The 72,089-nt window shown below is 35.5% G+C and overlaps 2 protein-coding genes and 1 long non-coding RNA gene across 3 annotated transcripts; 2 read left to right on the plus strand and 1 right to left on the minus strand.

Moving 5' to 3' along the window:
• Positions 1–14,694: 14,694 nt before the first annotated feature.
• On the minus strand, positions 14,695–16,033 carry LOC127124389 ((+)-cis,trans-nepetalactol synthase NEPS2). Its single transcript, XM_051054156.1, has 2 exons — positions 15,598–16,033; positions 14,695–15,473 (listed from the first exon to the last, which is right to left on the minus strand). Exons 1-2 carry the CDS (start codon positions 15,868–15,870, stop codon positions 14,940–14,942), a joined length of 807 nt encoding a protein of 268 aa, XP_050910113.1. The 5' UTR covers positions 15,871–16,033; the 3' UTR covers positions 14,695–14,939.
• Positions 16,034–22,586: 6,553 nt separating this feature from the next.
• LOC127115560 (uncharacterized) lies at positions 22,587–25,861 on the plus strand. Its single transcript, XR_007800769.1, has 3 exons — positions 22,587–23,155; positions 25,129–25,286; positions 25,576–25,861. It is a non-coding gene; the product is annotated as an uncharacterized LOC127115560 (long non-coding RNA).
• Positions 25,862–29,141: 3,280 nt separating this feature from the next.
• On the plus strand, positions 29,142–32,327 carry LOC127097130 (triacylglycerol lipase 2). Its single transcript, XM_051035642.1, has 9 exons — positions 29,142–29,366; positions 29,634–29,747; positions 29,859–29,999; positions 30,412–30,525; positions 30,608–30,751; positions 31,195–31,235; positions 31,579–31,658; positions 31,759–31,854; positions 32,002–32,327. Exons 1-9 carry the CDS (start codon positions 29,142–29,144, stop codon positions 32,325–32,327), a joined length of 1,281 nt encoding a protein of 426 aa, XP_050891599.1.
• The last annotated feature ends 39,762 nt before the right edge of the window (positions 32,328–72,089 follow it).

Below are 72,089 nucleotides of genomic sequence, written 5' to 3' on the forward strand. Positions count from 1 at the left end.
AATTGAGTAGAAGAGGACCCTTCCCATAATGGATCAGTTGAAAAGGTCCAAGATGAAATCCATGTAATTCCAAAAACAGCACAAAAACATAATAAAGACTTGTAATCAGGACAGGTAGTTTTTGTTGTAAAATTGTTAAAGGCTTTTGAGGCATAATCGGGAAATATTTCTAAAATTGGCCCAACAATTATGAACCACTGGATAAACCAATTAGGAAAGCTAAGTGAAATATCCTTGTTGAACCATATAAACCAAGTGTGGTTGAAAGGTTCGACCGACAAAAAATTGAACCAAGCATCCATGTAATCAAAGTACGAATAGTATTGTGGAGTAAAGGCTCTGGAAAAAGATTTTAATTCTGATGGAGGTTGATTCCAATCAGAAGGAGATAATACCTTATTCACCTTGAATTTAGAAAACTTTATCTTAGATTTATCACTCGGATCTGTTTGGTGGGTAAGAGTAATAGACTCAGAATCTACCAGGATAAATTCGTAGAATTTTCTGGTCTTGGTTTGGTCTTTAGGAATGAAGTAAAATCATGGGGGGAAAATTCTTGAAATATTTTGTAATAAAGAGGAGTTTGGAGGACAGTAAAGGGTTTCTAAAGGTAATATTGGTATGGACAGATCTTTGGTAATAAAAGTCGATTTTGGTAAAGAAGAAGGAGGTGTATAGTAGGCTAGTTTAGACGGGTGATTTTTCTGGATAGATAATGGACTGGTAATTTGAGATGTAAAAGCTAATGGAGTTAATAATGTAGGCTTAATAGTTGTCAGGGGAGTAGCAGTAATAGGAGAGGTAACTTTAGAAATAAAAGATGGAGAACCTAAAATTATTTCCTTATCTTTTTGATCTTTAATGGGAGGACCATAATCATCTCTGGGGTCAACCGATTTTTTACTCATGTTTTCCCTGTAAAAATTCTCTGGTTAGAAAATCTGGTAACGAATTTTTAATTCCTTGAATATGCTCGATTTCAAAATCAAAACAAGAAAGTAATGCTTGCCACCTAGCAAATATATGTTTTGAAACTAAATTTTTAACATCCTTTTGTAAAACACTTTGTGCAGCTTTGCAATCTGTTTTTAATAAAAATGTTTTTGAAAACAAGTCATCTTGAAATTTTGTAATACACAAAACAATAGATAAAATTTCTTTTTTAATAGTACTATAGTTTAATTGAGCTGGGTTCCAAGTTCCAAAATAATATCTGACCACTTGTTCCTTTTCCATGCCCGGAAGTATTTGTTTTAGAACTCCCCCAAAGCCTATGTCTGAGGCATCGATTTCAACAATAAGGTTGGCACTAGGATCAGGTATCCCTAAACAGGGTAATTTTTTAACTATTTTCTTCAATTGCAAAACACTTTGGGTCATTGAATCATCCCAAGGAGGAGGATTCTTCCTAAGTCTCTTGAATAATGGTATACAAATGGTTCTTAGGTTGGGTATAAAGTCAGCCACATAATTTATACAACCTAAGAATCTTTGCAACTGGGTTTTATCCTTTAGTTCATCTGGAAATTTATTAATAAATTCTAAAGATCTACTAATGGGGGTATACATACCTTGGGAAATATCAAAACCCAAAAATCTTACTTTAGATTGAAATATTTTAAGTTTCTTTTCAGACAAGACTAACCCATTCTCTTTAATTATCTCATAAAATAGGTTCATATGTTGTATATGCTGAGTTATAGAATCTGAAAATACTAATATGTCATCTAAATAGACTATGGTAAAGTGCGAGTAATCATTAAATATAGTATTCATAATATTTTGGAATTCGGAAGGAGCATTTTTTAATCCTAAAGGCATGACATTCCATTCATAGTGAGCAAAGGGCACCACAAAAGCGGTTTTATATTTATCTTCTTCCTTTAATTGTATTTGATAATATCCAGATTTAAGATCAAACTTTGAAAATATACTTTTATTATGTAATCTGTTTATCAAATCCTTTTTATTAGGTATGGGATACCTAATCCATTGTAACGCTTTATTTAAGGGTTTGTAATTTATTACTAACCGAGGACTTCCTCTTTCTAGCTCAGAAGCATTGGTAACATAGAAAGCGGAGCAACTCCAAGGAGACTTACTGGGCCTAATCAATCCTTTGTCTAAGAAATCTTTTATTTCTTTTTTACAATAGTCTAAATTTTGCTTATTCATTTGTATTGGTCTGGCTTTAGTGGGGATATTTGCTTCCTTAAAGTCAGGTTCATAGGGTAATGAAATAGTATGCACTTTTCTTTTCCAGAAAGCATTAGGTTGTTCTGAGCAAAGATCTTTAATGAATTTATTTTGTATACCTTTAATTTTTTCTTGAATATTTGGAGATTGCAGTTGATCTTCTATCTTTTTATAGTGTATTTCTTTATTAATAAAATTAATGTGTTTTCTTTTATTATTAATTTGATTAATAAATGATATAACCTTACTCTGGACAGAGTTAAGATCCCTAATCTTAGGTGGTTCTAAGAATTCAAATTTAATTTCACGCCCTAAAGCATTAGTGGTTATAGCTGCATTATTAACTGTGAAAGGATAGAGTAAAGCTAGAAAAGGGGTTCCTAGAATAATGGACTCATGAATATTTCTTACTAAAAGAAAAGAGGTTTTATAACAAATATGATCTTTACAAATTTTAGCACTTGATAATTTGTAAGAAACTTGTAATCTATTACCATTGGCTCCTCTTAAAGATTCTTTAGTTTTTTCATAATATTGGGTTGGGATCAACCCTTCTTGGATGCAATTTAAATCTGCTCCTGAATCAATCAAAACAATTAATTCATAAGTTTTATCTTTAACAATGAGATTTATTTTACTATACCATTTATGCGATATTAATTTTTCTATTTTGTTAATATACCCATCTTCGTTATTCAGAAAAAAAGTTTCCTCATCATTTTTGGTTAAGCTAGATGAGGCTAAGTTCTTATTGGATTGATTCTGAATAATCATGTTTCCTTGTAACTCTAAAAGTTTAATTTCTATCTCATCATCCCTGGTTTTTAGAATTCTAATTTCATTTTTTAAATTACTAATTTCTTCTTGTAAATCTTTAATAGAAACAGTTCTTTCAACCGGTTTCTTAAATAAATCCATAACATTTTTAAATTCTACTTTGTGAATATTCTTTTTAGAAATATCATTTTCATCTATAATATTTTTAATTTGTCTCATGAAAGCATTCTTACTTTCTGAGTTTTCCATTTTGTCTAATATTCCTATCAAAGTATTAGCTTGATTATTTGTTAAAACATTAATTATTTTATTGCAATTGTCACAATTACAAAAATCTAGGCCTAAACAATCATCAGAATCATCATTCGATTTTTCAGAATTGTTAATTTGATGTATTTCTTCGTAAGAAGATTCTTCAGATGTTGACGACCCTTCTTCCTCCGAGTTTAACAAGATGTTATTTAAAGTAGATATTAAACTTTCTTTTAACTCTTCTGAAATGTCTAAGTTACTCAGTTGATTAATTTTTTCTTGAACCTTACATTTATTAGCATAATGGCCAAGACGACCACACTTATAGCATTTAACATCTTTATCCTTGGGTTTAGATTTATCATTATATTTTCTATAAGGTTTCTTACCATAATTTTTCTTGTAAGGTTTTTTATAAAATTCCGGCTTGTCTTTGTAAAATTGCTTCTTATGATAATGGAAGTTATTTCTTCCTTTTCTAATAGGTTTTTTATTCTTGGGGTTACTCGGAGCTCTCAAAGGAGTAGCTCCATATTGCTCGCAAAATGATCCCATTTCACGCCTATTACTAGCCTTTTCATTCTTGATCTTATTTTGTAATTTATAATCTGTACAAATTTGTATACCAGTTTCAATTACATAATTAGATAATTCTCCAATGGTTAATGACTGATAGGGGATCATTCCATTAAAGTTTTGCTTAATATTAATTTTTACCTTTTCTGCAAATAACCTAGGTAGACCACTAATAAATCTCTCTTTCCAATAATCTTCCGCACCATCCGACCTAAGGCATAGTTTAGATAAGAACATATCTCTATACCACCTATAATCAGACATGGTTGAACAATAAAGGTTTAGCAATTGGTCAGCTGCTCTTTGTTGGAGTTTAAGGGGTTCTCCTACAAAGAACTTAGTAATAGCATATAAGAGGGTTGTAACACAAATCTCTTCGTTAGATTCTGTTTTTACGGCTGCATCTATTTGGTATTTATCTTCTGAACTAAGGAGGTTGTCCCACCATCCTTTTAATTGTCCGGTAAATCCCATAACTAATATCTCTTTAGTATATTTATCCGTATTTCCTTTAAGTTTGAAGGCAGTAGCAGCCATGGTCATGTTTTGTATTGTATCCAAAACTTGTTGTTCAGATGCACCATCGATATTCCATTCGACAATGGATTCTCCTGAATAATTATTTTCTATAAAACTACTTCTTTCTTCAAATTGCACATCAGCAAATGAAGGCCTAGGATAATAATTTCGGGTTTTAGGTCTTGGGGCTCTTCCGCCTAATTTATTCACCATATTGTCGTATTCTTCGTCTCGAGATAAAGTATTTATCTCTCCTGAAGAAGTTTCTATGTTTAAGGATTTTAATTTAGTAACCAGTTCCTCTATTTTATGAGTAGTATCACGACCTAAACTCATTCCTTTCAACTCTTGGTTAGAAGGGGTATGGTATTGATAAATGGGTCGAGTAGGATCCAATTTATAGTCTTTAACATCCTTAGGTTGAGGAATAGAGTTTTCTATCCTGTCTAATTGTTGGGACATAGTGTGAAGTATTTGGTTTGAATAGTTAATCTGACTATGCAGATTATTAATGTCTTTTCTTTGATCTACAGGATTAGCTATCGATTTAAATGGTGAAGCTTCTATTTCTATGTTCTCTTTAGAAGGGGTAATTCTAATAGCTTCCAATGGTGGATGAACCGACTCTATAATTTCTTTCCTAGAAGTTTTCCATTTGGTACTTATCCTAACATTAGCATCTAAATACATCTTAACAGCAAAAGGGTTTTCTATCTCTTCTTCTAGACAGAGTAATTCAAACCATGTAAAGAAATAGATATTAATTTCATGTGTTTCTAGAAACCTATAAAATTTTTGCAAATACATTTGAGTATGATCTTTAGAGAAATTTGAGAAATACCAATTTCTCTTTTCTAAATTATAAATGGCCTCAAAGTCAGCTCTAATCCAAGCTTTGTCTATGACAAAGAGGTCATCATTTGTAATAACACCTAGTATTTGGGATTCAGTTGGAGAGGGTGACCTAGAGGTCCTCTCAGAGTATAGCGGTCGAGGAATTGTAGGAGCAAAGTTTACTCCTGCAAGATTTACCCTAATTGTTGAATCAACTGAATGTCTAGCACTAGATGTTGACCCAATACTACTAGATTGATGATAGCGATAGGATTGGCTTCTATTCATCCTGATCCTGACAGATCCATCAATATCTTGAATAACATCTCTAATAGTTCTGGCCTCAATCTTTTCAGATTTAACCACATCCTGTAATATCCATTCTTGAGGGAATTTTTCTATAATATCTGAAGCAGTCAGTATTTTTGGGGTCATAACATTGGACCTGCTAAGATTTGCTTCAATAATACAAGTTTCATTTCTTGGAGTAGTTTTGAGTGATTTAAAATCATAATTAACATTAGAGACTTTGTAGGTAATTCTACTAATAACGTCAATATTGGCAACTCCAGGATTAAAATTATCGCTTAGACCCTGGACGTATATAACTAATGAATTCTTAGTGAATTCATCAGCCAAGCTCATAGAGTAATTGGGATGGCAGTTAAAGTAGACTGGACCATCGTTAAGATTTGATTCAACTATAGCAATAGTTGAATTATGAAAGTCTTTAATTCTAGTGTCTCGAAGAACTAGCAATATAGGGGTGTTTAACCCTAGTTTATGTAATGGTTTTATAGCTATCTGAATTAACCCTAGATGGATATAGCGATAACCTTCTCTATAATGCGTTTCTAATAATTTTTTATTTAACAAATTAATAGTTTCATGCTTGTTACTAACAGACGTAGCAGATTCAATAGTATGAATAATCTTTTGACTTTTAAAATCAAAAGTACCAATTTTATATATTTCTTTAAATTTAATTTCTGGCATAGACCAGTTAACTAATCTATTTTCCATTTCCTGAATTTCTAATTCTTGGTTTTGGAAGGTATCTTGATCTAATTCAATTTTATCATTATTTAAGGTAGCAGGAACTAAGGTTCGATTATTAATTTTACTTCGTGAACTACATCCTAATTCACTAAAAGCCTTAATGATTTGAGACATGGTTTTAAAAAAAATATTTATACAAATAGCTTTATTTACTCGAACTAGTTATTCTTCAGGTTTCTCACCCACTATCTATCTCTATCCTTCCCCTTATTGTTTGTTTTCTTAACGGCAACTACAGTGTGCTTAACCAACGGTTTTACTGCCTCACCTATCTGGACTTACGACCTGGACCACACACTACCAGCAGGTACCCTTAGAGAAATTCAAAGCTCAGGGTTATGGTTAAAAAGAAACAGTGAAATAAGAAAACTTTTCAAATAACTCTTTTTTTTTTTTTTTTTTAAATAAAACTAGTAGAAATCTAGTAAAAGATAATGCAAGTCAAGTCACTAAAAGCCTTAATGATTTGAGACATGGTTTTAAAAAATATATTTATACAAATAGCTTTATTTACTCGAACTAGTTATTCTTCAGGTTTCTCACCCACTATCTATCTCTATCCTTCCCCTTATTGTTTGTTTTCTTAACGGCAACTACAGTGTGCTTAACCAACGGTTTTACTGCCTCACCTATCTGGACTTACGACCTGGACCACACACTATCAGCAGGTACCCTTAGAGAAATTCAAAGCTCAGGGTTATGGTTAAAAAGAAACAGTGAAATAAGAAAACTTTTCAAATAACTTTTTTTTTTTTTTTTAAATAAAACTAGTAGAAATCTAGTAAAAGATAATGCAAGTCAAGTCCTCCCATTAAAGATCAAAAAGATAAGGAAATAATTTTAGGTTCTCCATCTTTTATTTCTAAAGTTACCTCTCCTATTACTGCTACTCCCCTGACAACTATTAAGCCTACATTATTAACTCCATTAGCTTTTACATCTCAAATTACCAGTCCATTATCTATCCAGAAAAATCACCCGTCTAAACTAGCCTACTATACACCTCCTTCTTCTTTACCAAAATCGACTTTTATTACCAAAGATCTGTCCATACCAATATTACCTTTAGAAACCCTTTACTGTCCTCCAAACTCCTCTTTATTACAAAATATTTCAAGAATTTTCCCCCCATGATTTTACTTCATTCCTAAAGACCAAACCAAGACCAGAAAATTCTACGAATTTATCCTGGTAGATTCTGAGTCTATTACTCTTACCCACCAAACAGATCCGAGTGATAAATCTAAGATAAAGTTTTCTAAATTCAAGGTGAATAAGGTATTATCTCCTTCTGATTGGAATCAACCTCCATCAGAATTAAAATCTTTTTCCAGAGCCTTTACTCCACAATACTATTCGTACTTTGATTACATGGATGCTTGGTTCAATTTTTTGTCGGTCGAACCTTTCAACCACACTTGGTTTATATGGTTCAACAAGGATATTTCACTTAGCTTTCCTAATTGGTTTATCCAGTGGTTCATAATTGTTGGGCCAATTTTAGAAATATTTCCCGATTATGCCTCAAAAGCCTTTAACAATTTTACAACAAAAACTACCTGTCCTGATTACAAGTCTTTATTATGTTTTTGTGTTGTTTTTGGAATTACATGGATTTCATCTTGGACCTTTTCAACTGATCCATTATGGGAAGGGTCCTCTTCTACTCAATTGGTCAAGAAATTTTCTGTTAAATGGTGGTCAAAGTTTAATCCAGATTTGCTTTCTCCATCAAGATTAGATTCTTGGTTCAAGTCTCATCCGGGTCTTTGCAAAGAAAAGGCCATTTCTCTAGAAGATACATCGTTCTTATTAGATAAATCAAAATTACTTGCCTCTTTATCTGCTACTTCCAGCCATAAAGAACTCTTAAACAGAATTAAAGAAGCTATGACTGCTTTATCTGAAAGTGATAGTGCTTCTAGCACTTCTGAAAATAATAATGAAGATGATTGTTATGGAATTATAGATCTCTGAATTATGATGAAGATAAGATCAATTATGAAAAAGATAAGATTTTAAAGATTCCTCTTGTCAGAATTATTTTGAAGAAGATAAGAAGCTACAGACAACAACGACTCCCTTTGTTGGCCTCAATTACCTTCCACTCAGAATTACTTTTGAATTATTGACTCTACTTTATTAAAGTTTTTTGTTTTATTTCAATTATTCAGACCATGTGGGTCATTACTTTATTAAAGTTTTTTGTTTTATTTCAATTATTCAGACCATGTGGGTCATTACTTTGTATATAGTTTATGCTTAGTTTAATTTAGTTTGAAGTCCGTGTGGATCCTTGCCTATAAAAGGATCATTTGTGTGTTGTGAAAGGCATTCGAGTTTTCAGTCTTAAAACTTGGAAATCTTGATTGCCATCCTTTGTAAGTATTTTCATAGATAAAAGCAAGTCTTTTAATATTTTCAACATGTCTTCCATGTCTTCCGCATATTATAATACTCTTACAATTTATTTTATCAATATTATTTTTTTCTTTACTAATATTTCCGCCATTATGATTATCATTATTATTATTATTTTAGAGGCCCCTACCGCTCGAACACGTATTTGGATGTTAGTTACAAATCATTATATCTTTTATAATTAATAGGATTACCTTTTATTTATAGCTTTCGGACATTGCTTGCTCCAGCAAATATTAAGTCTAAATAAAAATTCATGTTGAGGCTAACTCCTCAACACTTCGATAACTAGATGTTTCGACAACAACATGTTTCGTCATCATAAATTACATTTTTAACACACCATCTAATTTATTGGTCTAAGTTATTTATATTCATAGTATATCTTAACTTCTTAAACACTTCAACATGTATTCCTTTCATCATAATATCTGCAATCTGATTCTCAGTTCCGTAATGTTCTAAGTTCAGCTTCACTTCTGTTACTTGCTCTCGAAGATAATGGAACTTCATTTTATTGTATTTGCTTCGTCCATGCGCTATCAAATTCTTTGTCAAATTGATATCAGACATGTTGTCGATCTTCATGGTAATCACTTCGTGATTCTTCCCTGTAGTCTCTTAGACTAAATTTATCATCCAAGTTATTTGACATGCACAAAGAGAAACATCTATGTACTCTGTTTCACATGACGACAATGTTATACTGATTCTTTTCTCGAACTCCAAACAACTGGTACACCACCTAGCATAAACATATAATCAGTTATGGATTTTCTATCTTCAGTATTACTAAACCAACATGAGTCAGTATATCCCACTAGCTTGCATTCCTAATCTTCAGCAACTCTAGGAAACAAAATACCATAGTCGAGAGTTCCTTTCAGATACCTTAGTGTCCTCTTCGACGTTGCTAGGTGTGATACCTTTGACTTCTCTAGGAATCTACTCACCATACCTATATTATATGCTAAATCAGGCCTAGTGTGTCAAAGGTATCGAAGTGATCCAATTAGTCTTTTGTATTACATTGGATCAACATCATCTTTATTTGTGTCTTTCGATAGTTGCCAGCAAGAGTTGAAGTTGGGTTGCAATCTTGCATCTCAAATCTCTTGAGTATTTCACATGCATATCTTTTTTGATGCATCATCAAGCCTCTACTACTCTTGTAGAACTCGATGCCAAGAAATGAGAGATTTTCCAAGTCTGAAATTTCAAACTCCTCACTTAGGTCATGTCTGAAATCTTCGATCTCTTTCTTGCAACTTTCTGTTTCCAACAGGTCATCGACATAGAAATATAGTATAAGTAACTCACTATTTCTTCTTCTCACATATACTCCATGCTCAGTTGTGCACTTCATAAATTAAATCTCCCTTAAGAAACTGTCTATCTTCTTATTCCAAGCTCTTGGAGCTTGCTTAAGTCCATACAGGACTTTGTGCAACCTGTATACGTTGCTTTGTTCGCCATGTTTCACAAATCCAACTGGTTGTGTAACATAAACTTCCCCATCTAAGGGACCATTAAGGAATGCATATTTCACATCCATCTGACATATGTTCCAGTTGTTCATGTTTGCTAGACCAACAACCAATCTGATCGTTTCGATTCTAGCCACATGTGTGAAAACTTCATCAAAGTTGATTCCTTCCTTTTGAAGAAATCCTTTCTCCACAAGTCTTGCCTTATGTCGAGTTACTTCACCTTTGGTATTCAACTTCACCTTGTATAACCACTTCACATTTATTGCCTTCTTACCTTGAGGAAATTCGACAAGTGACCAAGTGTTATTGACTTCGATGGACTCCAGTTCCTCATTCATTGCTTTCACCCACTTCAAATCCTTCAATGCTTCAGCTGTATTGACTGGTTCATCATATGCATAGAAAGCATAGTGTACCAGCTCACCTTCATCATCGACTACATCATCTGGTGTAATCACACAGTCCTATAACCTTGCAGGAATGTGTCTTGTCCTTTGAGGTTTGCTTGTGCTTGCTTGATCTCTGACTTCTTGTCGAACTTATCTTTCGACTTCACTTGTCGGTTCTTCATATAAGATTCATACTGAATCTTTCTTGACATTTTTAGTCCAATCTCATTTCTTAAGCTCATCTATGATCACGTCCATGATGATCACTACTTTCTTGTTCAATAGGTCCAACAACTTGTAATCTCCGATCGAATGATATCCTATTAGGGTCATCTTATTCGACTTGTCATTTAGGTTTCTTCTATACTAAGTAGGCACATGTCTATATGTTATAAATCCAAATACTTTCATATGACTCAAGCTAGGCTTGACACCAGACCAACATTCTTCTGACGTGATTCCATCTAGCTTCTTCGTCTGACATCTGTTCAAAATATATGTTGATGTCAACACAGCTTATCCCCATAATTATTTGGGTAGATGCTTGACTTTCAACATACTTCTCACCATATTTATGATGGTTCAATTCTTCCTTTATGTAGTTTCATTCTGTTGTGGAGTGTAGGGTGACACCACTTCACGCACAATCCATTCTTTCTCACATAACATGTTGAAATCTTTCGACATATATTCTCCACCACTAGCAGCTCTCGGAATCTTGAGCTTTCGACAACTTTGTCTTTCGACCATAGATTTAAAGTTGGAAAATACGTCGATCACTTTAGTATTCTTCTTGATCAAGTAAGTCTACAGTGTTTTACTGAAATCATCTATAAATGTGACAAAGTATCGGTTACCTCCAATCGAATTCACATGGATAAGACCACATGCATCAGAGTATTGACTTCAAGGATTTCCTTTGACTTGCTTCCTGTATCATTGTTGAAGTTGCTCTTGTGTTGCTTCGCCGACACACATTCCTCACATATTTCTTCTCTTCAGATCTCTGATGTCTTTGAAGTTGATATGGTCAAGTCTACATATCCATATCCATTCCTCACATATTTCTTCTCTTCATATCTCAAATATATGGTTCTATCAGAGGATCGTTTCGTACACCTTCATGTACACGACATCGAAATCTCTTTGGGTCCTAATAAAACATAAGTAAGAAATAAATAAGAAGAAGTAATAAACAATAGATACATTTTGTTATGAAATAAGAATACGAATAAGTAATAAACAATATAGATTAAGTAATAACATACAAAATTTGAAGAACATGGTAAAATTTGAGAAAGAATGGATTGTGTATGAAGTGGTACCAGCCTACACTCCACAACATAATGAAACTGCATAAAGGAAGAATAGAACCATCATAAATATGATGAGAAGTATGTTAAAAGTCAAGCATCTACCCAAAGAATTATGGAGATAAGATGTGTCGACAACAACATATATTTTGAACAGATGTCAGACAAAGAAGCTAGATGGAATCACGTTAGAAGAATGTGGATCTGGTGTCAAGCCTAGCATGAGTCATATGAAAGTATTTGGATCTATAACACATAGACATGTGCCTGATCAGTTGAGAAGAAAACTTGATGACAAGTCGAATCAGATGATCCTAATAGGATATCATTTGACTGGAGGTTACAAGTTGTTCGAACTAGTGAGCAAGCAAATGGTGATCATCACGGATGTGATCATAGATGAGCTTAAGGAATAAGATTGGAATAAAAATGTCAAGAAGGATCCATTAATAATCTTATATGAAAAACCAACAAGTGAAGTCGAAAGATAAGCTCGACAAGAAGTCAGAGATCAAGCAAGCACAAGAAAACCTCAAAGGATAAGACACATGCCTGCAAAGTTATAGGACTGTGTGATTACACCAAATGATGTAGTCGATGATGAAGGACAACTGGTACACTATGTTTTCTATGCATATGAAAAACCAGTCAATGCAGCTGAAGCATTGAAGGATTCGAAGTGGGTGAAAGAAATGAATGAGGGGCTGGAGTCCACCGAAGTCAACAACACTTGGTCACTTGTCGAATTGCCTCAAGGAAAGAAGGAAATAAATGTGAAGTGGGTATACAGGGTGAAGTTGAATACCAAAGGTGAAGTAACTCGACACAAGTTAAGATTTATGGCGAAAGGATTTCTTCAAAAGGAAGGAATCAACTTTGATGAAGTTTTCACACCTGTGGCTAGAATTAAAACGATCAGGTTGGTTGTTGATTTAGAAAACATGAACAAATGGCACATATGTCAGATGGATGTGAAATGTGCATTCCTGAATGGCCCCTTAGATGAAGAAGTTTATGTTACACAATCAGCTGAGTTTATGAAACATGATGAAGAAAGCAACGTATACAGGCTACACAAAGCACTGTATGGACTTAAGCAAGCTCCAGGAGCTTGGAATAAGAAGATAAACAGTTTCTTAAGAGAGATTGAATTTATGAAGTACACAATTGAGCATGGAGTATATGTAAGAAGTAGAAATAATGAGTTGCTTATATTATGTCTGTATGTCGATGACCTGCTGGTAACAGAAAGTTGCAAGAAGGAGATCGAAGATTTCAGACGCGACCTAATTAAGGAGTTTGAAATGTCAGACTTGGAAAATCTCTCATATTTCCTTAGCATCGAATTCTACAAGAGTAATAGAGGTTTGATGATGCATCAAAGAAGATATGCAGGCGAAATACTCAAGACATTTGAGATGCAAGATTGAAACCCAACTTCGCCTCCAGCTAAGCTCAAATTGCAACTATCGAAAGACACAGATGAAGATTATGTTGATCCAACACAATATAAAAGATTCATTGGATCACTTCGATACCTTTGACACACTAGGCCTGATCTAGCATATAATGTAGGTATGGTGAGTAGATTCATACAGAATTCAAATGTATTACATCTAGCAGCGACGAAGAGGACACTAAAGTGTCTGAAAGGAACTCTCGATTATGGCATTTTGTTTCCTGCAACTGTTGAAGGAAAAGAATGCAAGCTAGTGGGATATACCGACTCAAGTTGGTGTAGTAATGCTGAGGATAGAAAATCCACAGTTGTTTATATGTTTATGCTAGGTGGTGTACCAGTTGCTTGGAGTTCGAGAAAAGAACTAGTAGTAACATTGTCGTCGTATGAAACAAAGTACATGGATACTTCTCTTTGTGTATGTCAAATAACATGGATGATAAATTTGGTCTAAAAGATTACAGGGAAGAATCATAGAGCGATTACCATGAAGATCGAGAATATGTCTGCTATAAATATGACGAGGAATTTAATGGCGCATGGACGAAGCAAACAGAATAAAATAAGATTCCACTATTTTCGAGAGTAAATAGGAGAATCGAAGTTGAACTTGGAACATTGCAGAACTGAGAATCAGATTGCAGATATTATGACGAAAATAATACATGTTGAAGTGTTTAAGATGTTAAGGTATATGATGAATATAAATAGCTTAGACACAATGATTTAAGTGGTGTGTTAAGAATATAATTCATGATGACGAAGTATGTTGCTATCGAAACACCTAATTATCGAAGTGTTGAGGAGTTAGACAGTGTTAGCATAATTAAGTAATCCTTATTTATTATAAAAGGCAACATAGGTGTACATTTACACAGTCGAATAAAGTTTCAGTTTAAGTTTAAGAGTAGAGAATTACTCTCCAAAAGTTCTTCTTCTTCTTTTACTTAATAAAACTCTAATTCATTTTCTTCTAAATTTTCATCTTTTATTTCTTCTTCCCGATATAATCTTGTTCTTTCATTAATAATTGTGCAATGATATAATCTTGCAACAATCGTTACACTGATTTGTATTCAACATCCGAAAAAGTATCTCTAAGAATTCTATGATTTAAACTCCTACATGTTTAATAATCATTTACACCTTGCGTCTCCGAAAATTTCATCCCTCTATCCTAATAATTTATAACTCGATATATATATATATATATATATATATATATATATATATATATATATATATATATATATATATATATATATATATATATATATATATATATATATATATATTATATATATATATATAATATATATATATATATATATATATATATATATATATATATATATATATATATATACTCTAAAACATCCTTGAATCTTAATAATTTTAAGATTAAAAAATTACATCCAATAATAATATTGTTTCAAATTTAATATATAAGAAAATATTGATACAATTAATCAAGTATGGATCACACATTCCATAAAGAGGAAACAAATTACATAATACATGATATTAAAATATTACAATTATACCACTCTTTTTTGCGTTTATTATATTTCTTTTATTGCATTTATTTCATAATAGGGATGATGTGCAGCATTATGCATGTAATACTGCAACTAGAATTGTGATGGTTTATCCTTCAAATAACATCGGCATTAGTAATATAGTTTCCATCCACACGAAGATCAAGACCAGTCACAAAGTCAGAATCATTAGAGGCCAAAAACAACACAGCATCTGCCACATTATTAGTCCTTAAAACTATTCCTTTCAACATGGAGTATTTTGAAAAAATCTCTTCCACCGTCTTTGCATCCGCATTTAGCAATTTCTCGGTCAAAGGTGTTGCTAATCCATTTGGTGACACAGAGTTCACTCTTATACCATATTTTGCAAGTTGCACACTCGCTGAACGCATTAACCCTATTACCGCATGCTTTGACATCGAGTAATCAGTCCCCGTTGCAACACCATAGCTACCGGCTATGCTAGCCGTGCAGACAATGCTGCCTCTCACCTTACCCGCCACCATCGCTTGGGCAGCATATTTTACACACAATGCAGTTCCTATAGCATTAGTTGCAAACACACCGTAAGCTTGACAAATGTCTAGTTCCAACAAGGTTTGATTACTTGGACTCGCAATCCCAGCATTGCAGTGTATAATATCTATCTGTAGTTAAAAAGAAAAGAATAAAAATTCAACAAATATTTTAGAAGAAATTGTTGATATATAAATATATCAGATTTATATAAAAAGGTTATTGTAAATTTTTTTTATCAAAAATTGTGCTTACTTGTCCATAAGAATCAACAGTTAATTGAACGAGATTTTTAACATCATCTTCAATTCTAATATCACAATGAATAAATATGCACTTATTGGTGCCAATGGATTCAGCCACTTGAATTCCCAACTCGTCTTGAATATCAGCAATCACCACCATACGTGCACCTTGGTTGGCAAAGAGATGCGCCGTCTCTTTGCCGATACCACTGGCACCTCCGGTGACGATGGCTACTTTCCCGGCTAACCTAAGACCGCTTTTGGTTGATGAAGATTCTGCCATTTTTGTATGTATAATGGAAAATGATTTTTTGTATGTATGGAAAATGGATCTTTACAAGCCTTTTATACAAATGTTATGCTTTAGATTTTGTATGAGACATCATGGAATAGAACAAGTCATGTTCAACTTCTTAGATTGCGTTGACGTTAAAGAATCAAATACTCAAGTGTAATTAGATAATAATTATTTTGCTTAAATACTTTTTTATTCCGATAATTTAGTAAATTTTTTATTTTAATCTTATAACTTTTTTTTTACCTAATCCTTATGTCTCATTACTTTTAATTCTTAAAACAAACATCTGCAATAAAATTATGGATTTTCTTACCTATTTTAATTTTATTGATTAAAACTAAAAAAAATATATAGGACTTAGATAAAAAGAAATTACGGGACCAATATTAAAAAACTCTCTAATTTACATAGATCAATCTAATTATTTTAATATAATATAAATATTTTGAAAAAATAATTTTATTTTAATTGAATTTATCCACAATATTTAACCATAAGTTGTAGATTTAGTTTAATATCTCGTTTATTAAAGTTTATTTTTTAAATCAACAAATATATAATGGTGATGTACTGACAATATAAAATAATTTTATATTATCATCTAATATTTTAATAAAAACATATCATTTTATTATATCATATTAATTATTCTAAAAATTTTAATTTCATTTGATAGATTGTATAGTCATTATTAATTGATAATATAATTTATTTTTCCCTGTCAATATATCATCTCTTTTCTTTTGTAATATTATGTTTTTTTTAGTATATATCTTAATTTCTTTAGAAGGAAATATTAATAAAAATAGTTATTGAATAACTGCTTTTTTGAAATATATCGTCAAAAGTAACACGTCAAAGCGGTGCAAATTGTCAAAAAACTGTCCTCAACTACATCCCTACCTACCAAAAGTTATTGAATGATTTAAAAATATTATACTAGTTTCCAGAACCTTTCCACTGTGAAAAACAACAAAAAAGGCTATTATCCCATCATTTTAATGATTTTTAAATTTTATTTGTCTATGCATGACAGCTGTTGTTACTTTCTTGATTGAGAGATGCTCTGTCATATTGGATAGGGATGACAAAAGACATGTAGAGAGCATGACGAAGATACTACACCTACTAAGTTTAAAATGAGGACAGGCAGACTAAGATACTACACACCTACTAAGTTTAAAACGTAAAATATCGTGTTAATATTTGCTTTTGCGTAAAAAAAAATGGACGGAATAAATATATGAGAAAAAAAAATATACACTAATTATTATAATTTAATAATATAAAATATTTTAATTGAATATTAATATACAACAATAGTTTATTATCTTTAATCTTTAAATATATTAAAAAATTAAATATAAAGTTTTTTTATCGGTCCTATAAAAATGAATGATTTATTTAAAATAAAAAATGTCTCAAATAAATAATTAATTTTAATTTTTAATACAAAATTAAACTTATTTTTAATTAAGATTATTTTTATTATTTCTAATATTTAATTAGAACACTATAATAAAAATATCATTTTTTAATTTATTATTTTTATTAATATTTGTAAACTAATAAACTGAATTACTACTTATTAGGAAGGGATTATGATAATCTATCTTGTTGTCTTTAGTTATAGAGAACAGATGTCAAACCATTCTTTAAATTGAAATAAATAAATATTTCAACTTAAATACACGTCAGCAGTTATCCCAACGCCGACACGACCACGCTATTAATTAAATTTAACAAAGTAGGCAAACTGATTTTCATAGAAGCCTAGGGAGTACGTACAATAAAAAAAGTGATTTTTCGAAAAAAGTGGAAACGGACATGTTAAATTTTTGTCAAACGTAAATTGAATTATAGTAAGACTTCTAGAGATAAGTTGAATTATAAGATTTTTTTAGACGTCTTTTTGTTTCTTCTTTTATACTATTTCTCATAAAGTTTTAATGGAAAATGGGTGACACAATAAGAGATAAGTTGAATTTTAAGACTTTGATAGAGATGTCTTTTTTTTTTTTTTTTTTTAACGGAAACTGGGTGACACAGGAAGAGATAAGTTGAATTTAAGACTTTGAGATATGTTTTTTTTTTCTTTCTTTTTATTTTTCAAAAAGTTTTAACTAAATTTGGTCCAAAGCCCGTACCAAAACTACCGAAAATAAGGGGTCAAAAGATCCAAATTAACTTTTTAAAAAAAAATACTTATCACCTTATAGATTACTATCACATTCTCATAAAAATCAAAGTAAATTCATAATTGTAAGTTTTTTATTTTTCTATTTTTTTTTTGTATTTTTGTATAAATTTGTAGAAGTTGAGGATTAGGTTATGAAATAGATAGTTTATACATAACAAGAAGCATGTCCAATAGGTAATTTTATTGACCAATGCATTTTTTTTTGCTTTGAGGGATTACATTTTCACCATTGACGTTAATGTGTGTTGTAGAAAATTTTGGTGATGCATTTCTGGAGATTTTCAATATTTAGATTCCCAGAAGTTTTAGATGCATCTCTGAAGCCTATCAGTCTGCATTTGTTTCTTTTTATGATAGAACTCATTGTGTTTCATATTATACTTACAGACATTATGATTGATAGTCAAGACAGATTGAGACACGATAGGATTGCACAACATGCATCGGTTCAGAGAGAAAAAAGTCAATGATCGCAGACACCTGTTCTTTTTAGCCCGGTTGATGCAGAAGCGTAAGCTCCTCGGGCTCATACATCTTCGTCTTCTTCTTCCCGTATGTGACCGGTGTCACCTATTCATGTATTTTCGCATCCGTCTTCCCATAGGAATTGTTTTCACCTATTCAAGCACCTGACGGTGTTAGAGGTACCTGAGTCACTAGAAGTACCTGAGGCACCAAAGGCCCCCGAGGAACCAGAGGTACCGAGGCACCAAACGCACCTTAAGTACAGGAGGCACCGCAAGTACCTGAGGAGTTTGGAGGAGACCCATCAAACTTGTCACTACTGCCTCTTTACCCGGACCATGCTGACATACATGTCTGGGATGGAGAGGTAAAATTTAGTTGGTTTGAATCTTTGTAAATCGTGTTTGTTATAATATAAAATGTTATTGACGATGATTTATTTTTCGGCTATATTTCATTTTGACTTATTTCGACTTCATTGTGTAATATGGAATTAATAATATATATATATATATATATATATATATATATATATATATATATATATATATATATATATATATATGTGTGTGTGTGTGTGTGTGTGCGCGTGTGCGTGCGTGTGTGTGTGTCTTTTTCTTCATAACAGTTGTATGATATAACTCATCAGAATATCGCTATAACATATCGTCTAATTCATCAGAGTTTCTCTAAATCAAAGTTAAAAACTGCTATCTGGTATTGTTAAGGAGATGCATATCCGAATTCTATCTAGTGTGAATACGCAGATGCATCTCCAAAATAAATTTTGAAAAATATATTGGGTGTGACTTAGTTTTAACATTTTGACTGAAGCGAATGGTGCGTCCAGAGATCCATCTCCAGAATCTGAGGGACAATTTTGAATTTTTATACGGGGCTTTTCCACCACTTAGAATGGGATTAGTAATTCCTTTTTTGGTCTAAATGAATTAAAAAAAATGGGCTTTAATAAAATAGACTTTAATGAAAGTGTTTTACTTCACACCATAATACATGCAATCCACACCCATGCATGTCACTTGAATGGATTATTTAGCAATTTAAATAAAATAAGTATGTAATTGATTATTTTTTACTTTGCACACACTTTTCTTAATTTTTAAAAAAATTTAGGATATATCTGAACCAATACGCATATTCACAAGTAAATTATAAATTTTTTAAAAAAGGTTTTTGAAATTCTGCTTTTTAGATAACAAGATGTCAGATACAATGTTGCAACAATGTATATGATAAGTATAACGCGTAACAAAAAAAATAAATAACACAAGAATTGGTAACTCAGTTCGGTGTAAAATTACCTACGCCTATAAGACATTAACCCAATGAAAGAAAATTCAATCTTAATAGCCAAAAGTACATATTGGTCTAATTTGAACTCTCAAAGTTCAATGTCTCTTTTTCTAATATTACAGTGAACTTCTATTCAAGGCTCTCCTAAATATGAGACCTCTCTCACTTTCACTCAAATATTCTCCCTAGTGTTTAGACATATACAAGTTTTTAGAATGATTAAATAAAATTACAACTCAAACTACTATATGCCATTAACATAGAAATTAGACTAAAGAATAGAGTATTACAAAAAAAAAGACTCAACTAAAACTCTCATATCGAGTATATATTTTCTCTTCAAGTCTACGTCTTCACAAATGAGACTGCCTCCTTAAATAGCCACCACGATCCAGCTAGAAAGCCCACTAGGATTTGGCCAAGAATTCAGCTCGTATCTCAAAATGACATGAGAATGAGATCAATATTCAATAATGTTGAACGCAAATCTCAACTGATCAAAAATAGAATAAATTTGAACCTCTTGAGTATAACAACTTTAATCTTGCAGGATTTGATTCTGATTAATACATTCAAAAAATGTGCAAAACCAATCAAATCTTCATTATGATGATTAAGATCCTTGATTGATACAAATTTCGAACAAATAATAACACCGAATGCAATTTTGCTAAAAAAAAGATTTAGTATAAATATTTCTCAAATCTAAGCGCATGCTAACACATGCTCATATTGCTCATTGGACAGAAAACAAAATAAAACTCAAAAGCGTAATACAATCTTCAATCAACCTTGTGTTCCAAGTAACCAGTTCGAGTAAGAATGTCACACAAAATATTGTCAGACATTTTTCTTAACATGTTGCTTTCCACGAATCTTCATAAAGAAAAATTTAAATCTTCATTAAAAGAAATCCAATAATATCTTTACTTGATATAATTAAGAATTACAGATCCTCAAGTAAATGACTCAACATAAAATATATTCCCAAAATAGAAACAAACTACAAATCATCTTTAATATAGATGTTCTCATTAAGTACAAAACTAAATCTTGTAATTAATACAAATCCAAATATCTTATTTAAACCATATCAAAATAAAATCTTCTCAAATAGATATATGATTTTATCAAATCTTCTTTAACCTGATTTGTATTAAAATACTTTTTCCAAAAATATAATCGTGATCATGTGTCTGAAGGAATTATAATGAAACAAATCTTGAATGAAGTCTGAATCGAATCAGAACCCAATCCGAGTAGCACATTGTCATACCCCAATTTTGCCCTACTCTTTTTCAATTTTCTATTTGGCTCATGCTTAAATCATCTGCATGCATGGTTATTGAGTTTTCCAATTAGGGCATTCGTTTTATCGTTTCATTCACCATATTTCACATAATTCGTCAGTGGGCCAAATGTCCGATAATAATGGATTTAATCAATTTAAGTGGATTTTCGAGGCAAATATTATTTGGTGATTATTTAGGTTTATTTCCCATATTACTTGCCGTGCAGATCATCTCTTTATTCGAGATTCATGGTTAGTAGGTGGATTTGAATGATTGTTACTTAATTCAGAAGATTGCTTGAATTCAAAGAAAATGACAAAGTTGGAATGAAAAGAAGATTCCATTCATTTATTGTAAATTCATGGTACAATGCATATGGCTTGATATACAAATCAAAAGAATGGATTACAAGGAAAGAGATAAAAAAATACATCTTTTGGGTATAGTTGACTTTTTTGGTCAAATAGTTGACTTTCTTGTCAACTGTTAATTTTTGGTCAACTATTGAGCGTTGACTCATGAGTTTTCATACCCCTATTCTACAAGCATTTAATCAAATGATTCATCATTATTCATCAAAAATGACTTATGTCATGATTATGTTATAAATGTTAATTTTCAACAAATTCTATCTTCCATCAACCTTCACTTCCGTAGCTTATTCTTCACTTTCCAATGTTGCTTCAAGTTCATTCTTCTACTACAATGCTCACTTTGCTACAAAGAAAATTGGGATCAGGTTAGTCTCCATGAATCATAAGCGTAAGTCATCAAAAAGTCATGAAGAACTCAAGAAAACTTAGAAATATCTTGCACTATGTAGTGATTTCAAGACTTGTCTTTCAACACTTTCCATTCTTGATTCATGCAAAAAAAAACTCAGAATTTGATCCCTGAGTTTACACCATTCAAAAGTGCTTCTTTTCAACATGAAGTCACTCTTAAAGCATTCATGGCATAATTCACAAAAAATTCAAGGCAAAAGTGGTAAAAAAATCAAAGTAAAAAATATTCAAAAATTCCAAGTTTCATGCATAATCACCAATGACCTTCTATCTTACATTCCAACTTAGTAATTTTGGAAAACCAAGCACCATTTATCTATAACTACCTATGCAACCACAATTATTCAATTACACAATTAACCCTTAACTACCATAACTATCAAACTAATACAAATCCTACCAAACTAACACAATTTCCAACTTCCATTTTGAATCAAATTTCCATTCAATCCTAACCATTCATAACAATCAATCCAAGGGTTCCAATTAGTGATCCACAATTAAGACTTATATTAATTTTAAACCATTGATAAACCTCTTACTTGGATTACAATCTAAGGGTGCTCATTCATTTACACAACCTATATAAACATGTCATTTTCACAATTTTGGACTTAACTCACATTAACTCCTTTAACCACTTTTCCCTCTAACTTCATTCTATTTAAACACTAGCTTCTAACCTTCAAACTAACACAGTTTTTGCCTAAAATCACTTTCCATAATGACTTTTTAAGCCATTCCTTCTACATTCTTTCAAATCATTTTTGAATCCTAAAGTTAGAATGGCAAAGTCACTTTTCAACAATCATTCTTCACAACATTGAATCACTTTCTAAACTATTCTCTTCTACAATGATCTCCTAAATCATCATCCACCATTTTCTTCTAAATTACTTTCTTCTACATTCATCAATTATTGCAAAAAAGCTCAAGAACAATCATTATCATTTCAACCTGCATTACCTAATACATTCGATCATCATTTAACAAATTCTCAAACATCATGAACAATCACCAATCAATTTTCACCTAATCAAGCAAGCTAGCATATTGGGGGTTTCCCTCTAATCGATTCAACGATCATCATTATTCAACAAAATTCATATTCATGTATTATACAACATCACCATAAATTCAAAAATTTCAAAGAAGCATTCAAAAGGCAAAAAATCGAAGAATCAAGTATACGCGATAAAAGGCGCTTACATATGGTATTTTCTTATTGCTTTCATCTTCGTTGATAATTATTTGCATCAAAAATCTGAGGAATCATCCCCTCCATTGGTAAGGTTTAAACTTCTTTCCGATTCGTTGCATATTTACCGTTCTTGAACTTTCTTTGTCTTGCTTGTGATGTATGCGATAATTATGGTTCTCTTCTTCTTCCCCCTTTTTCTAATTTAATCATGCATTATAGAGAGAATTAGTGAATTTCAATACCAACAAACCATTCATGATCCAAAACAGCCCCATAGTTATCCACATCCTAAGCAGACCAAAAAAATCCAAATTCATTCATGTCCATACCCAAAGTTCTTCTCAAACCAAAATCCACACTACTCAACAATTGTCATGTCCATTTCAACAAGTGCAAAGGATGCATGGCTTGATGTTAAGACATAAGTATGATTAACCCAGCATTACAAATTAAAATACCTATAACATGAACAAGTAGAATTCCCACAAGAACAAGACGATAAGAAATAGATGCATAACCTGTAACTCGAATGTTAGGAAGAATTTCCATATACAGACTCAAAAGTATATGCATAACAACATCTAGAAATTGACTCCAAGTCCGATCTTGCATCTACTGCATCAAGGATATCAGCATCTCCTGCATGTACTTTAGAGTGGTTCAACATGTAGGAGATGCAAAAAAACAAGGCTTAAATAACCCATTTAAAAATTATTTATACCTTAATTAGAAGAAATCTCGTATGTAGGCCTACCCCAAACTCAGTGGCCCTTCCTGGGAAGTAGGAACTTTATCGTTTTATGCTCCATGTTCTACAACTGATTCAACGTTATGATCATTATACTAGCTTCTAATGTTTAGCTTCCTATGCATTAAAAAAAACAGTACTAGTACTCTTTACATCTAGCTAACTAGTGATTCATTTAAATGGCCACCACGAGGAATCAAAGCCCAAGAGGTTGGGGCTTTGATTCCTCTCACCTCTGTCTACATCTCGGTATCGAGAAAACAAGGAAAACTAAAGGTTGGAAAAATCATCTTGCTGGAGAAGATGATCCGAAACAGGTTTCCGATATGTTTTCCTTTGCTAAGAATTTTTATACTTTGCTTTGAGTTCTTCGATTCTTCTTCTTATTATTAAATTTGTGAGTGAAGTGCGAGTTCGTGGCTTTGAGGATTGAGTGAGTGCTTTATTGTTCTGGATTGATTGGTTGAGCTTTGAGAGTGATGAAGATTAAGTTATGATGAAGGTTCAGAAAATGATGGATGATGGAGCTTATGAGTTTCCAGATGATGAATGATTGAGAGATTCTGAGTTTGTCGTGATCAATGATTGAGTGTGATTGAGTTTTTGTGCAGGTGATGAATGATTGAGAGGTTCTGAGTTTCTATGCAGGTGATGAATGATTTATGGATGATTGATAAATGAATTGAAGGTTATATAAGTTGTTAGGATTGTTATTGGGATTAACGGGTCTGTTGAAAAATCAGTTGGAGAGTTTAACTAACTTTGTGGTTTTCAAGGTAGTTAATTATGGTGATTTTAAATGCGGACTGTTAGTTAGTTATCATGTTTTATGTTGGCTCGAGGCTTTTAGGTTAGTGATATTAATTCTATTAGGGTGTAAAATGGTTGAGATGGTTTGGTTAACTTGAATGGTTTGTGTAATGTGTTGATTTTTTTCAGGATTGTGTTTTTGAACTGTTATGATTGAATTTTTGTTGTTGATGTTGTATATGTTTTGATGTGCATTGCTTGCTTGATGTTATTGCATTGCTGAAAACTGAATTTGTCTTGTTATCGTGATGTCAGGCCTGTTATGTGTATTGCAATGATGTTGGCATGCTTGCTATGAGTTGATGTAAATGTATTGTGAATGGTCCTGCTTGATTGAATATTTATGGATAATATCCTACAGGTCCGAGTTTGCAAGGTGAGTGACTTATTATGGTTTGTTTGGTTGATTGTGGCTGCCATTGTTGCAGGGTGCTTGTGGATGGCAAGTTGCTTCGATGTCTTGTGGAGTTGGTCATGTGGCAGGCCTGCTTCTGAGGTTTGCACGAAATGGCCTATTTGGTTGCCATGGTTGATGGTTTTTAATTGATGTGCTTAAATGGTATTGTATGGCATGTCAAGCTGTTAGGTATGGGTTTTTTGATTGACCTGCACTGTTGATGTGCTTGGAATGTGCCTGATATGTTATGATGTATTTGCATTGCTAGGTCTTATTGCTAGGCCAATGTTGTTGCTTGGACTATTTTGTGGTCATGACTTATTTGGTACATGTTGTTTACATTGCCATGACTGTTTTGGAATGTATGGTTTGACATGGTATGCTTGTTACAATGTTGCATGTAATATTTATGCTTGAATGGTAAGAATGCATTGGTTTTTGCTTGACAATCTCATGAGCTTGGTTGGTTCTTTTGTAGGATGGTACAAACGTGAGGGATATGGCTTACACTTGAAGAAAGCAATAAGTCAAGTACATGGAATCATGGTGGATAAAAAAGGATTAGGAACAAGAATTTAGGGTTTGGGATGTAGGATGGGTCAGTTGACTTTGGTCTACTAGTTGACCAAAAAGTCAACAAAAGTTAACTTAGGTAAAAATTGTCAAATTTTGTAATTTTCTCTATGTATCGACATTTGATGGTGTAATGTATGAATGTTATGATATTTAGTTTATAAAATGAATGAGATTCAAATTTAAATGAATGGAATGAGAATGGACTTGAATGATCCACCATGACACATGTATCCTTCCTTTCCAAGATCAACTTAAAACACCTTGAAAACATGAACTTGAATGCATGAAGAAGTGAATGACCTAATGAACTATGAATGGATCTTGAAATGGATGTGTGTGATACAAGGCTTAGATGAACCAAAGACCTTAGCATGAACTAATGGACAATAAGATTACATGAACCAATGGGCACCTAAACAACTATGACATGAAGAAAACATGGACTAAGAATGAAGAAATGACTATATGAAATGATCATGAATGAAACAAATGGATCTTGTAGTGACAATGGAGATGAGATTGAACCAATGAACACCAATAAGCAAAATATGAACATGTAAAGCCTTGAAATGAACTTTGATCAAACCAATGAAACCTCATAGTGGACCATGAACAAGTGGCCTTGAGTGAACCTTGACCAAGCAAATAAACCAAATGAAATTCCCAACTTAGAGGCACACACAATGATGATAGTGAATCAGATGAAGTTAGGGTTTGGTTTGACCATGATGATGCAAGTGAAGCTTCAAAGTATGATGCACACACAAAGGATTAAATTTCTAAACACATTAGGGTTTAGCTTGGTTGAGTAGTCCAAAGATTTTTGGAAACCCTAGCTTTCACTAGGTACACATAACTATACCTTGAATCCAAGATGCATGTCCTCTTGTCATGTATAATGCCAATGCAAGTGAAATGATTGAATATGAATATATGCATATGAATTATGGTTACAGACCTAGATGAACATTGTGAGGGGTATGGTAAATTTTTGGGGTATGACCGTACCTCATTCTCAAAAGCGGTTAAAGGAAGTCAGACACCTAGCTTCACAAAGATACATTTATAAAAGGGAATGTAAAAATCGTCAAACTTGTTGCATATCCTCTTATTAGTAGGAATAACAAAGATTAACCAATCCAAAAATGACCCCACCTCGAAGGTAGCATCCCTCATAACAACTTCTTGAGAGTAAGGGGAGACTATCCCTAAGTAGGCATTTCCACCCAAGAATAATGACTTGTATATGTCGCCTCCATCAAATCTTCAAGATGAATAAATTATGAGTGTGCATCACAAAACAAACCCGTTTGATCAACAACAATAGAGCCCTGACGGGAAGGGTTTGTCTCAAGAGACTGAATGAAGCAACTCGTCTCTCGTGCCCTTATCTCAAACCAAACAAGACATAGGTTATATTCAGCATGAGCTAAAGAAGCAATACAAACAACAATATCGCTCATTAGTGTATCAACGTCATCAGTAGAAGAATCCAACCCCGACCCAAAGTTTTCATGAGACGAGTCTAGGATATGGGTGAGAAAATTCCGACCGTATATAAGTTATACAACTTGAGGATTCTCCACTCCCGCGGACGACAAATATTATTTGCTAGTGAGCTTAAGAGTATCGTTTACGAGAACATCTATGCGTTAACCATAATAGCATCTAGGGAAAGACAATTGCGTATCTTTGAAATGGAGGAAGTAAAGAAGCAGCATGGAAAATTCAAAATGTTGGAACAAGGATACTTGCCAGCAAACCCAGGGAGAAGAAGCGAGCATTGAATAACAAGTGAAGCAAAAGGAAATGTTAGGAGTTGAACCTACCTTTTATAAAGAAGTTAGTCACAAATTTATGATCTAGATTAAAGATTGAAAAAGATATGAAGGTAGCGAAACAACCATCCCATCAGATGGAGTAAAAGGTCAAAAACACTCGAGCATCCTAAATAGGGGAGTCGTGCTCTAATTTGTACCCTAGAGCCATGCATTCAAAAGGAATGACGAAATATTTGAATAATAGGAAGGAATTTAATGCACATTTTCTCCACTACTTTTTCATTTTATCCAAAGAGTTTCCACTTTTGACCTAAAGTGAACGACATTCTCAATAGCCGGCCATGACTACTAAGACTTCCCTCGACAATAATCGTCCAACAAATCTTGGGGGCAACTTTTTTGGACCGACAAAATACCCAAAAGTTTAAGGTTTAAGCCAATGTCAATCCGCTCTAAATGATCCAAGGTATAAAAATCATCACACAAGAAGTTCAAGGTAAATTTTCTGATCACCACTTGTAATTATCACAATATGTTACCGAGTCAATCAACTTAAAAATAAACTAAAATTTGTTAGGAGGTTATAAAAGCACTTATTGAATGGAAATCAAGATGCAAATATAGATAGAAATTAGGAAAAGCTAGTCGTTTAAGGTTCTTTGTCCCCTTAAATAGATTCATTCTTATTATAAAATAGTCTACATAAAAATTACTCCTATATAGAAAGATAATGAGCATGTGCCGCTTTGGAAAATGGTGAACACCTCAAACATAACGCAAGTGGTATTGGTACTCCAATATGCTCTGATTTTGCCTCTACCAAGACTATGATGGACAGGACACTTGACCATTATGTAAGAGTTCTTGTTGACATATTGTTATTTGCGACATAAGGTATAAAATCCTTGTAGAACAGCATGTGGATTGACCTTTAAAATCTTCAACCTTTTCATCTTTTGCTTTGGAGTTTCCTTGGAGATTTCAACTTCATTCTCGGTTCTCATGAGCATAGGGGTATACATTCACCTAGAAGAACTCTGACTCTAGACATCCTTCAATGGTTTGATCAGAAAATCCTAGTAGACCTTCCAACCAAAGGCTATATTTTACATGGACCAACAATAGGCTTAGGATTGGTTTAATTTTTGATAAAGAAGAAAAAGAAAAAAAATGTATGTCCACCTTATTTCTTTAGTTTTGTCTTCTAAACATTGCATGTATAAAAGTTACAAGTGTTTAACATTATGTGAAATCATCATTTTCAAGACAACTGAAATTGAAGCCTGTAAAACAAATATTTACCTTTAACTCGTTTGTTTTATGAGAAAAGATGATTGTAGGTCATTCATGCAATGCTAACAAAAGAAAGCTCTTGACCTTAAAAATACAAACTCAAGCAAATGTAGCAAAACCTAAAAATAAATTAACTAACACAAAAAATATTTCAAGCCTTTAAGTTATTAGTAAACTTTCATCACCTATATATATATAAAATGTTCAATAAATTTTTCTATTCTTTGCCAAGTTTTCCAGTTTTTCAGTTTCACCTCAACTTTCATCACCTATGTGTTTCATCACCCATTTTCCCATTATATTTCAAGTTTTCCATTTTTTTCTTCGGTTTCTCATCAATCTCACATCTTCCATAATTACGAAACAACATAACAAAAAATCATAATAAAAAGATATGGTTTTCCAGAATTTCACGAACTCCGCGGTTTTGATTCTATGTGTTTTAGTTTTAGCAACTCGTAATTATCAAGCATGCGCTTTTCGTAATCCTGAATCTTGGACTTCAAACTATCGCCTCTGGGACAACATAAAGCCTGACAACATAAAGCCTGAATCTCCCGTTAAGGGTTTATGCGCTGATTCAATCATTGCCGCGGGCTACAAATGCAATGAATTCGAAGTAAGAACACCAAACATGTATATGCAAAAAAATTAACATGCATAATTCGCAATGGTTTTGAATTATATATCATATTAGACCAACTTATTGAATATGATCATATGTAAAAAAAAAATTCTAATTTAAATTATTTTCATTATGCATTATTCATGACATATTATTATAATAAGTTTTTCTTAGTATGAAAATATTGTACTCATTGTTGTTGATCAATTTTTTTAGTACATGTTTAAATATTTCATTTACGAAATTTGCAATATTTTTAAGGTTACAACAAATGGTGGATACATTCTTAGCATTCAAAGGATTCCAAAAGGTCGATCAGAGATTAGTAGCAACGCGTCTAAGGAGCCGGTGATAATACAACATGGACTTATGATGGTAAGTTAGAGCAATCCATCAATTATATTATGTTTTTGACGTAAATTAAGGAACATGCATGCATGCATGGTTCATTACTTATATCCTATTATTGAATTGGTGGTAATATAGGATGGATCATCTTGGTTTATGAACAGTCCGGAACAAAATGTGCCTATGATTCTTGCTGATAATGGCTTTGATGTTTGGGTTACTAATGGAAGAGGAACCAAATTTAGTCGCAAACACACTACCTTAGATTCTTCGAACCAGGTGTTTTTTTTACCTCAAAAATAAAAGAAAATAATTTTGATGTTTTATTTGAATAAGTTATCAAATTTCTCTAGTTATATATGTATTAGGCCATAAATGATTTAAATTAAAATCAGATTTTTTTTATAGTTAAAGTATTTCTCATGTGAGATAGTTTGAGGGGCTTTGATCATGAAATGTCATGCAAGAACACTTAATATAATTCAAAATATGTTAAATTTTCTCAATTGATTTATTATTTCTTCTAATTTTTTTATAGTTTTTTTAACTAACTGAATTAACATTTGTTTTGCATGTAAAAAATTGTAGAAATATTGGAATTGGTCTTCAAAATATGTTACATTTTCTTAATGAATGATTTTATTTTGTTTTCTTTAAACTAACATTTTTTTTTCAATGTAAAAAATTGTAGCAATATTGGGATTGGACTTGGGATGACTTGGTTAGTGATGAAATGCCTGCTATTGTTGATTTTGTCTTCAACCAAACAGGAGGGCAGAAGATAAATTATCTTGGTCATTCTTTGGTAATGTTTCAAATAAATAACATTTTATATTAGTTATGGTTTTAAATAATTTAAAACTAAACTTTAAGACTTTGTTTGGCAGGGGACTATGATAGCTTTGATATCTTTGTCGGAAGGTAAATGGGTAAATAAAGTGAAATCAGTAGCATTGTTGAGTCCTGTTGCCTATTTGAGTCATATGACAACTACACTTGGAATTATGAGTGCAAATTATGTATCAGGGAAGGTATGTAATCTATTTTCTGTTTGGATAAATAGTTTATTTACATGAAATAGATACAATTTAAATAAGGCAATTCAAACTAACCTATAATCAATATCATTCATTTATTATATATATTGAAACAACTTGCAATATATTTGTAACAGACAACCATTTTTTCACATCACTCATATTTTTATGTGGTATTTTTTTTAGTAATTAGGCCAATTTCCCAGCTAAAATTCTCTAGTAATTGTTATTTCTGGACCATAATTCTAGAAATAAAAAACTTTGGAATGAAACCTTTTTATTTAATGTCAAATAATATATTAAATGATTTGATCTTGATAAATGCTTGAGATCACTTATTGCATCAAATTTGTTTTGGATATTTTAAAAATAGAAATTTTATAAAATAGAAAAAGATTTCTAACGTGAGTTTTTTTTTGTTTTGTTTTGCTAAACAGAAATTTACTCCGAAAGATATTACTGAATTTGATCCCAAAGGGTAAGAACATTGAACTTACAATTTTATCATTGAGAGTTTATATAATTATATCATTAAGAGATTTTCCTCATATTTCAAAATCTATTTTAGTGTAAAATATTTTTACACGGTCAATCAATGAGACCTATGTAACCTACCAAGTTACATTTTTATTTTTAAAATACTATTATAATTTGACAATATAAAATATTTTGATTAGATATCAGTATAATATTTCTTTACACTAACAGTACATTACCTTTAACTTCATCTATTATATTATATAATATTATAAAATTATGTCGATTAATATACCTTACCTAATATTATATTTTATATTTTACTTTCAATAATTATTTTTTAGACAAAAAGTCCTTAGCTTTGTCAGAGGTATTTGTTCTCGTTCCGGAATAAACTGCAATGACCTGTTTACTGCAGCAACAGGTATGAATTGTTTTCTCTATTAAAATTTATTGATACAATTTCACAAAAGTAAATTTTTTTAATTAATGTATAATAATTATATGTGTTTCTCTTATTTTAGGCGATAATTGTTGCCTAGATGAAGCAGCTTTTGTTCGATTTTTGAAAGTTGAACCTCAGCCGACGTCAAAAAAAACCATGTTTCATTTAGCTTATAGTAAGATTTTTACATCTAACCCTAACTGAAACAATTTTATAGTAAGAGTTGGATCGTGAAAATTGTTTTAGTTAGGGTTTCATTTTGAATATATGATTCAAAAAATTTTAAAACTTAATAATAACTATATGCTATAAATTTATGCAGCATTTTTATATGATGATTTGACGAAATTCGACTATGGGAGACGAGAAATAAACCAAGAGCATTATGGACAGCCAGAACCTCCGATCTACAACCTCTCAAACATTCCAAACGATGTTCCAATTTTCATGAGCTATGGTGGTCGAGACGCGCTCTCCGATGTTGTCGATGTTCAGAGATTACTTACACTACACTTTCAGAACCATGATAAAACCAAGCTTAAAGTTCAGTTCATTCAAGGATATGCTCATGCTGACTACATGATGGCTGTGAATGCCAAGGATTTGGTGTACAAACAAGTTGCATCATTTTTCAAGCAGAAATTTTGACTCTAGAATAGTTATAGTGCTTAAGCTTCTCAATTTTCCCTAATTGAACCTTAGAAAGTGTTACAAATTTTAGGATATGTGTATATATAGAGAAAAGAGCTTGCTATTGCTAAACTCAATGTAAATTTGTCCATAGATGTTAATATAAGTTATAGGTGTTTTCTGGGTGATAGCATGTAAACACACTTCCATAATTATTGGCATTTTCTCTAATTGGTGGAAGCATCTCTCATATTTGGAGTGGTTCTAATACATGTACAAAATCATTCATGTTTTTTCTTTGATTAAATTTCAATATTAATAAAGCAAATATTGAAAGTGAAAAAGGAAGTCAAATGAAAATGGTTATAATTTTTACAAGAGCTGAGTAGTAAGAAAATAGTCTTTTTAAAATTTCAACAACAAACTATATTTTTTCATTCATTTAAGGGTTTTTCAGTTTACCAAACTTTCAATATATGAAATATATAAATCCAAGAGATTTAAAGTATTTTCTCAAACCATTTTTCATTTTTAAAAGAGATTTTTACATGTTAACCCCGCAATTAAATTTAATAACTCCCAATTTTCTATAATATCCAAAATATTTTTGTTAGAAGTTAACTAAAATATAACACACGAAAAATAAGGTAGTGCAATTGTTCAATAGGAATAGAAAAATCCGGTAGTCTAATCTTAAAATTTGATAAGTATTGGAGTTTTATAAAAAAAGTATATGCTTGAAAAAAACATATCAGTTTTTTTAAAAATCAAATAATTCATATCGAGTAGGCCTATAAAAAAACGAAGTTAACACTATCGAATTTTTGGTAAATCCAATATGTTTTGCAAGTTTTCGAACTTTTGAAAAATTTGATAGTTTATTTTGGATAGACAAAAGAAAGAAATTAGTACTACTGGATTTTTTGAAAAATTCGGTAAAAACCCATAGTTTTTTGAAAAATCTAGTAGTATATTTGAAAAGTTCGACAGAAACTCATATTTTTTAAAGATTCGGTAAAAACTTATAAAATGTTTGAAAAAAAAAACAATAAAAACTCATAAATATTTTGAAAGATCCAATAAAAAGTCATACATTTTTGAAAAAAATTGATAGTATATTTGAAAACTCCGAGAAAAACTTATAGATTTTTGAAAAATCTGATAGTTCAAATTCTATAAAAAAAATACGATATTACATTGTTTTTTCAAGAAATCTTATAAAAACTCACAGATTTTTGAAAAATCCGGTAAAAATTCATGAGATTCTCCAAAAATACGGTAAAAACTCATAGATTCCCTAAAAAATCTAGTAAAAACTCAAAAAATTCTCAAAAATATGGAAAACATACAATATTCTTTAAAAACATAAAAAAAAATTACAAAGGGTATTATGGTAAAAAACAAGCACTACAATTGGAGGGGTTCCATATTTAAATTTTGGGGTGACAGGTAAAAATCTCATCCCAAAGGCTGACAAACTCCAAGAATAAAATCGTAGGGATTTCTACCATTGCATCTCATTAGGATATCAACACCTTATGCAACTCGTAATTACAATAAGTGAGAGAAAACCATATTTATAACTACTGAAATCCTAAATATTTAAATCAATCATAAAACACGACCCATCACTGAATGAATCAGAGAACTGAAATGACCTGACTCAATACACACAAACCACTCGATCCCTCGCTAGAAAACTGGAAATACAAAAACATGTGTTTTCTCTCTTTTTTCTCGCTTGAGGTTTTAAGGCATATTACAAAATTTCTCCACATTGACTTTAAATATATAGGTGATTCCAATTTAACCATTAACCACCTTGTTACTCTCCAAATATATGACAATGCTTAAACCTAGATCTTGACAATGATTTAAAGAGCATATATATTGAATTCTTTTCTAAGGGAACCTTCTAAACTAGAATCTCCCTTGACTCGATTATATTCCTTATAAGATTCAAACGAATGTCAATGTGTTTTTTCTCTCATGATAAACTTGATGATTGACCAAGTAAATGATACTTTAACTATCACAATTTATCTTTTCACGTTCTTGAGAGATCTCTAACTTCTTAACCATGTCTCTTAGCCATATGGCTTCATTGACCCCTTCAATAAGTGAAATATATTCTTCTTTAGTAGTAGATAACATGGCTACATATTGTCGATTTGTCTTCCAAATTGTAATTATTCCAAACAACGTAAACACAAAAACATGATAGGAATTGTGTGTGTCCATATTACTGCATAGTCTAAACTTACAAAACCCTTCAAATATTCTTCCTCTTGAGGTTACCTTTGTGTAATTTAGACCACCTTTTAAGGAACCATTAAAATACCTCAGCACTCACTTCAACACTTCTTGATGAGTATATCCTGAATTTTCCAAGAACCAACTCATTATGTTAACTACATATTTTAAATATCATATACTATAACCCATGCCATACATATTGCTCCCAGCCCCACTTGTATATGAAGTAATCTCCACTATCTTCATTATCTTCCTCGGCTTGAGGACATTGCTTAACTAAAAGCTTCGTGCGATGACCAAAAAGAGTGTTATCAGTTTAGCATATTGAATTCATAATTGCTTCACCACTTTCTTCAAGTAACTAGATTGAGATAAGAATAATTCACTTTTTATTTGGCTTATCATGATATCCATCCTTAGGATTCCTTGACTTATAAAATCATTTATCTCAAAATCACTAGTCAAGATCTTCTTGATCTTACCGGTCTCTATCTTGTTAGATTTTTCCATCAAAATATCATCAACATACATAAGAAGGTAGAGAGTGAGTTTTTCATTCCTCTTAAATATTTATACACAATTGTCATAGCTACCTCTTACGAAACCATACTGTTTACCATCAAAATTGATAAACAAGCACTAGTCTTCTAAACTTTAATATATTTGGTTACTTACATGATCGACTAAATTGATCCTAGGACATGTGTTGTTATTTGATTTTTGGGTTTGTTAATTATGAACATTTCGACAATGTTCTTCAAAGTTATTAAAGGGAGTGTTGTAATTCTTTAACAAAATACAGAAGTAAAGGCTTGCAAAGTAAATGACTTAAATATAAATGACGAAATCTTAAATAAGCCTCGAAATAAATTGTAACAAATGTAAATGACACAATCTTAAATGACTTGGTTAAAAAGATAAAATTTGGTATTCATACATACATTTTTACTCAGGCACACTTGTTTCTCATGCACAAGTACTTTGAGTAAATTTAGAGTTTTTTGTACAAGGTTGAACACACTTTTCCTAATGGCTAAGTGTCTTATTTACGTTAAGTTGAAAAATAACCGCTATTTAACAGTCCTTTCTCCAGAAGATGCCACGTCTTCGATTTGCATGCATTTCGCTGCTCAAAACTCTTCACACGTCTTAAAAAAAACGGATAAGGCCAAAAAATAGTTATTAGTCTCAAATTCGAATTGTACTGCGTTGAACGCTACTCCAAGTAAGCTTTGTCGAACTCTAGTCTTGTCGAACGCCACTCTAGGTAAGCTTCGTCGAACTCCAACCCATGCCAAAAATATTTCTAAGTCCTATACCACAACTTTCTTCATCGAACTGTTCTCATTAATTTGCTTGCCGCAGACAACATACTCTTCTTCAGAATATTTATTTCGAAGTCTATGACCAAATCCTAACATTTATGTGTATCGAAATTCCAGTCAACAAATTGCCCCCAAAAAATATCATATTCGACTGTAAGGAGAAGAAGACATTTTTAGAAAGGTTTCGAAATTAAAGCATATTTACTGCTATGAAGTCACATCACCATGACCATTCCGCTTTAGATGTCTCATCGAGACGTGCGAAATCCAAAACTTAATCATCATACCCCTATTTCCTAGGAGATAGTAGGTTACACAAACTGCAATCGTCCTATCAATCTCTATCCGATCAACACGTGCCCCACGATCTTGACAACTATCATAATGGTTGAAAATGAAACATTTTATTATTCCAATATAAATACTCCATTTCACTTTCTTCTCTACTTTTCTAGTCTCCTGAATCCTTTCCTTCTCTCTAAGGCGTAAAAGCAAACCCTTCATTTCTTCTTAAGCAAACTCTGAAAAATAAAAGTTTCTTCATTTAATCATCAATGGTGTCCGAGATAAAAAACCCTAAAGATTCCAAGAAACAATCATCTCTCCCTATCGTTCATAAAATCTTAGGCCCATTTTTTTTTGGAAATCAACAGTATATCCCAGAACCTCCTCTTGAAGAAGAGAAAATGCACATCTATCAATCTTTAGGTATTAATCCCAATCTCTATTTCTGAAAAAACGCATGCTATCGCTGGTTCTTAAAAGATGTTAGTACTAATCCTGTAAAACTTAAAGAATACTTTCCAACATACCACCGATATAAACCCATAGCTGGTGGGAGAAAACCCAAGTCCAAAAAAGAAGTTGTAGGTGTGGAACCAAATACTACAATTGATACCCAGGAAAAACCTTCAACTGAGCCTACAGAAACAACCATTACTATAGATTATTTTATCACTAACCTTAGGGTGTTTTGTTCTTGTCCTTTATTTAAGAACCCGAAAACTATCTATCCTGGCTCACAAAAATAAAAAATCAAAAAGCCCAAGTTTGGAAGGAAACAGAAATCTTCGACACTACGCCAAATAAGGGAAAAGAGGGCGCTTATTTTGGCCTATAACAGCGCTTTTAAGCGCTCTCTAATCTGGCGCTGGCATAGGTAAAGACAGCGCTTTGTTCTCCTGGAGAAAGCGCTGTCTAAAGTGGCCACATTATAGTGCGCTTTAAGAAAAAAGCGCCCTCTGGAGTGGTCCATAGAGGGACACCTTAGAGGGCGCTTTCTGGTAAAAGCGCCCTCTAAAGTTGTCAGTGTAAAGTGTTTAGAGGGCGCTTTCAGGAAAAAGCGCCCTCTAAAGTTGTCATTGTAAAGTGTTTAGAGGGCGCTTTCAGGAAAAAGCGCCCTCTAAAGTTATCAATGTAAAGTGTTTAGAGGGCGCTTTCAGGAAAAAGCGCCCTCTAAAGTTGTCATTGTAAAGTGTTTAGAGGGCGCTTTCTGGACAAAGCGCTCTCTAATGTGTTAGTTATTTTAAAAAAATTTGTTTGAAAAACAGTGGATATATATTTATTTGGTAACCTGTTCGCATGCTGCAAAAGTGTAAAATTCATATTGATTTCATCCTTTAATCCAATGTTATACACCATTAATCCATTGATATATACAACATGAATCCATTTATATACAACATTAATCCTCCATATATACAACATTAATATATGATTCTTTGATCAACAATATACAACAACATATTCTCAAAGTACTACAATTAAGAGAATAAAACATAGCAACCAACACCCAGTGACCACTGTATCCAAAAGCTGTCTAGTAGTTCTAACCAATACTAAACAAAAACGCCCATCCACCCATGGTGGCAAACATGTTCTGTATATCCAAAAGCTGTCTAGTAGTTCTATCGCACATCCATACAAAATAAGGCTCAACCAAAACAACAGATGGCAGCATAAGTAGTCCCCTACAAAAAGAACACGTCCAAATGCAAATAACACAGAACTGTCAAAAGGCGATTGAGCAACAAATAGTAAACAATGGCATAAAGTTAAATGACATAGCTAATATTACCTGAATTCCTGCATGGCTGTTAAGGTAAAAATCAAATTCCCTAGGGTGACAAATGCCGGTGTCTACCACGGTTCCTTTGACAATTTAGAACAACAAAATCAGCAAAAAGTGATAAATTCAAATGATAATATATACCAGCTGCATTGAGAAATATATTGAAAAAACCTGGCATAATTTTTCCACTTCTATCGGTCTCTTTGGGGTTGACAGGAAAGAGACGGGTGTGATGTCTCTTTTGGACCACTACAAAAGTAACTTTAAGTAGATACCCATCCTCTATTGAGACACAAGCCTGTATCTCCGACCATATTTTTTCTTTGCCAACCTTCAAGTCCGGACTTCTCCAATTATCACATGTAATCGGAATATGTTGTCGAACAAGGAAACCAATGTCGTAGAGGGATACTTTCAAATATCCAGCATCATCATCTAAACAAATATCAATTGATACTTTCGAGCATCCCTTACCCCTTGCACAAATGATTGACTTCATAATAGCCATTTTACCTGTAAAAAAGAAAACAATTAAAATCAGATGACAAATGTAAAAACAATTAAAATCATAAAAGTCATTTTACCTGTAATAAAGAAAACAATTAAAATCATTTGACCTGTACCTTTTTCACTAAGTTCTCTTTCTTTTCTTGGTTGGAATATGTTCTACATGTCTCTTAACAACACGGACGGTTGGATTGATCCAAATACCCTCATTATGATCATTTCTAATATATGAAACATTTGATATATTATTCTCATCTTGATCATTTCTGGTAAACGATTCAATCTCAACATCAATATCATCACCTTGATCTCCAGTGTTTTCATCAATTACTTTGTTGGAAAAAAGAACTATAGACCATTTCGTACTTTTCGGATCATTGACATAGAACACTTGTCTAGCTTGAGAGGCTAGAATAAAAGACTCATCTTTGTATCCCACCCTATTAAGATCCACTTGCAAAAATCCTGACTTATCCATTCGAATGCCGTTATTATTTTCAACCCACTTGCAACCAAATATAGGAATCTGAAACTTCTCATAATCAAACACCCAAATGCGCTCGATAACACCAAAATACGACAGATTTGCAAATTTGGGGTTTAAGTCCTTCACACTTGATATGTGCATTGCTTCAGCTACCACGGTGACACCACTATTCTGCATAGTACTTTTATCATCTTGTTCTTTGGTATAAAATGTGTATCCATTAATCGCGTATGCGCTATAAGAAAAAACATGGAAACTTGGACCATATGCTAAGCATCTCAACCTTTCTGTTATTGAAGCGGGATCTGAATAATACTTTGAATAAATATGATCCTTAAACCAAGGTATAAAACATCGATTGTGCTCTCGTACTATCCAATTTTCATTTCTATTGGGATTTAAACCTCGGAGAACATCCTTGTGAATTTCAACATACGGCTCAACCTCATTCTCATTGTGCAGAACATACAAATGCACTTGATCCCGTTCGACCCTTGATACTGCCACGATTTTATTTCCAATTAGATTTTTTCCTTCTTTCTTTTCGACAAGCTGAGACTTGGGGAGTCCGATTGACTGAACATTAGACAAATATTCAGTACAAAACTCAATCGCTTCTTCAACAATGTATCTTTCAACCATACAACCTTCTGGTCGACTTTGGTTCTTCACGTACCCTTTTAATATTTTCATATAACGTTCAACAGGGTACATCCATCTCATATAAGCTGGTCCACACAATTGTGTCTCTTTCACAAGATGAACAACTAGATGTACCATTATGTCAAAAAATGATGGAGGAAAAAACATTTCAAGCTCACACAAAGTAATAACGATTTCTTTTTGCAACATTGGTAAGATCGCAGGATTGATCACCTTACTGCAAATTGACTTGAAGAAAGAACACAACTTAGTTATAGAGCTTCTTACTTTTTCTGGAAGAATAGAACGTATACCTATTGGGAGAAAATGTTCCATTATAACATGGCAATCATGGGTCTTTAAACTCTTTAACTTGAGGTCTTTCATAGACACAAGTCTTCTAATATCTGAAGAGTACCCTTCTGGAACTTTAACTTTACTTAGAAACTTACCCAATGTTTTTTTCTCCTTTCTAGATAGAGTATAAGCAGCAGGCGGTAGATATGTTCGTTTTCCTTTCTTCAAGGGTCCTAATTCAGTTCTTATTCCCATCGCTATCAAGTCCTTTCTTGCCTTAATGCCATCCTTAGACTTTCCTTGTATATTGAGTAACGTGCCAATAACACTTTCAAATACATTTTTTTCAATATGCATAACATCAAGAAAATGTCTCACATACAAGGACTTCCAATACGGCAATTCAAAAAAAACTGACCTCTTCTTCCACCCACTTTTGACAAGTGTGTGGGCAAAAGGCTTGCCAAACTAAGTATCCAAATCTTTCACCTTTTCAAAAATTTGATCACCCGTCAATATAGGTGGAGCTCTGCCTTGTTCTGTCTCTCCATTGAACCCCTTTCTCCATCCACGGTAGTGATGATTTGAATTTAAGAATCTCCGATGACCGAGAAAGACATTCTTCTGACCAAACTCCAAGCGCTTCCAATCTGTTTTATCTTCACAAATAGGACACGCACATTGACCTTTTATGCTATACCCTGATAGATTTCCGTATGCAGGAAAATCATTAATTGTGCCAAACAACATCGCCCTCAAGTTGAAACTTTCTTTCCTATATCCATCATAAACCTCCACACCGGTCTCCCACAAAATCTTTAAATCTTCGATTAAGGGCTTCAAGTACACGTCTATGTCATTCCCTGGTTGTTTAGGTCCAGAAATCAACATAGACAACATCATGTACTTACGCTTCATACATAGCCATGGAGGTAGGTTATAAATCATAATAATCACAGGCCATGTACTGTGTGAGATACTCTGGATACCGTGTGGGTTCATTCCATCAGTAGATAATGCCAAGCGAAGGTTTCTTGATTCTTCTCCAAATTCAGGAATCATTATCAATTTTCAACCACTGTGGTGAATCTGCCGGATGTCGATACTTTCCATCTATAATTCTTTCATTTGCATGCCAGGTCAAGTGTCTTGAATCGGTTTCACTACGAAACATGCGTCTAAATCTCGGAATAACAGGAAAATACCACAAGACCTTTGCTGGAGACAACTTGTTCTTATATCGCGAGACACCGCATTTAGGACACTCATTTAACGATGCATACTCATTTCGAAACAAAACGCAATCGTTTGGACATGCATGTATCTTATCATAGCTCATGCCAATAGAGCACAACATCTTTTTGGTCTCATATGTTCGATTGGGAAGAACATTATCCTCAGGAAGCATATCTTTCAAAAGGGCTAATAACTCTGTGAAACTTTTATCCGACCACCCATTGCCCGCCTTTAAGTTGTACAACTTTAATACCGCAGACAATCTTGTGAATTTAGTGCAACCATCATACAAAGGTTTCTCTGCATCACTTACCAACCTCTCAAACATTTCGGGACAATCCTTAAGATCTCCTTCAAGTGCTTCTGCAATCTCTTCAACTCGATCACAATCGTATGTATCTGCGCCACTATAGTTTGAGGCATAGGTCGTACTATCCCCCGGTTCAACATTTTCGTTACTTTTCTCACCATGCAAATTCCAACATGTATAACTTCGATCAATTCCATGCCTCATTAGATGCGATGTCAACTGAACTGCGTCAACCCGTTTCCCATAACAACAACCCAAGCAAGGACATATCATTCTACTGGGGTCTTCGGCGTTCGCAACGGCAAACTTAACGAATTCTAATACCCCATTCTCGTACTCTCTCGACAATCGATTGGAAGACATCCATGTATTATCCATTACTAATTAGAATAAACAAAAACAATTTCAGAAGAGTTCAAACACATTCGGACCTAGGTTTCTAATGATATTGGTGTTGACACAAAATCAGATATTCATAGGGCTTGAAATTGCCTAATAAACCCAAACAAACGTAGGGCTTGAAATTTAACGCATGCGCTATCAAATTTAAAATGACTATGAATATTGAAACTTTACAGGTTGAAACAAACGTAGCATAGACAACGCATAGACAACAATAACAAAAAACTGAAATGGGGCAAAGCTAAAACAAAGCAAGAAATAGGGCAAAGCTAAAACGAAACAAACGTACCTTTGGTGCCAGAAGGAGGAAACGTCGTAGATCTAACAGAGGTGGAAGGAGAACGCCTTAGAACCCTAACGTGAAAAAGAACGAAAATAACAGAGAGTGAAATAACAAAACGCGCAGTATGTTATAATTTTAATGTTTACTAAACGGGACCTTAGAGGGCGCTTGTGGAAAAAAAGCGCCCTCTAAGGTGCGCTGTCTATTGCTCCTTATTTTTTCGCTTCACTTTAGACAGCGCTTTTGTAATAAAGCGCCCTCTAAAGTGCGTTGTTGTACATGGACTTAGAGAGCGCTTCCTTAGAAGCGCCCTCTAAGGGTATCCTTAGAGGGCGCTTGCATAAACGCGCCCTCTATTGTTGTCCCTCCATTTCCTCATTATTTTTTCGCTTCACTTTAGAGGGCGCTTTGTTACACAAGCGCTCTCTAAAGTGCGCTGTTGTACATGGACTTAGAGAGCGCTTTTTTAAAAGCGCCCTCTAAGGGTATCCTTAGAGGGCGCTTTCATAAACGCGCCCTCTATTGTTGTCCCTCCATTTCCTCATTATTTTTTCGCTTCACTTTAGAGGGCGCTTTGTTACACAAGCGCTCTCTAAAGTGCGCTGTTGTACATGGACTTAGAGAGCGCTTTTTTAAAAGCGCCCTCTAAGGGTACCCTTAGAGGGCGCTTTCATAAACGCGCCCTCTATTGGTGTCCCTCCATTTCCTCATTATTTTTTTGCTTCACTTTAGAGGGCGCTTTGTTTCAAAAGCGCCCTCTAAAGTGCGCTGTCTATTCCTCCTTATTTTTCTCTTCACTTTAGAGTGCGCTTCTTTAAGAAAGCGCCCTCTAAGGTGCGCTGCCTATTCCAGTTTTTGGCGTAGTGCGATATGATCCAACTATCGAAGGTTGGCCCTAGTTATTTCCAAACCATGTTAATAACCTTCATATACTTTCGGGATAACACCTATAACAACTTCCACTTTCCTTGTGGAATGTTAACTCTAACTCTCTTCTACATAACAACAATTACTGGTCTTTGACCAACCGGAGAAAGCTTCAATCCCAACTTCATGACCGAGGACTCCATTGGCTTTGATGGTAACATAGCCACCTTTACCAATTATATCTTAGATCACCATAACCAAGATAATGACGAAGTCTCTAATGAGGAACACATCGCATTCTTAGCACTCTGGCTGTCTCGATGTGTTTTTTGCTCGAAGTTCTACAAGTGGCAAAGAAGTATCTAACTATGGCAAACCAACTTCGCGCTGGACACAAGCTTTTCCTTAGCCAAATGATTCTAGGCTTCCTCTATGAGTCCTTAAGAGAAGGTGTCGAGATCCTCAAACATTTTCGACCAGGATCAAATCTTCTACTAGTTGGTCCATACTGGTTGCTCCAATTATGGATGAATGCTACTTTCGAATCATCCATGTCAACCCATAACATAATTAATGAGGAAGCCGACGAGATTAAAAGTAGACGGGTCGAAGGGACATGCCTTGTTCAATTGAATCCTAGTGACGAAGGACTGGACCTCCAACAAACTTTCATCGGGTACGTGGTGATGTATGCTGAGCGCTACACTTTTACCCTTTCCATGGCTCCCTTTTCCAATAGAACTCACGACCCTAAATAGTACACTAGAAAATTCCCCGATCCATCGAAAGATCAAGAGGCATAGTCTTTATCCATATGGGAAGCATTTCTCACCCTAAAACTAATTGCCCTAAGGCTCATACTGTAACACCCCTTTTTCTACCCCAAAATATTTAACATATAATCAGAGTAAATAAGCACGCGTATAAACAAAAGGGCGTCACATCGACGTTTTCAAAAACTAAAAGCTTTCAAAAACCAACAATACACCTGGTCATTTAAAATAACACATCTCAATTATCATGAATATTCAAGCATATGCGTTCGCAGCGGAAAATAAAGAATACTCATGTATTTCATAAAATGATCCATGTCCCATACCATGATCATCTCTCAACAATCATATCAAGATAACATAACTCAAGTAATAACATATTGCATCTCCAATGAGATATGAGTTCGATACTACCAATCTACCCAGTGTTACATGACCAGAGTATTGACTCATTACCTAATCGTCAAACTAAAATACGGAAACTCTCCAACTAATCTCGAGCGAGCTACCGTCCTCTTACTTCAGTGATACTACTTTGGAGTATCTGCATGATATCCATGTAAAGGTAACATTCAAACAGAAAGGGTGAGAATTCAAATCATTATGAAATAGCATAATAAGGCACAATGATTAAATCAACAATTAAATGAATTCATCACACCTTGGATAATCATGTCAATAATATTAACCAACATTTATTTCACACGTTTCAAACATACATTAACACTCAAGAAGTTAATACTAAAATTCAATGCAATATTCTCAAATATACACATAATCACAATTATCACATAATCACATATTTCACCAAGTTAAGTATCCAAACATCACCAAATTCAATTACCATATCTCATACACACATCACAACCACAACCATGTAGACATTCAACTATCACATGACTCTAATGTGACTCAATGCAAGACATGTGACTCTATGCATGTGGTACCATCTACTACCTCTCATATTTCCATTAAGGATCAACGAGTGCTCATCTACCGCGCCTATTTCCAATTCAGGATCAACGAGTGCTACATCTACCTCACCTGTTTCCAATTAGGATCAATGAGTGCTACATTTACCTCACCTATTTCCAATTAAGGATCAATGAGTGCTCATGTGAACCCACAGTTTCACCACTTCCACAATGAAGTCGACCATGCTATGAATGAATGCACACATACCAACACATATGCAATTAAGATCATCTCTACCATCTTAACATTCCACATATCACTATAACTCAACTCTATGAATTATCCACCAATGGTACATATACACATTCATAACAACATATCATTCACAATTACATATACACATTCATAACAATATATCATTCACAACCCACCAATGGTACATATACACATTCATAACAATATATCATTCACAATCCACCAATGGTACATATACACATTCATAACAATATATCATTCACAATCCACCAATGGTACATATACACATTCATAACAATATATCATTCATAATTATGCATCACACCATTCATCATGCAATAACCAATTCATGTTACCACATGAATAATATCAACAAATAACAACACCCCATCAACATCTTAACATCATCGACATAATAACATAATTATCACGCAATCATATTACAACAATGCAACGATTCATCAACCAAACGTATAACCCAATATATTTATCAATATAGTAGGCATGTGAATATTATTAAAACATATTAACAATCAATACCATGTTTTAGGTATGAACATTAGCTTTCTAACGCTTCGAACTCCACCAAAATCGAACTTACGAGTTAAAAGTTATGATCAAAACCGTGCACGAAGGCATTACTAAAAGTTGTTGTTTATTAAATTTTCCAACATAATTTTCATCTTCTTCAACCCCCAGAACATCCATGAAATAATCTCCAAACTTATTTTATTCCTGAAACAAAGTTATATCCCTCTGTTTCAGCTATCCAACGCTTCGAACGGCACTCGATTTGGACTTACGGATCAAAAGTTATGACCAAAACGATTTCGACAATAAAACATAAAATAGGCCGCGAGTGTGACGGACAGCATGCAGAATTTTCCGCGGTTTTCATCCTTGGAGGACTTCCGGACCTCCGATTTCAATTCCGTAAAAAGCCAAACGTTCAGAAAATTATAACTCACATAATACTTCAAATATATAACGTTAATTTGCAGTTTTTACACAATCAATCACCACAATCAAGCATAGTCATCAAAACCTAACAATCCTAAAATCATGCAAATTAGGAATTTTAACCTAAACATGCATCTATCCATTGACCTAATCATACTAACCCATAATAATAAGGATTCCCCCCTTACCTCTTCAATTTGATGGAAACCCTATCTCTTCTCTTTTCTTTTCCTCTCCACTTTCTCTATTGCCTTCAATGATCAAATGAATCCTAATCCTCACTCTCCTCACCTCTTACTATTTATATTAGTATCCTATTTGGGCTTAAGTCATTATACTTCTAATTTAATTAATAGGCCCAATAAGACCTAATATTTAAATATCTCTAATTTAATTCAAATAAATTAAATCAACCACATTATTAATTATTCAATTATATCTCATATCAACTAAATAATTACTTAACACACCAAATCAATTAATATAATCAATTGTTATACTACCTAACAACCAATTAACTAATTAACACTCCATATAATTAAAATAAAATATAATAATAATAATAATAATAATATACTAATTAAATACTAAAATTGGGTTGTTACAACTCTCCCCCACTTAAAAGATTTTCGTCCTCGAAAATTCACCTCAAACGAACAACTCCGGATACGATTCCCTCATCTTATCCTCGAGTTCCCTCATCTTATCCTCGAGTTCCCAACCTGCCAATGGAAAATAAAACAAGCACCGATAGTGTTCTCAAACACATGTCGCATTCTAGGGAACAAACCTAATTAAACAACCTGGTCGGACGGACCGACCTGCTCTGATACTACTAATGTATCAGACAAACAGTATCGATCGTGTCAGATACACGAATCAAATACAACGGGATTGAAAACCCTAACGACTATTGACCAACTGGTCGACCATGCTCTGATACCACTAATGTAACACCCCTTTTTCTACCCCAAAATGTTTAACATATAATCTGAAATTCTAGTTATCAGACTTTCGATGTCACACGGGTTGTTATGACATCCGATTCTGCATAGACAAGAATTATGCAGAACTTAAAAGTAAGTGCAGTAAATAACACAAGTAATTGTTTACCCAGTTCAGTCCAACATGACCTACGTCTGGGGGCTACCAAGCCAAGGAGGAAATCCACTATCAGTAGTATTAATTCAGACCTTAAACCAACTGTTTAATCCTATCACTTAATACCTACCCAATGCAATTTCAATCTTACACTAAGATCAGAGTTCCTACTCACTCCCCCTCAATCACCTCAGTGATTACAACCTTTAATTACTATTAAAGACACTTGTGAAGTCACACTTCAAACAACTCTTGATTGTGCTTAAGAGCTTTGATCAAGATACACAGCATTCACGCTTAAAAGCTTAGAGTGACACAACACTTACAACTCAATGAACACCCTATACCAATGCAATCATCTATGTGATAATAGCTTGGCTTACAAGATACGTCTAATACAAGACACACAAAAATACAGCAGTGAAGTATGATGAACACACTAAATCTTCACGCCTCAAATCCCCAGTTCTGAATGAAGGATTGCCATCCTTTTATATTGCAGCACTTGGGCCTTGTACTTGTATTTTCCTAAAATTAAGGTCACGCGTGTTCCCTTAAATTCCACATCTAGGTTACTAACAAATAGGCTATTTGTTAGGTTCATTAATTGTAGCTTGGTTGTTGGTTTCCTGGATTTTCTCTCAGCTGTTGAATCCCTGAAGAATAGCCTGAGAAAAATGCTGAAATAGAAAAACTAAACAACCTACAATATAGCATATGCTGTCAGGAATGAATGTCACAACATTCAGTTTGATATCCAAATCAAGGACCATATGCTAAGTCTGTTTTTCCTGAAAACAGACCGTACAAATTTGCTGAACTGTACATGACCAATCTGTCCATACCTCAGTATCAACGTACATTAATAAATGTCAAGACATCCAATTTGACATTCACACACAGAGCCTTACATCAGGTCTGTTATCCTCCTGAAGAACAGACTGAGATACATACTGAAGTGTAGCAGAAAACCACTCTGCCTATTGTTCAGTATATGCTGTCAATGATGAATGTCATAACATCCAGTTTGACATTCAGACAGTAGGCCTTATGCCAGGTCTGGTATTTCCTTGATAACCAGACTGAAACTAAATATTGAGTTCTAACAGAACACCAACTGTTCTATTCCACAGTATCTGCTGACAGGGATGAAAGTCATAACATCCAGTTTGACATTCAATAAATCCTGTATTAGCTAATCCTGCAGTACACTACTCAGAATGTCATGACATCAGCCAAGACATCAGAGTACAGCTAGATATTCTAACTTATAATGCAGTCAAACAAACATCTCCACAGCATGTCATGACATCAGTCAAGACATTAGAATCCAGCTAGTGTTTTACCATACAATGCAGCCAATTAAACATCTACATAATCAGAGTAAATAAGCACGCATATAAACAAAAGGGCGTCACATCGACGTTTTCAAAAACTAAAAGCTTTCAAAAACCAACAATACACCTGGTCATTTAAAATAACACATCTCAATTATCATGAATATTCAAGCATATGCGTTCGCAGCGGAAAATAAATAATACTCATGTATTTCATAAAATGATCCATGTCCCATACCATGATCATCTCTCAACAATCATCTCAAGATAACATAACTCAAGTAATAACATATTGCATCTCCAATGAGATATGAGTTCGATACTACCAATCTACCCAGTGTTACATGACCAGAGCATTGACTCATTACCTAATCGTCAAACTAAAATACGGAAACTCTCCATCTAATCTCGAGTGAGCTACCGTCCTCTTACTTCAGTGATACTACTCTAGAGTATCTGCACGATACCCATGTAAAGGTAACATTCAAACAGAAAGGGTGAGAATTCAAATCATTATGAAATAGCATAATAAGGCACAATGATTAAATCAACAATTAAAGGAATTCATCACACCTTGGATAATCATGTCAATAATATTAACCAACATTTATTTCACACGTTTCAAACATACATTAACACTCAAAAAGTTAATACTAAAATTCAATGCAATATTCTCAAATATACACATAATCACAATTATCACATAATCACATATTTCACCAAGTTAAGTATCCAAACATCACCAAATTCAATTACCATATCTCATACACACATCACAACCACAACCATGCAAACATTCAACTATCACATGACTCTAATGTGACTCAATGCAAGACATGTGACTCTATGCATGTGGTACCATCTACTACCTCGCATATTTCCATTAAGGATCAACGAGTGCTCATCTACCTCCCCTATTTCTAATTCAGGATCAACGAGTGCTACATCTACCTCACTTGTTTCCAATTAGGATCAATGGGTGCTACATCTACCTCACCTATTTCCAATTAAGGATCAATGAGTGCTCATGTGAACCCACAGTTTCATCACTTCCACAATGAAGTCGACCATGCTATGAATGAATGCACACATACCAACACATATGCAATTAAGATCATCTCTACCATCTTAACATTCCACATATCACCATAACTCAACTCTATGAATTATCCACCAATGGTACATATACACATTCATAACAACATATCATTCACAATTACATATACACATTCATAACAATATATCATTCACAATCCACCAATGGTACATATACACATTTATAACAATATATCATTCACAATCCACCAATGGTACATATACACATTCATAACAATATATCATTCATAATTATGCATCACTCCATTCATCATGCAATAACCAATTTATGTTACGACATGAATAATATCAACAAATAACAACACCCCATCAACATCTTAACATCATCGACATAACAACATAATTATCACGCAATCATATTACAACAATACAACGATTCATCAACCAAACGTATAACCCAATATATTTATCAATACAGTAGGCATGTGAATATTATTAAAACATATTAACAATCAATACCATGTTTTAGGTATGAACATTAGCTTTCTAACGCTTCGAACGCCACCAAAATCGGACTTACGAGTTTAAAGTTATGATCAAAACCGTGCACGAAGGCATTACTAAAAATTGTTGTTTATTAAACTTCCCAACATAATTTTCATCTTCTTCAACCCCCAGAACGTCCATGAAATAATCTCCAAAATTATTTTATTCCTGAAACAAAGTTATATCCCTCTGTTTCAGCTATCCAACGCTTCGAACGGCACTCGATTTGGACTTACAGATCAAAAGTTATGACCAAAACGATTTCGACAATAAAACATAAAATAGGCCGCGAGTGTGACGGATAGCATGCAGAATTTTCCGCGGTTTTCATCGTTGGAGGACTTCCGGACCTCCGATTTCAATTCCGTAAAAAGCCAAACGTTCAGAAAATTATAACTCACATAATACTTCAAATATATAACGTTAATTTGCAGTTTTTACACAATCAATCACCACAATCAAGCATAATCATCAAAACCTAACAATCCTAAAATCATGCAAATTAGGGATTTTAACCTAAACATACATCTATCCATTGACCTAATCATACTAACCCATAATAATAAGGATTCCCCCCTTACCTCTTCAATTTGATGGAAACCCTAGCTCTTCTCTTTCCTTTTCCTCTCCACTTTCTCTATTGCCTTCAATGATCAAATGAATCCTAATCCTCACTCTCCTCACCTCTTACTATTTATATTAGTATCCTATTTGGGCTTAAGTCATTATACTTCTAATTTAATTAATAGGCCCAATAAGACCTAATATTTAAATATCTCTAATTTAATTCAAATAAATTAAATCAACCACATTATTAATTATTCAATTATATCTCATATCAACTAAATAATTACTTAACACACCAAATCAATTAATATAATCAATTGTTATACTACCTAACAACCAATTAACTAATTAACACTCCACATAATTAAAATAAAATATAATAATAATAATATACTAATTAAATACTAAAATTGGGTTGTTACACATACCGTCAAAGAACCAAAACGTTCTTCTCAGCTATGAACCAAACCTCGTTTCTCGACAATTTAGTCTTAACCAGATCATGCCTAAACCATAGTTTAACAAGAAGAGCTCCTCTATTCTCTATAATATAAATCATACAGAAGCCGAATGCAATGAGGAAATATCTTGATATGCTGGCATTACACAAATTACTCCCGTCTAATTCAAACCATCATTTTACTGTACCCAAGAATATGATAATTGGTGGAGAAATTATTACTCCACAAACATGTTTGATGTTTCTGCATTTACTCAAAATTTAACCAATGCTTTCGCTTATGTATAAGACAAATCCAAGAAAGGTACTTCGACTCATATTAAGGAAATCCAGGCATTCCAAAAGTACTTTGAAACTTCCTATAGACCTGATGGCCTTAGTCGAACCATCCGCGAGGCAACTGTCAGTTTAAAAGAGAAATTTACAAAGAAACTCAAGGATTTAAAACTACCTTTCTAAGTTAAACACTAAAAACAATATGAATTAGCTTTTAATTTGCACCCACCAAGGTTCCCTCGACTACCATCTGCTGATTTCGGTGTAGATTGGTTCGTCTGTGGGGATTTGTGAAAATTGTTCGACAAGATTATCAAAATCTTGACAAACGGGTGCTTCCAACTAAACACACTCTGGATAGTTTCAAGGGTCATCTTCATATTGGCCTAGAGTGTGTAAAAGTACTCTCTCCCATACTTGAAGGTTTAGAATAGGATGATTTTTAGTTTATTTTCTCTTCTAACAGTTTCTTGATGTCTTTTTTAATTGTGGTAATTTTTTTTACATATTCCTATTAGCCGTCGAAAGAAAACAACCAACAAAAGCTTCAGCAAATAAAACTGTTAGTTTGGCTAAAGATGAAGGTCACAAAGAAGAAAATACTAAAGCAACCATAAAGGTACACTTGGGGTCTTTATTTTATTTGATGCATTTTTTCAAATGCTATTGCTTATGCTATTTTCAAATACATCACGTCCAACTCCCAAAAAATGAAAGGCTAAAGAACCTAAAGTTCAAGCAGTCGAATCAGATGATGATGACCTTTAGCCAGATACCACACATATTTCCAAGAAAAAGAAGAAGGTGAAGACTTTTGACGCCACTTACCAAACAAAAAACACCATAAAAATCATACCTAAGAAGCCTGCCACTCCTAAGGTGATAAGTGTTAACCCCAAGCCTATGGCCAAGGGTACTCCTGAACAGATCCAGAGTGACAACTCTAGCCCAGGTGCATAAGGTATTAAGTTAATAAAACTTTTCTTCGAAATTTTCATCTCATCATAACTCGATTGCCTTTGTAGGATGGTGCAGATGGTACAAAACAATCAAACATTAAGCATACTATCCCTGGGAGTACCAGCACTCTTTCACATCAACCCATCTCCAACAAAGAATCAACCAAAGGCTTCACGGGCGAAGTAAATAAACCTGTCAAGGAACAACAAGAAACTTCTTCTCCAAAAGATACTGCCCAACAATCCCAATCTACGAATTCCAATCATGAAGAAGAGAAAGAAGAAGAATATTAGGTCGTCGATGATGGAGACCAAGAAGAAGAAGAACATCAAGATAAAGATCACCCTATGTTCGACTATGCAAGAAACCCTCCAAATGAAGAAGAAGATGGTGAGAATGATGCAGGGACAGGTGAAATGTTCAAAGCCAATCCAACCTATGAAACTGTCGAGGCTTTAAAGCTCCTTCGACTAGAACAACCGTTGCTACCTCCAAAGAGGAATTAGACAACTTGAAGAAGACCAACCCAGTAGAATATCTAAAAACAATTATGAGTGCAAGAGGGAGCTCTACTGACAAGTGCTTAAGTTCTTTGACTGTTTCTGGTGGCTAGCCCGCTAGTGATCCTGCTGATGAACTATTGAAAAAGATTAAGGAGAAAGCATTTGATGTTGATTTGATTCAAGTCCTCAAACAAAATCCCTCTGCCTGTTTTGAGATCAAGTATTTGTTGAAGCAAACTACATCTTAACCGCTCCTCCTGAAATCACAGATGTCATCTTGGAGCTTGGGCTGCTTATTGACCAAATCACAACAGACTTCAATCGCAAGAGGGAAGCTTTGAACAAAATTAAGAATAAAATGGAGACCCAATCAACTGAATAGGATTCTGCGAGCGAATATACCAATAAGGTTGCTGTCATACGGTGAACTGACTTTAATGTGTTTTTAATCGCAATGTCGCGGTTAGCAAGAGTCGCCACCGACTTTTCTTTTATCCAATAAGGAAAGGTGGAAAAGAACAGGAAATACCTTAATTTAGATTCTTAGGTTCGGGAGGTACATTATACAAAGGGAAGGTGTTAGCACCCTTTGTATCCATGGTTATCCATGGGCTCTTAATTGCTCAATCATTTATGTTTTCCTAGCTTGAAAAAGTGTTTGAGAAATGTGTGGGAAATGTTTTGAAAAGGAGAATTTAACTTTGTAATGATTCTCGTATGAATGCATACAAAGTGGTTATCTCGTTTAGCTTTGGAAGTCGTTTAGAAAAATATAACTCGGCAATGATCCTAGTATGGATGCATGCCAAGTGGTGATTTTCTAAAAAAAATAAAAAAAAAAAAGGATGTTTTGAAATGTGTGAGGTGCGTGCGAAAAATATTTTAGGTTATGGATAAGCAATTAAGAGTTATACCTATCCGAGGTCTTTACGGGCATTTCCTATCCTTATGAGGGTAAAACTGTCCTTACTATTGAGAAGTAAGTAGTTTCATCCTTTGGATGTAGAAGGGTCATCGAAGGGTCATTGATTGGTCATCGAAGGTAACAGTTGTGAGGATACCTTAGCATTCGAAGGGACTATCATCATTTAACCGTAGGCTACACCGAAGGGTCATCGAGGGACAAAGGCAACATTCGAGGGACTATGATGATTTAACCGAAGGGTCTTTGCTAAGTGCATCCCCACATTCGCGGGACATGACCGTAATACCATAATCGTAGGGTAACAAAGAGAGGTCCGAGATCACTTATTTAAAGGCAAAGTTTTACAATTAATTAGGTAGCCGTAATCAAGTAGGTAATTAGGCCCGCATTAAAATTAATACATTAAGACCAATTAAGCCATTAGGGTGGATCTTCGCCATAAAAATCAATACATTAAAATCAATTGAATAATTCAGGGTGAATCTCCATAAGGGTACCCCACAAATAAAATGGGATACCTAACAAGCAATCCTTTCCTGGGGTATGTGAACCTTTACAAAACTCAACAAAACATGTCAGAACACCAAATCAGGATGCAATCGAGGATTACACCACCAGAACAAAAAGATCACAACAGTAAATAAGGTCGGATAAATGATGCATGATAAAACATGGGTGAAAAAAAATCAGAACAGAAAAGTCAGCTGCTGTCACGTTCGCTCCTGCCTCGCCTAGCGAAGGCTTAGCGAATACTCGCTGCATGCTCGCTTAGCGATGTGCTAGCGAGCTGCTGCGGATTCTGGTTTTGATATCAGTACAATTTCAACCAATTTTATGCCTTATGGCTTTCATTACAGCAATTATATGGTTAATCATTTAAGGTATTCAGATACATACTAAAGTTCACATGCCAAACTTAAGATATTTTCATAAATTTGATCATAATTTCATATGCAAATTAAGAACATAAGACCGTAATAGCAATGTAAACCTGTTTGCAACTGAATTGTGACTTTGAATCGGCAAATCGGATTGAATTGGGCAGAGGTAGGCCTTGGTGCCGCCGAGTTCCTTCAGGGTTTGCCTCCTGTGAGTGTTAGGGTTCGCTGGCTAGGGCTCTCCTTTCTCCTTTTTTTCTCCCCCCCTCCTTTCTCCTCTTTTCGTGACTGAAACTTGGCTATTTATAGCGATTGTGATGACCTAATGGGCTCAGAATGAAGCCCAGAAATTCTGATATTCGCAAGCTTCGCTAGGCGAAGGAGTTGCTCGCCTAGCGAGCAAGCTAGTTTGGGCCTTTTTCCTGGATCGGGTGCTTCGCTGGGCGAGTTGCATAACGAAAGGTTCGCTAGGCGAAGGAATTGCTCGCCTAGCGAGCAAGCTAGTTTGGGTCTTTTCTGGAGTGGGTCTGTTGTGAGCTGGCCTTTTGTTCCTTTAAGGTCAGTGCCTTGCAGAATAAGTCGGAGTGCTTCGAGAAAATGTTTTATAAGATTAGTGGGCAAATTTTGAGGTATGACAGCTGCCCCTGTTCAATATTCTTGAACCGAGAGAGTTAGGATGGCAAGTATGTCGTTCGTGGTCTGGAGGTGGAAGATTATTGAACCCTAGAATGCCCCAAAAATTTGCACCTGTCAATCGGGAGGTGGGCTTAAAGGTGCCGTCCAGGAAGTTTGATGATGAGGGCTTCAGAGTGCGTCGTACATTAGACGATATCCGAAGGCAGGGGTGTCATACTGGGTCATACGCTAGACCGTACAGTGAGTCCTCCATTATGCTGTCGACTTCGTCGGGGAGTCAGGGTGTGTTATACGCTGCTGGGGATAAGGGATCGGAATGGATCATACGCTAGACCGTATCTGAATACCAGAGTGAGCTGTTCATTAGGCGGATGACTTTGCTGGGGATGAAAGATCAGAATGGATCGTACGCTAGATCGTCTCTGAGTTGCAGACTGAACCGTCCATGAGGCCGTATCTGAGGATGAAAGGGCGGTCGTATGCTAGACCATGTCAGAATGTACCGTACGCTAAGTAGCATCTGAGTAGAAGAATGAGCCGTCCGTTAGGCTGTATCTGATTGTGAAGGGGATAGTCGTACGCTAGACTACACGTCAGAATGTACCATACACTAGGTAGCATCTGAGGAGATGAACATCTGAATGGGTCGTACGCTAGACCGTCTTGAAATAATTGAAGGAATCGTATGTTGGGCTGAATCAGAATGAACCGTACGTTAGGCTATATCCGATGATATTCGTATACGTTGTATCTGCAATAAATGTCTGGGATGGGCTTAGAGATGTCATCATTAGGAGAATGTCAGAATGAATGTTGACATGGAGCATATGTTAGACCGCATCTGAGTTGAAGGAGTCACATGTTGAGCTGAATCAGAATGAACCGTACGCTAGGCTATATCTGATAGTATTTGTATATGGTGTACTTGCAACAAATGTCTGGAATATAATCAATAGGAGTATCCGTTTGACTGGATCTTTACTTTGACTGTATCAGGAGGATGATTAACCTGAAAAATAAAGTTAGCTTCATGCTATGTCATGATGTATGAGATGTTTTATGTTTCTGGAACTAAATGCGAACAATGTATGCATGCGTATGCTGTGAAACGATGTAATGAACGAATCATGCGTCTGAAATAAATGCGAACATTGTATGCATGTATATGTTATGAAATGATGTAATGAATGCCCTATGCGCCTGAAACATTCTTCCAGGGGACTCTACTGGGGAAATAAATCTCAGTCTTCTGGTTGGAGATATTTGTATTGATGACCCTGTCTCAGCTGGGGGTATTTGATTTTTATCCGATGGCAGAAACATTCGGCAGAGCTCGGCCAGGGGTAGAAGAGATGACCAGTCTGTCTAGTGATGCCAATTTCTTCTGGGGAATAACTGGCGTTGCCAGGGAATCGAATTAGCAACGGATTCATTGGGAAGCGTGATTAGACCTTCTCCTCGATCCTGAAGTCGTGTAGTAATTGCTATTGCTATTTTAGGCATGTATTTTTGGTAAACATTGATCATATTCAAATGCATAAATCAATTCAAATTAAATCAATGGATGTTTACGCAAACAAAACAGAAAAGTAAAAACGAAATCATCTTTTTGGAAATAAAATTGTATTGATTTTGAAAGAGGGCCTGTAAACAGGCAATTCGTGTACAGGGAGACAGAAATCCTAGTAAGAGGAAATTGTCAGGCAAACAAAGAGAAAGCTATGCAGAAAAAGTCCTATTGATTTTAACTCCACTACTGTCATTATGTTTTCAAGCATCTCATCCCCTGCTGTCGGATAGAAGTGATTGGCTTGTTCAGTCCTTGGAACTTGGGTGAAGCTGACGGAGAACGGGACATAGTCATACGCTTTAATCCCTAATTTTTGCCTGGACCGCCTTTTCAGGTTTTCAGTCCACCAGGATACCCTTTTTTGCCCAAGCCGCCTTTTCAGGTTTTCGACTTGCCGGGTGTACGTCTTTATATGTTTATCCCTAATTTTTGCCCGAACCCTTTTGGTTCGCCGGGATGCCCTTACTTTTGCCTAGGTACGTTGACCTAGCGGGTCTCTTTTATGCGTAGTATTTTTTAACTATGTTTGCGTTCACGGGATGTGGGAAGTCTTCGCCATCCATCGTAGCAAGTATCATGGCTCCACCGGAGAATACCTTCTTAACTACAAATGGCCCTTCGTATGTGGGAGTCCATTTGCCTCTGGAATCACCTTGTGGTAGAATAATACGCTTGATCACCAAGTCGCCAATTCGATACACCTGTCTCTTGACCCTTTTGTTAAATGCCTGGGTCATGCGCTTCTGATATATCTGCCCATGACAAACAGCCGCAAGTCTCTTCTCATCAATCAAATTTATCTGATCGAGTCGAGTTTGAATCCATTCATCCTCGTCTAAATCCGCCTCTTTCATGATCCTTAGAGAGGGAATCTGAACTTCCACTGGTAAGACGGCTTCCATTCCGTAGACTAAAGAGAAAGGAGTTGCCCCTGTCGAAGTGCGTACTGAAGTGCGATAACCATGAAGAGCAAATGGTAACATCTCATGCCAGTCTTTGTACGTTACTGTCATCTTTTGTATAATCTTCTTAATATTCTTATTAGCAGCCTCCACGGCGCCGTTCATCTTTGGCCGGTACGGAGAAGAATTATGGTGTTTTATTTTGAACTGCGTGCAGAGTTCAGTAATCATCTTGTTGTTCAAATTAGTGCCATTATCAGTGATAACTCTTTCAGGGATGCCGTATTGACAGATGAGATTATTCTTGACGAATCGTGCCACCACATTCTTGGTGACAGAAGCGAATGAGGCCGCTTCTACCCACTTTGTAAAGTAATCAATAGCAACGAGGATGAAACGATGTCCATTAGAAGCAGTAGGTTTAATCTCCCCAATCATATCAATGCCCCACATCGCAAAGGGCCAAGGGGCTGTTAGCACGTTTAAAGGAGCAGGAGGCACATGTACTTTGTCCGCATAGATTTGGCACTTGTGACAGGTTCTGGAGTGACGATGGCAATCAGCTTCCATGGTAGACCAATAATACCCTGATCTCAGAATCTTCTTGGCCATTGTATGTCCACTAGAATGAGTCCCGAAAATACCGTCATGCATGTCTTCCATAATCCTTTCTGCTTCTTTTTTATCCACACAGCGAAGCAAAGTTGAGTCATGATTACGTTTGTATAATACTCCATTACTCAGAAAGAACTTAGCGGAGAACTTCCTCAGAAATTTTCTGTCATTGATGGATGCCCCTTCAGGGTATTCCTGAGCTCCTAAATATCTTTTTACTTCATAGAACCAAGGTTTCTCTTCTACTTCAGCAGCACTAAGTTCATAACAATATGCTGGTTCATCTAGTCGTTCAATGGTGATCCTGGGAGCTTCATTATCCCATCTGACTCTGACCATAGATGACATGGTGGCCAAGGCGTCTGCCAACTGATTCTCTTCTCGTGGAATATGTTCGAATGTAATCTCTTCAAAGTATGGGATTAATGTCAACACTCGCTCTCGATAAGGGATGAGATTCGGATGTTTAGTGTCCCATTCTCCTTTGATCTGACTGATTACTAAGGCTGAGTCTCCGTACACGCTCAAAAACTTGATTCGCAGGTCTATAGCAGCTCTGAGTCCCAAAATACACGCTTCATACTCAGCCATATTATTGGTACAATCAAAACATAGTCTAGCAGTGAAAGGAGTATGCCCCCCCTTGGGGGAAATGATTACAACACCAACACCATTACCCAATGCATTAGAAGATCCATCAAAAACCATAGTCCATCGGGATCCCAGTTCGAGTCCTTCATCCGGTCCAGGTTCTTCATAATCAGCAACAAGCATGACACCCTCATCTGGGAACTCAAAATTCATATATTGGTAATCGTCCACCGCTTGATGAGCCAAATGATCAGCTAGCACGCTTCCTTTGATTGCTTTCTGGGTAGTATACTGGATATCATACTCTGTTAAAATCATCTGCCATCTCGCTATTCTTCCGGAGAGGGCAGGTTTCTCAAATATGTATTTGATGGGATCCATCTTAGAAATCAACAAAGTGGTATGATTCAACATATACTGTCTTAGTCGGCGAGCAGCCCAGGCCAAAGCACAGCAAGTTCTCTCGAGCAGTGAGTATCTTGTTTCACAGTCGGTAAACTTTTTGCTAAGGTAGTATATGGCATGCTCTTTTCGACCAGACTCGTCATGTTGCCCCAACACACACCCCATTGAATTTTCTAACACGGTCAAATACATGATTAGAGGTCTTCCTTCAACTAGTGGTATCAGAATTGGAGGTTCCTGGAGATACTTCTTGATTTTGTCAAAAGCTTCTTGACATTCGTCATTCCATATCATCTCTTGATTCTTCCTCAGTAGTTTGAAGATGGGTTTGCAGGTAGCGGTCAAATGGGAGATAAACCGGGCAATGTAATTCAAACGCCCCAAGAAACCCCTGACTTCTTTATCTGTACGTGGAACTGGCATTTCTTGAATAGCTCTCACCTTAGCCGGGTCAACCTCAATTCCTTTACCACTGACAATAAATCCCAAGAGTTTACCGGATCTTACTCCAAAGGTGCATTTGTTCGGGTTCAATCTCAGCTTGTATTTCTTCAACCTCTCAAACAATTTGTACAAATGATCGAGATGTTCTTCTTCAGTATTAGATCGGGCTATCATGTCATCCACATATACTTCTATTTCATGATGAATCATGTCATGGAACAAAACCACCATAGCACGCTGGTACGTTGCCCCGGCGTTCTTTAAACCGAATGGCATTACTTTGTAACAGAAAGTGCCCCATTGCGTCACAAACGTAGTTTTCTCCATGTCTTCAGGTGCCATCTTAATCTGGTTGTAACCCGAGAATCCATCCATGAAGGAGAATAATTTGTGTTGAGCGGTATTGTCTACCAGAACATCAATGTGCGGGAGTGGAAAGTCATCTTTGGGACTCGCTTTATTCAGATCTCTGTAATCGACGCACATTCGTATCTTACCATCCTTCTTCGGTACCGGTACCACATTAGCAACCCATTGAGGATAAGAAGTAACAGCCAGAAAACCTGCATCAAATTGTTTCATAACCTCGGCTTTGATTTTCTCAGACATTTCAGGGCGCATGCGACGAACCTTTTGCTTAACAGGACGACACTCTTCCTTCGTTGGCAAACGATGCATTACTATATCAGTGTCCAATCCTGGCATGTCTTCATAAGACCAAGCAAAAATCTCTATATAGTCATGTAACATCTGAATCAATCTTTCTTTGATACTGTTTTCCAAGCCTGCTCCTATTTTGACTTCTTTCTTGTCCACTTCAGTACCCAGGTTTACAATTTCGATTGACTCTTCATGCGGCTGTATAGTCTTCTCTTCTTGTAGTACCAGTCTGGCAAGTTCTCCAGGTACTTCACAATCTTCCTCACTTCCATCCTCATCTTGGTAGATCGGATTTTCAAAGGCATAATGAACAGTAGTAGAACTATTATCAACAGGATCCAGAGTGGGTGTGGATCTGCAATTTGTTACGTGAGTGTGTGTAAGAAAACATAGCTTTTTCGGAAGATGACAGGAAAGATAAAGAGCGCAATATTTGAATGCAAAAAGTCCATTGATTTATTGAATATGAATATGCTTATGAAAATGACAAAACCCTTAACAAATTAGCTATTGTGCCCCGGGCATAGACACAATGCTTTAAGAAGTTCAACTATAAAATTTAAAAATTGCAACACTAAAACAGACAATAGCAATTACTCCTGACTAAAGGAAATCGGGATAGTGTCTTCAGCCTTCCAATTATTGAGTCCGTCACCAATTGTTGGGAAAATCCAGCTATCCAGATCGCAATCGCTATCAGCATCTTCTACAGCATTAATTTGATCTTTGACCATCCTTTCAGAGTTGAATCCCAGACCAGACTTGTCAGACTTGTATGGTACGTCGATCAGTTGACCCCAACCAGTACGACCACCATTTTCAACCACGGCTTGAGCGTCCTTCATAGAAATCATGGCAGGAGGGGCATGAATAACCTTGGGCACAAGGGGAGTTGGCTTAAGGACAGGACTAGGCGGAGGAATCACTTCAAATGACTGAGAAGGAGTCTCGAAGAATTCTCCATCCATCTCGACGTATCTGAAGGCCTGCACACTACTGACAATATACTCTTCTTCTCCACACACAGTGACAATCTTACCCTCTATTGGATATCTCAGCTTTTGATGGAGAGACGAAGCTACGACACTTGCCCCGTGGATCCAAGGGCGTCCCAGCAAGCATGAATAGGCAGGACGGATGTTCATCACGTGAAAGGTAGTGTTGAAGACTTGAGGTCCTATCTTGATAGGGAGAACCACTTCACCATGGACAACACTTTTCGCACCGTCGTACGCACGCACCACAATATCACTAGGTTTCAATTCGATGCTCTTACAGTCAAGCTTATCGAGTACTGCTTTCGGTAGCACATTCAAAGAAGAGCCATTATCGATCAACACATGAGCCAAGGTGATCCCCTTACACTCAATGGAGATGTGCAGAGCTTTGTTATGATTCTTTCCTGCTGGTGTCAGATCAGCATCGGAAAAGCCTAGGCCATTGTCAACAGTCAGGTTAGCAACATAGTTTTCGAACTGATCGACAGATGTCTCCTGAGGTACATGAGCGGTCTTCAAGAATTTTATCAATGCATTGGCATGAGATTCAGAAGATAACAGCAAGGATAACATCGAAATTTTAGACGGGGTATGCCCCAGCTGTTCTACCATATCAAAATCATTCTTACGGATGATTTTCAGCATTTCCTCCACTTCCTGCTTGGCAACATCTTCAGTAGTAACTTCGACCGATGTCTCTGACTGAGAAGGGTTGACTGGTTCCTTTCCTCGGTTTTCGGGGACGGGAGGTGAGATCTCTGGAGAAAAGATCCTTCCGCTTCTAGTAATTCTACTAGTCCCAACAATGTCATTAGGATTAGCAGAATTACCAACTTGCTTTACGCCATGGATGTAAACATCACCTCCATAATTCCACGGAATGGCTTTGCTGGAGGAATACGGTACTGGGCCAGGTGCAGTAATGATTAGGGGAGCTACCTTGGGCTCAGCAGTAATCTTCACAGGTACCCTGGGAGCAGTAATCTTCACTGGAACTTTGGACCTTGCAATCACAGATATTTCTTCAATAGGGTTCTCCGCCTTGGGAATCTTTTCGAAGAGAATTGTACGGTCGTCCATCAGCCGTTGAATACCATTCCTCAACTTCAAGCACTCGTTGGGTCGAAGTATGCAGCGATCGCAATTTTCAGCACAGCCTGGAAATAAACCAGCTTGCAATAAATTCTTCTTGATGATCAGGAGAGGAGATGTTAAATCAGCTACATTAGAAATGTGAGAATTGTTATCCACAGAATTAACAGTCTTGTCATGGTTAGGCATAGGTGCAGTGATGACGTTAGGAGTCTCCGGAGGCTCAAATTCAATTTCTCCAGCTTCGATCATATCCTGAACCTTATTCTTCAATGACCAGCAATCATTTGTATCATGCCCGGGGCTATCGGAGTGATATGCACACCTGGCATTGGGATTATAACGAGAAGAAGCAGTGTTGGGTTTCGTAGGAGGATCTCTAAGGGTGATCAGATTTGCCTTTAGCATCCCCTGCAATGCTTGTGCCAAGGTCATATTGATCCTGGTAAACCGCCTTCTTGGCTTGTCTTGTTTGGGCTGGAAGTTTTGAGATGGCGGTGCTGCAATCGTAACCGCTCCAATGGTATGGTCACGATTTTTCTTGTTACGACCCTTTTGACCGTACACAGCATTTGACTCGTTCCTCCCCTGATAGGACCTTTTGGTGCTTGCAGGGGTAGCCGCCTGTATTTTTCCACTTCGGATGCCGCTTTCAACACGCTCACCTGTCAATATAAGTTCAGTGAAACCTGATGAAGAACTTCCCAGTAGATGGCTGTAGAATGGGCCAGTCAGTGTGCCCATAAACATGTCCACTAATTCTCGGTCAGTCATAGGGGGTTTGACTCTGCCAGCCAAATCTCTCCATTTCTGAGCATATTCTTTGAAGCTTTCTTTGGATCCCATAGTCATATTCTGCAACTGTAGCCGAGTAGGCGCTAGTTCAGAGTTATACTGGTACTGTTTATAGAAAGCTGTTGCTAAATCAGTCCAAGTGCGGATGTCAGAGCTCTCGAGCTGATAATACCATTCCAACTGTGTGCCAGACAGACTCTCTTGGAAGAAGTGGATCCATAGCTTCCTATCAGTGGTATGCGGCTGAATCTTTCTCACATAAGCTCTCAGATGCATCTGAGGACAGGATGCACCATCGTACTTAGTGAAAGTGGGGATCTTGAATTTGCGAGGAATGGTCACATCGGAGACCAGACCCAAACTTTCGAAATCCAGACCGGGCGCCTTCTGACCCTCCATGGCTAGCATACGTTCTTCCAGCAACTTGTACTTATCATCTCTTGGAGAGTACTGTTCACCTTCATAATCTTCATCGTCGTCCTCAGGGTTGGAGAAATCAACATTCTCCTCCTCTGAATCATTCTCCGTCTCCTCTTCTGGACCATTCGGAATTCCAAACTTGACTCTCGCGGCCTGTCTTTTAAGCCTTCTTCCCGTGTTGATGTAACTCACAGCTTTCTTGTCTTTCTTCTTTTCGAGCAAGAGAGCCTTCAGTTCCTCCTGCCCCTTGGACAAGCTCAGCATTATCTCCTGAAATTGAGCATTCTGAGCCTGGAGATCTTTGACAGTTTGCTCAAGAGCCATTTTTCTGTTTAAGAGGCAGACCGTGAGAATATGGTCCTTTAGAATACCTGTTATGCAATGTTATGTTATGTTATGCAATGCATGAAATGTTTTCAAGGACTTTTGGAATTTAACTTTGCGCAAACCACCGAAAAGAGAGAAATTTTTATTAATAGTTTCTTTAATCATTGTTCATTACAAGAAATAATAATAAAAATACAATGAAAGCTCAAGTCTCCCAGGGACGGCTTCTTTTTGGGCGAAGATACGCATTGAGTCTTCGTTCCTCATTAAGCTGACTGGTGAGCTCTAGTACTTTCTTCTTTTCTGCATTGAACTGAGCCTCGAAAGTATCCCTTTCCTCTCTCAACTGGGTCCAGGATCTCTTCAATTCCTCAACATCGGTAGGCATATCTGGATAAGGAATGATCTGAGAAGTACCTCCTTCAACTCCTGGTTCAACAATCAATGGCCCGACTGCAAGATATGGCATGACGAGTTCACGAGCTCTGGCGCGTACCCATCTGAGATAAGGCTCCATAGGAACAGAATTTTTCTGTCCTAAAGTGCTTCTTTTCACCATGCCCCAAGCTCGTACAAACCTTTGACGGAGACCTTGAGAGTCATTGTCATAGTCAAACACTGTACCTTGAATAATCATTTCATGTGGACCATCTCTTCGCGCATACCCAAACTGACGTAGAGATAAAGCTGGGTTATAAGTAATACCTCCTCTTATCCCCAGGAGTGGTACGTTAGGGAATTCTCCACAACGGTCAATGATGATAACATTTTCTTTGAGATGAGGACACCAACGGATGTCTGAATGGGAGAGCGACATTATCCTTTGAGACCATTTCAGATTTTGCTCATTCTTCAAGGCTGATTGAGGAAGGTGCGAAATAAACCACCTAGACAATAGAGGTATGCAGCACATGAGAGTCCCTTGCCTTTTCACAGTACGAGTGTGAAGGGAATGCAGAATGTCTCCAAGCAAGGTAGGCACAGGGTTATGAGTGAGAAATATCTTAATAGCATTCATGTCTATGAATTGGTCCGAATTAGGGAATAACATCAGACCATAGATTAGTAATGCTAGAACATCCTCGAAAGCATGGACATCCATAACTTTTAAGGATTCTCGGGCCTTATTTATCAGAAACTTGGCAAGCAAACCTTTAACTCCACTTCTTGTTACCCAATTAGCTTCAATGTCAGACTTTGTCATGTGTAAGGCTGCGACAACTTCTTCAGACCTCGGAATCTTTTCTAAACCACTGAAAGGTGTTTGATCAAGAATAGGTACCCCAAGCAACCTGGAAAATTCTTCTAATGTGGGTACCAACTGATAATCTGGGAAGGTGAAGCAATGGTGTTTAGGATCAAAGAACTGGAATAGAACTCTCATCATATCTTCTTTGAAACCGGTGGTAACCAAATTGAGGATAGAACCATGTTTCTTGATGAACTGAGCATGATCGGGAAGTTCTGACACTAATTCCTGGAGTTGAGGAGAGATTGCTACAAAATTGATCCGGATGGTCTTCCTGGAAGCCATAACCTGTTTAACAGAGCAAAGCTAAATCCCTAAGTCCTTGAAATGGTTAGTATAATGCCATGATGTTATGATGTTATGATGTTAGGATGTTATGTAAATAGCGAGCACAAGCAAGTCACATAACAATCATTCCTAGGTTTTAAGGCTTGCATGAGTTCCATAGGTAAGTACCCTCCCCACTGAAGTTTGGTTGGTTCAACCTGTCCTAGAATAGTAACCGGGTTCTAGAAGGATCTCAAATCATTGACCTTTCTTTAAGTCCACTTCAGTGCAACACCAAGTGGTTGACCAAAGCTTCCCTAAAGTCCAATCTCAAAGAGTGTAGTATCGAGTATTAACCAACCCCAGTCGGAACCGAAGTCAGTTATCTCACTACTTTCTAATGGCTAGGATGAGTCCATTAGGGTTCTAAAGGTCTGGTTAATGCTTTGATGACACCACGCGAATGCCAAATTTTTCCTCAAGTAAACATGAGGAACATCGGGACATCCAAAGTGTCACATTAACCGTAGCCATCATTTTAACCATTCCAGTATACGCCGGATAGTCACGATGATCTATTGCTACTTACCTAAGGTACACTAGATCCGGGTGTAGGATCTTTCACTCAAAAATACCCTTAAAAGAAGGAACAATTTAAAACATAAACGATTTTTTAAGGTGACCTCTCTTTGTAGTCCCCAGCAGAGTCGCCAGTTCTGTCATACGGTGAACTGACTTTAATGTGTTTTTAATCGCAATGTCGCGGTTAGCAAGAGTCGCCACCGACTTTTCTTTTATCCAATAAGGAAAGGTGGAAAAGAACAGGAAAGACCTTAATTTAGATTCTTAGGTTCGGGAGGTACATTATACAAAGGGAAGGTGTTAGCACCCTTTGTATCCATGGTTATCCATGGGCTCTTAATTGCTCAATCATTTATGTTTTCCTAGCTTGAAAAAGTGTTTGAGAAATGTGTGGGAAATGTTTTGAAAAGGAGAATTTAACTTTGTAATGATTCTCGTATGAATGCATACAAAGTGGTTATCTCGTTTAGCTTTGAAAGTCGTTTAGAAAAATATAACTCGGCAATGATCCTAGTATGGATGCATGCCAAGTGGTGATTTTCTTAAAAAAAAAAAAAAAAAGGATGTTTTGAAATGTGTGAGGTGCGTGCGAAAAATATTTTAGGTTATGGATAAGCAATTAAGAGTTATACCTATCCGAGGTCTTTACGGGCATTTCCTATCCTTATGAGGGTAAAACTGTCCTTACTATTGAGAAGTAAGTAGTTTCATCCTTTGGATGTAGAAGGGTCATCGAAGGGTCATTGATTGGTCATCGAAGGCAACAGTTGTGAGGATATCTTAGCATTCGAAGGGACTATCATCATTTAACCGTAGGCTACACCGAAGGGTCATCGAGGGACAAAGGCAACATTCGAGGGACTATGATGATTTAACCGAAGGGTCTTTGCTAAGTGCATCCCCACATTCGCGGGACATGACCGTAATATCATAATCGTAGGGTAACAAAGAGAGGTCCGAGATCACTTATTTAAAGGCAAAGTTTTACAATTAATTAGGTAGCCGTAATCAAGTAGGTAATTAGGCCCGCATTAAAATTAATACATTAAGACCAATTAAGCCATTAGGGTGGATCTTCGCCATAAAAATCAATACATTAAAATCAATTGAATAATTCAGGGTGAATCTCCATAAGGGTACCCCACAAATAAAATGGGATACCTAACAAGCAATCCTTTCCTGGGGTATGTGAACCTTTACAAAACTCAACAAAACATGTCAGAACACCAAATCAGGGTGCAATCGAGGATTACACCACCAGAACAAAAAGATCACAATAGTAAATAAGGTCGGATAAATGATGCATGATAAAACATGGGTGAAAAAAAATCAGAACAGAAAAGTCAGCTGCTGTCACGTTCGCTCCTGCCTCGCCTAGCGAAGGCTTAGCGAATACTCGCTGCATGCTCGCTTAGCGATGTGCTAGCGAGCTGCTGCGGATTCTGGTTTTGATATCAGTACAATTTCAACCAATTTTATGCCTTATGGCTTTCATTACAGCAATTATATGGTTAATCATTTAAGGTATTCAGATACATACTAAAGTTCACATGCCAAACTTAAGATATTTTCATAAATTTGATCATAATTTCATATGCAAATTAAGAACATAAGACCGTAATAGCAATGTAAACCTGTTTGCAACTGAATTGCGACTTTGAATCGGCAAATCGGATTGAATTGGGCAGAGGTAGGCCTTGGTGCCGCCGAGTTCCTTCAGGGTTTGCCTCCTGTGAGTGTTAGGGTTCGCTGGCTAGGGCTCTCCTTTCTCCTTTTTTTCTCCCCCCCTCCTTTCTCCTCTTTTCGTGACTGAAACTTGGCTATTTATAGCGGTTGTGATGACCTAATGGGCTCAGAATGAAGCCCAGAAATTCTGATATTCGCAAGCTTCGCTAGGCGAAGGAGTTGCTCGCCTAGCGAGCAAGCTAGTTTGGGCCTTTTTCCTGGATCGGGTGCTTCGCTGGGCGAGTTGCATAACGAAAGGTTCGCTAGGCGAAGGAATTGCTCGCCTAGCGAGCAAGCTAGTTTGGGCCTTTTCTGGAGTGGGTCTGTTGTGAGCTGGCCTTTTGTTCCTTTAAGGTCAGTGCCTTGCAGAATAAGTCGGAGTGCTTCGAGAAAATGTTTTATAAGATTAGTGGGCAAATTTTGGGGTATGACAGTTGCGAAATTGGAACAGAGCCTCGAGCAAAACAAAGGAGAATTTGAGACTTGTCCCAAAAATATCACCGCCTGGGAACGGCAGGTTTAAGAGTTGCCAACCAAAATCTAACAGGCCAAGAGCGCCAAAAGGAAATTCAACAACTTGACCGCACAGAACTTGATGCTGAAATCTAATTTGGAGTGTATCATGTCGAACGGGCTCAAACTTTGGAAAAAGAAATTAATGTCCTCAGTTTAAAAAAGAAATTAGCCATTTTGGCATTTATATCCATTTCCATTTTTGGCTTCAACCTTGCATGCTTATTAATCTGTTAGAATTTTCACCTCCTGAAGTACAAGCTTATATATTTTTCAAATATTTACCATTTACTCTCAGGATTCGTCGATCCTCAACTAACTCTTTGATCTCATATGCATTATTAGAAAATAACTGAACAGTTTGGAAGAGACCCTCCCATTTTGGGGACCATTTACCCAATGTTATATTTCTTTTATCCATAAGCAAAATCACTTTCCATACTAAGTCTCCAATAAAAAATGACTTGACTTTGACTCTTTTATTATACGCTTTTCTACCCTCCTTTTTCGCCTCTTCAATAATTCCAAGGCATTTAAGCTTTCTTCATCCAAATCGATTAGTTCATCCAACATCATATTCCAATAGCCTCCAGATGGGATTTCACTATGTATTTGAATCCTAATTGATTGGAGATAAATTTCTACTGGTAACACTGCATCGTGTCCATAAGTCAGTCGAAAAGGCATAGAGTTTGTAGCCTCCTTAGGGGACGTTCGACAAGCCCACAAAATTTGGTCCAATGTCTTATGTCAATTTATTGGCTTTTCCCCCACATGTTTCTTTATTAAACCAATTACAACTTTATTTGCTGCTTCGACTTGGACATTCTCCTGAGCATAATAAGGCGTAGATGTCAACAACTTGATCCCTACATATTTAGCAAAATCTTGAACCTTTCGACCAATAAATACTAATCCTTGATAAGTTGTAACAGTCTATGGGATCCCAAACCTATAAAGTATATGACTTTGGATGAATTTGATCACTACATCCTGATCAACATTCACCAAAGGTATGGCTTCGATCCAGTTAGTAAAGTAGTATATACCCATTAGGATGTACTTATGACTTTTTGAAGATGTTGGTCGAATTTCCCAAACCAAATCCAATGCCCAACCTCTGAAGGGCCAAGGTTTGATAATAAAGTGTAATTCGCTTGCAGTAACATGTTGTATACCCGTATGCCTTTGGCACTCCTGACATCCTTTGGCGAACTCGATGCAATCCTTCAACATAGTAGGCCAATACATCCCTTTTGGAAACAAAAGCCATTTCATCTTTTGACCTACTTGGTGGGCCCCATATGCCTCACCGTGGACATTCGACAGAGCCATATATGCCTCTGTCTCACTAAGGTACTTAAGTAAAACTCCTTCAGGCATCTTTTTAAATAACTCATTTCTCATAAGGATATAACTCAAAGATCAATACCTAACTTTTCGTTCTGCAGATGCTGTTGGGTTTTCTAAGCAACCCACTATCGGTTTTCTCCAATCTACATCTGTCAAGTTATCAATAGCCAATATTTTTAAGTTCTCATCATCTACATATCCCAACTTGGTTGCTTCCAAACCCGTTGGAGATAATCTAGTTGCCATTATTTTGCCTCGAACTTTGATCAGATCTTCCAATTTTTCTTTCGAGATCTTATAGCCGGAAGCAATTTGCGCCAAGTCATTAGCCTTCCGGTTCTTCAGTCGAGGAATGTGTATGTTATTCACCATTTTGAACTTTCGTAATAGTCGATTTTCTATCACGAAGTACATTATCAAATTCTCTTTGGCACATTTATATTCCTTCGTCACCTATTTTACGACTAGTTATGAATCACCCATTATTTCGACTCTAGTTGCCCCCAATTCTAATAGAATTTCAAGGCCAACTATCAAAGCCTCGTACTCAACCTCGTTATTAGAACAAGGTCCTTCAATCCTATACTTAAATCTTGTCTAACTTCTATTAGGGGATATAATCAGTATACCAATACCCGTTCCATCTTTGTGACTTGAACCATCAAAATACAATTTCCAAGATTCATGTTCCAAATAGTTTAAAGAACTTTCAATGATAGAGTGATCGACTATGAAGTCTGCAACCATTTTTCCCTTCATGGCCTTTAAAGGCACATACGTGAGGGAATATTCTGTCAAGGTGAGAGAAATAAACTCCTACAGTGGGAGTAACGTCCCGATAAAACCCTACTATTAGGGAACAACTGAGAGGGCATGAAACTAAGAAGCCTTAAAACATCCATGGAAAAAGGGGAAGGTGTAAAAGAACCTTCATGTCCTTTATAAAAGGGAAGTATAAGTAAAATTAAGGAGAAGGAGGATGGAGGAGAGGGACGTGGTTACCCTCTTCGACGACAAACAAGCCTTCAGAATAACCCTGTCTTTGTCTTCTGAAGAAGAAAACTTTACTTTTGATCGGAATTGGACGATATGTTTGTCAAAAGTATAATAAGGTCCAATATTCGACATCCTTGAACACGGTGGAGGGGTAGATATTATCTCTTTGTTCTTGGGAAAATCATAGGACAAAAAGAAATCACCACCATCGCCACAATCAACAAAGGGGGAAACTATTACCCTTAACACCTACAACCTTACGCTAACCAAATCTCTATTTATAAAGTTTCTTCACAAACCTTAATCACTATAGAAAAAATCTAGATAAAGGGAAATTCCATACCTGGAACAAGGTTGTGAACAAGGATTTTGGGTGATGAGGAGTTGGGTACTTTAAATGAGCTTGCAAAAGTATGGAGAAAAATAAAGCAAGTGAGGTGGAAGGAGAAAGCATTTAGAGGGGAGTTCTAATTACAAGGGATCCTTTAGACTCCCCATAATTTTGAAAAACTTATCATGTTTTTGACACGTTCCACTAGCATTTAAGGTCTCAAAAGATAGATCATTATTACTTACAATAAATATAAGTAATTTGACCATCTGAGTGATTGATTGACATTTCTAGCTAACATTTTTAGCTAATCTGAAGACATATAGCAAGGGAAGATGACTCATCATTCAATTAGGTACTCACGCAAATAGAAGAGATCACATTTATCTGAGGGACTCGCCCATCTTAATAAGGTTGCCTTCACTTGAGGGAGCCTAAAGTTGAGGTACCCGCCTGTCATTAAAAAGGTTTTCTTTAGTCGAGGGACTCACCCCTAAGCTGAGGTACCTCACTAACAAAAGAAGCCTTGAAAACACTTAGCCATTTACAAATCCCTCGTGCTTGAGAGACTGCGTAGTGTTATATTTGTGAGAATCCAAAACCAATGCGACTCATGGTTCCCCTCCTAGAGTGATTTCGCCCAGGATACATCCACACAGAACATGGTGGGCTCGCTTTTGGGATGCATGACGTGTACAATACTGTTATCTCCCATCATTTATGTGAGAGTGAGTCTCACCATGACTCCCTGGTGTTGTTCCTTTTGTATTGACTACATTTTTGCAAAATCAACAATTTGGAGAAGTGTCCAAGTGTTCAAGATTGGTCTAGCTTGCTAAAGTTGTACGCAAATTCATAAAGGACACATACAGGGAACGATGCTCTAACATGTTTATATGGGATATGGGCCTTGTGCAACAAGCCCAAGAATGTTATGTTTTAGAGTGTGTTTTGCATAGGATTTGTTAAAGATTTTATTGTTATTGATTTAACAATATGATTAAGTGATTTGTTTGACATATGGATTAAGTTTAATTCGGATTAAAATGAAGATTTAAATTTAAATTTAAATTTTAAAAAAATCATATCTTGTTGGAGATATTCAAGGAGAAAA

Source organism: Lathyrus oleraceus, chromosome 1 (assembly GCF_024323335.1).
Source record: "Lathyrus oleraceus cultivar Zhongwan6 chromosome 1, CAAS_Psat_ZW6_1.0, whole genome shotgun sequence".
Taxonomy (NCBI): Eukaryota; Viridiplantae; Streptophyta; class Magnoliopsida; order Fabales; family Fabaceae; genus Lathyrus; species Lathyrus oleraceus.

Excerpts from the sequence above, each read along its gene's own strand:
- LOC127124389 (XM_051054156.1), bottom strand. The coding sequence starts at position 15,870 with ATGGCAGAATCTTCATCAACCAAAAGCGGTCTTAGGTTAGCCGGGAAA. Across the intron at positions 15,474-15,597 it reads CTGTTGATTCTTATGGACAA|ATAGATATTATACACTGCAA; the intron begins GTAAGCACAATT and ends TTTTAACTACAG.
- LOC127097130 (XM_051035642.1), top strand. The coding sequence starts at position 29,142 with ATGGTTTTCCAGAATTTCACGAACTCCGCGGTTTTGATTCTATGTGTT. Across the intron at positions 31,236-31,578 it reads ACTGAATTTGATCCCAAAGG|ACAAAAAGTCCTTAGCTTTG; the intron begins GTAAGAACATTG and ends ATTATTTTTTAG. Across the intron at positions 31,855-32,001 it reads CATGTTTCATTTAGCTTATA|CATTTTTATATGATGATTTG; the intron begins GTAAGATTTTTA and ends AAATTTATGCAG.